Source organism: Leiobunum rupestre, chromosome 3, assembly GCF_980474605.1.
Source record: "Leiobunum rupestre chromosome 3, qqLeiRupe1.1.hap1, whole genome shotgun sequence".
Lineage (NCBI taxonomy): Eukaryota > Metazoa > Arthropoda > Arachnida > Opiliones > Sclerosomatidae > Leiobunum > Leiobunum rupestre.
In genome coordinates, this window is record NC_143386.1 from 30,998,536 (window position 1) to 31,070,624 (window position 72,089).

Below are 72,089 nucleotides of genomic sequence, written 5' to 3' on the forward strand. Positions count from 1 at the left end.
GGAGATATGGGAATTTATGGGAATTTTGTATTCGGAGTTGTGATTTTTGAAATTATGAGTCGTTCCCGATTAAATTACCCCAAATCCGCCGCCGAAACAAAATTGTCGGCGTGCCGTCATGTGTTATAGAAATAGTTTACGCCACCGCTGGTAATTTTTCATCAGCGTCGGACTCTAAGGGCAACAGGTTCACCCCATCTATGTGCCACTTTTTTTTAAAACTCTTCTATGGGAAAAAAGCACAGTTATTCAATATATTATATTATTCAATATAAAAAGAGTTTACACTAACGTTAGTAAACAACTAGTATTCTTTAAAGCAAGTTCCAGTTCGACGCGTACTAGCTTTTTTTCAACAGATGTCACTAGCGTCTAAATCAAAACACGATACTTAACCTACATTTGGACTCAAACAGCGGGACATAAAAGTACCCCTCGCGTTGATTGGCTCGTTTTTCAATTTGTCAATAACTTAAATTCTAGTAATTTTTAACATTATATTTTATATGGGATATATAATTTAGGTTAAAGTCTACTAAATAGAGTTTAAGTCGTTTAATTATAATACTCTACAATGGTTCTCTGACTACGTCATCGTTTCGCTATTTTGAATTTTAGCTTCCTGTGCCATTAATAGATGCCACGATCTCCAGAAAAGTAGGGTTTTCGAAGAATCGGATAGATTCATTGTCATCTCTAATAACACGGGCCTTATCGAAATACAGGTGGCAATGATTGAGCCGACAATTGCTTTATGTAAATAATTTTTCGGGTCATATTACAAAACTATTATTTGATAGAGTTTTCCATTTGATTGCTCGAGATTAGCTCCGAATCTGTCTCCGACGTCATAGATCTTGCCCCAATCGACTACAATAAAACCGCAAATGGAACATCCCATGAACATATTCCCGCACTTGGTTGTTTTTCGTCTGCTAGTAATTTGAATTTTCGCGTCTTGATTTGCCATTTTACCAAAAAATCTTAAAGGAACATCCAAAAATTTGCTTTGCTCTCGATCTCGATCCGTTGATCGGCAGATCGGTTTTGGGCGATCTCGGAGCACCCGAGAGTGGAAATGCAATACGTGAAACTTGATCGGGGCAGATCCGAGCACGCAAATGCAACATAAAATGTTGATCAGAGCGATCTAGAGTGCTCGAGAGCAGTTAAATGGAAACACTATCAGAATTCTTTGACTTTTTTTGGGGAAAACTCGAAATTAAGACTGGGGTGGTGGAGTGGTTAGCACTTTCGCATCGCAGCAAGAGGAGCCGAGTTTGATCCCAGCTTGTGGCACTGGGTGGAAACTCTGAACTACTCCTTCCGCGTTGAGTTTACAAGTTCTCTCCCCGCTGGTTTACGGGGTTTCCCCCAAGTTCTTCGTTTTCCCCTTCCATAAAAACTTGTAGAGGTTAACGGTAATAGTTAGTGTAGGAAGCTGTTGGCTCGCGTGGCATCCATAAATTTTGTAACACAAAAAACTAGTCGTTTGAATAGCCGTTTTACGAGAAGAGCAGCTTCTACTCTGTGGCCTAATATCTTATGAAATTGAAGGTCCTCAATTCGCTATGCGGTCGAAGGTCAATGTTATTAAAGGCCCTTTAAATGTCGTTGAATTTAAGACCTTTTCGTAATGGAAATAGAAATTTACTTCGGAGAAATATCATTTTTATTATTATTAAATCGAAACTCAAAATTGACTATGATAAACACTTGCTTCATTTCAAAAGGGGATTATTTTGAAATAGTGTTGTAAGTTGGAAAAATTTCCGGAAAATGACCGAGGCCTTTTATCCGGAAAATTTTCCGTATTTTTCCGAAAAAAATAAAGTAGGTTTTCATTCCGTGATTAGTCTAATATATTGTTTGTAAATTTAAATAAAACGGAATTTTCGCCTCATTTTTTCTAATCTAAAAGTAAAACTAAACCTTTAGACTAGATTAAACTGATTAACACTATGAATGTTTTGTAGTATTTTTACTGTTATTAGACATTTTTTATCGATATAAAGTTAAAAAATTAAAAACCCTTTAAAGGTAATTTATGTTTCATTTTTTTTTCCGCATTTCATTTTTCCGGAAAATTAACAACACATTTTTTTTTCTTTTTCAATAAAGAAAACATTGCATTTATAAAGTGAATTTCCAACCTAGAAACCATCCAGAAGAATTTCCTTCAGCGATCCCCTTTTCGAAACATAGTGGGCAGGGCCATCTTTACCTTTCAGGTGCCCCTGGGCTAATAATATCAGGCACTCTTTTTCATATCACCGCGTCTTTATTGAATACTTGACAATTAAATTATAAAAAAATATAAAGGGCCGGACGGCACCCCTTCAGAGCGCGGCGCCATAGGGCTTAGCCCTTCCTAGCCCAATGGTAGAGATGGACCTGGTAGTGGGAAAGTAACAAGAGAGAGTTTTTATTGAAACGATTAAAAACATAAAATTTTTATAGCCTGTTTACTTATTAAATGATGTAAATCATCACTATTTAAAATAACTTTTAAAAGTCGGCGCTGCATCATATAAAATAGCAAATGGGAAATGTTTATTCCAAACTCAAAGGCCCTATAAACCTCGTTTACATAGACGAAACATTAAACTTTAGCTACTGAAGATAAACGTTAAGTTTATCTCTCTTTGTTGGCTGAATGACTTCCGAGTTACGTTAATAACGAAGCAAATGTTTCTAATAGTAAATTATACGTTACGATTCAATACTTTGTCGTAATTTCGCCGAAGAACGCGCCAATTTTAATTCTGAAAAGGGTTTAATTTTGAACAGTCATTGGCAGCAAGGAGCAACAAACACACAGCACCTCACACAAGGAGAACGCAGCTAGCCTTTAAACACGCTCACGCAGTGTTGTGTACAAATTTCATTGGACGAACGTTTACGCTGAACGTTTTACGGAAAGGGGGAAGACAATTTCCGAATTTTCCCTTTCCGACGGCAGCAGGCGCTAAAGCGTTTAACCAATGAAAACCGTACGCAAGAAAATTTACGACTTTTGACGGGTTGCGTTTTCCTTGGTGTTCTTGCTCTTACAAGGAGACTACCCGAGGTGGTTATCACCGATTTTGTTGAAACTCGGGGGTTAGGTAGACCTTATGGTAGTATGAAAATTTCCAAATGGAAAAGTTGCAATGGGCTTTAGTTTTCCCATGGCAACCGAAAATGTTTTTGATCTCTCAAAACAAAAAAATTCCTATTTAAAAAATCATGGGATTTTCTCGGTTTCACAGGGTACTTACTTACTTAAAAAAATTTTAAAAATTAAATTTTCAAAACATACCCAAAAAGATGAATTTGACCTATTTTGGGTAAAATTAATCAATGATTTTGGGTAAAATTGATCAATTTTGGTTAAATTTTAACCAAATTTGGGTAACCGAGAAAATCCCATGCTTTTTTAAATGGAGAGGTCAAAAACATTTTCGGTTGCCATGGGAAAACTAAAGCCCATTGCAACTTTTCCCTTTGGCAATGTTCATACTACCATAAGGTCTACCTAACCCCCGAGTTTCAACAAAATCGGTGATAACCACCTCGGGTAGTCTCCTTGTTAGTCTTAGAAATCAAAGAGTATTTGGTCAAGGCAGTGGCGTAGCCAAAACACCCTAGGTCCCTCCTGCGAAACTCTTTTCGGGGTTTTAGTCGGTATCTAGCATATATTATTTGATAGGAATTTAGGGGCCCCATGAAGCCCTGTGGCCCTCCTGCATTGGGGGTCTGCCTTATTTACACTACTGGGAAAAGTAGATTGGTCACCACCTAAAGTTCTAAAGTCTTTAATATTGGGCAAAGGCTTTGGCCATCACGCCAGTGGAAAATGAAGATGACTAGCTTAGAGCCGTCCAAGGAACTTTTGCAATTCACGAAAGGATTTCACACGGTTGGGGTGACAATTAAGATGGTCCGGTATTGAGTTCCAGTCCCGGACCTGAGGAGGGAACAAATGAGTTCGTCCTGAGTTTGGTCCTAAAATAGGGAAGAACGAAGGACGTACCACCTTTCAGACTATGATGGAGCGTGGGTCTCCGCCAAGTTGGTGAACATATCGAGGGCAGAAGTGGTACGCCACTTAAAATATGTCCGTAAACTTCTAGAAAAGAGTCTGGCCTTGTCAATTGTAAAATTAAACATGGAGTAAAAATCTTTCAAACTAAAAAATATAGTTTTAATTCAAGTTTAAAAACAGGAACTTTATTTTTTAAAAATACCTAACCATATAATTCATATTAAACCATAGACAACAATAACTGTTAAAATCTCCCACTATAAGAATGTCGGAGGTCTGGCAAGCCAGGGTATCGAACAACGCGTTAAATCGAAGATAATATGCCCTCGCAGACGACGGAGGTCGATAGACACAGGTCATGAACCAATGGGTCTGGGCTAGTGAGTGTAGGGAGCTGTTGGTTCGCGTGGCATGAAGGGCTTGCCACCACCCTCCTCGCATTGTAACCCGGCCACCGGTTTAAAGGCAATAAAAGTCGCTAGATGGCTTGGGCCTAAGGTGGTGCCCTGGATTATTATTATTATTAGTCCCTACGTTCCTTCAAAGAGGTGTTGCAGTGCGGACCATTTGGCATCAGAATAGTTTAGCCCAGACGACCATATCTATCTAATGCATTGAGGAGTTGTGCTTTGTCGACGTCGAAGAAGCCAATTCTGCAGTGAAGACTCTTATGAGTCAGGGTATAAATATCGAGGTAGTTCATATGGACCTTAAATTCTTGGTCCATGATGTCATAGCCGACCTATACGCGTTACCATGACACGGAACACAAGTCACACCCACGTGCAAGCTACGAATAGCTAGAACCCATTGTTTCAACGTGTAAAAGGAGTCAAAATTTCTTCTGAGAAGAGCGTCTTCGTCAGGCACTTCAGACGCGTACATTGTTTTTTGGAGATACACAAACATCGGTATCGACCCGAGACCTTAGACACCAGCACACACACAATAACTGATTAATCAGGGTGAGATATGTGTAACGGCCACGCCAACGGGGGGATACGTGGGGACAGGGGTGTGACACCCGTGGCGGAAGTATCCCGACCACCCGTTGGGGGACAGGTAGTCGTCCTCAAACGGCCTTCCACACACTCTGCCTCCCGGACGCCTGGGATTACAGGAGTGAGCCACTACTCCCGGCTAGACGCGTAAATCAAACGTTTTACGTGCCTTCCCATTTTTAAAAATGGGAAATATGCCAATAGGGGCAGCGAATCAAAAGTCAGACAGGGGGTTGCTACACGTTTGTTTATTTCGTTTGTAGGTTAAATTTAAAGTTCACTGATAAAATATTAATAGCGTAACAGTCTCTCTGAGTTGCTTATTTTTTATATTTATCTTAATTTTCATTGGCTTTCATGCATTTTCCATCCATGCACAGTACCATTATAGGCTAATAGAATTAAAAAATCACAGTGTTGACAAAATAAATTAACCTTTGTTAGTTTGCTTTGGCAGACGAACAAATAACGTTACAATTAATTTTCCGGCGTTTCTTTAGTCACCCGATAATTAAACTGGAAGAAGTAACAGGAAATATGCGTGATCAATCCATTTGGATTATTTTCTTCAATGTTCTGTTCTCATTGGTGTCTTTCTCCAATGGATTTTTCTTTGGAACTCCAAATCAGGACCCCGATATCGACAGAAACGTGGTAATTACTTTAAATTTTTTAAATATTTGAATCATAAACTATGGATTATTAAAGTTAGTTTCAAAATGGCGGCTCTTGCTTTTGTCTTTGTAACGGTTATAGTTTTTTTGGATTTCCAGAGTCAGTTGATCTCAAGCAAAGGATACCCGGTTGAGGACCATTGGGTCCGCACTGCCGACGACTACGTGATTGGGATTCAACGGATTCCGCATGGACGAAACGAACTGCGAAGAGACAGAAGGAAGAAACTAATATCCGTTTTTCTCATGCACGGAATTTTGGAAACGAGCGCGGACTGGGTCATCAATATGCCGCATCAGAGTTTAGGTAAGGGACTTATTCCAAGCACGTTTTGGTATTCTTCATGGTTTTAGAAAAACATGGGCGAGGTTCGTTCTTTGTTGACTGAATTATGTTATTACCATAAGTTATATTTCAGGTAACGTAAGCGTGTTAATTTATTATTGATAACCGTTTCTGGAATGAAGACCCATTCTTGTTGGACTTCAGTTGTAACTAGGTCATAATGCCTAATACCATAAGTCTATAATATAGTACATAAGTGTGACACTTATTCTTCACATGTAAAAATTTACTTAGAGCAATTCACAAGACACTGCATTACGGGCTTCATCGCTGTTTTGCGTCCGCTTGCTAACGCGTCACACGTAGCCTTTGACAGCGCTTCGCTAGGGTTAGATTTTCTTCTTGTGATGACGTAACTTCGTTTCTAGCTCTCAGTAAAATATTCCCAAAATTGACACACTTATGGAAAAATATTTTATACTTATGCTAATGCTGATCACTCTGCGTAATCGGCGTACACGCTTATCGTAATCTTACTTAGCGTACTCTTCGAGTAATCTCAGCGTGCTACGAGTAATTGGCTTGCAGGAAAACCTTAGAGTTAGGGTAACGATTTATGCGGTGTTTGTAATTGTTTTGGGCGGGTCTTAAAATTTTAATCTGTTAACTGTCAGTCCTTAATTCCCGCTATTTGCTTAGTCGTCGTATTGAGCGCATGGATTAATTAAAGCATTGGGGTATTCCTGCTCGGCTAAAACACAAAACCGTTTGCTAATGGCGCTCTAGCTTCAAGAAAATAAAAATACATACTCGAGAAATTGGGCAATTTTGAATGCTATTGAATTAATTTCGGGGTTGCGCAGACAAAATTAAGCCTGCTCTTGCCTCTAGAGCACCATTAGTAAACATTTTTAAGCCAGCCATGGAAATTCAACGAGACCTGAATGTTGCGGTTCCTGTGGGTTAGGTAATTGTTTTGCGTATTTTTAACGCTCAAGGCGTTCACCTCTTTTCGTGTGACGTCGAGTGTACGTCACTCCATACACAGCTTCAAGCATTTATTTGATTATCTTAAACACTTGTAAGTTAATATAAGCTCTTGCATAAGCCTATCATAAGGTCCTCATAAGCAAAAGTCTAGGCCAAATTTTTGCCGATCACATACCCGTTATAGAGTACGAGCGATTGACGCGCAGCGCCTCTAGGGGCGAACTCGCGCGTAACTTGGTTAAAAATAAATTACTATTCCCGTTGACGCTAATGTAAATGTAGCGATGATTTAAAGTAAATTAACAAATCGTTTTTAGAAAAAATATTTGATTTACATTTTACCATAATAAATGAATTTCAAAGAAACCCAAAAAAACTCTAAGATATATTTTATCGTTTTATTTTTGAAATAGGCGGGCTCAAAGTTCACGCGTATGCTTAGATCATCTAGGGAGAGGACGGTGATTCCCGATGAAATTTAAATACTTCTATCTTGTACAACCTAGAGTAATATTTTATAGAAATTATATGACAATTAAAATTAAATTACTTACATGAATTGTTATATCGTAGACTTTTTTAGTCACCGACATCTCTCGTATGCATTGCCCTTGAACTACTGAGCTGTCTTCGTTAACTGTTTCCCTAACGTTAAATATACGATTGCCAACCAAAAGAGCTTGACCTTTTCTATACGTAGATGCTCTAAAATATCTAGTCTATTTAACGCCAAAAATCCCACGTATTTCGTTATTTGTTTCGTATTACAATTAGCGTCATTACATCATTTAACGATAGTAATCGGATTTTTCCGTTTAAAAATACGCGGTAGATTATGAAACCAGCTTTTAAATAAACCTTGAAACTTATTTCAAGTCATATTTATAATTCACTGACGACAAAATTCTCGAAAAGTATTAATATCGTTCCGAATTACAACCGACATTCTAAAATCTCATTTTGCTTTCTAAAGCCCCATTTTCATGCTCGCTGGTAGCGGGTAAAAATCGACAAAATCCGCTTCCACTACACACTTTTCACTTTCCGCGTCGATCTGTTTCAAACAGATATTTTAGCCTTATTTTCACGCTTGCGAGTGGCGGAGGCAAATTTTGTCAATTTTTATCCGCTACCAGCGAGCATGAAAATGGGCCTTAAAAACGCGAGTTGACAACGCAAACTTTACCTAGACGAGCAGCTGTTAAAAATATTATTTAAATTGAATGTTATAAAGCGATAAATGATTTTTCAAGAAGATTTTATATTACATTAAGTTCATATAAACGGAAAAAATTGACAGTGGAATATTTCTTAGATCATTTGGTAGGTTAATTAACGTTTAATTATCGCCAACTTTACATTAATTTCACCGTAGCCAGAGCTTATTCGCAATTTTATCGCTTTCAAACTTAAAATTAACACTTATCTTTGCAAAATGTTTCATCAGAACCTTAAACTGGCTATTCGAAATAAGAGTTGTGTTCCTGAAGGTATTTATTTTCCAAATTTGAGATTTCGACGCGTTTTGTGTGTCATTTATCGACCCGAGCGTGGCTGCTCTACCAAGTAATATAATATTTTCGATGTAGACATTTTGAAAAGATGTCGCTACTGCCATATCATCGTACGTAATTTTTCTTCTCTTCAGGACAACGCCGTTACCATGAACCCATATGGTAGACCTTTACTTATGATAGGCTTATGTCTCGAGTAATTCTGTAGTTCCCAAAGGTTTTCAAATACTGTCAACTCTTTCCATTGGCACTGTTTAGTGGTTTGTTGGGGTATTCCGTAAAGAACACGTTCGAGGTTGTGTTCGCCTTAATTGTAGACTAATGTTCATGATATCAAAGGTAGTATAGAACTCCGTATACTAGATTCGAATTCGGAAATCTTTGATTTTACGGTTTTGTAAAGAAGCGATTACCCACTTCCGGCACGTAATCTAGGAAACAGCGGCGTGCATCACTTGCTGTAGGGCACTATCTAAAGTAGGTGGAGCATTTTTTTCGGAAGTGGGTAAAGGTTATGGCTACGCGCGAGGCAGTGATTTCGAATCTAGGGTACGAGTTATACATTATCAATGATACTATTCATTGTATTTGCAGGGTTTATTTTAGCCGACCATGGGTTTGACGTGTGGCTAGGAAACGCTAGAGGAAACAGCTACTCCCGACATCTTACAATACCCAGGAGCTCACCCAAGTTCTGGGAGTTTTCGTAAGTGAAAACGCCAGGAAATTATATATGCATATACTTGGAACACTCTGGTGGTCCAGTTTGTTTTAGGCATGGTTTACAAGCGAGATTTACGCTTGAGCCGTGTTACGTTAAAGGTGATATGAGCTTTTACACTTAGGATTAGAACATCACCCGGCGTTGTGTGTGTGTGTTTTTTTTCCCCTCTTGAAAATTTAGAAAATAAATATAAGTTACTTAGAAAGTCTCGAAACAAATTCGGTGGTGGGATCAAAATTTATACGGCGGCGACGGCGTCGGCGGCGTGCCAAAAAGTAAATGACTCGGCGGCGGTGGTTCGGCGCAGGATAAAATATTGGCGGCGACGGCGTAGAAAACGGTGGAATCGGCTCTACTTAAGATGGATCAACGATTACCCATTTCTATCACTTGGGTTAACCGATGGTAGATGTGATCGGTTCTAGGTACGGTTAAAACAAGTCGTACGACGTGAGAGCAAACGGATTTATTAACTTAGCTTCTACAGCCTTCTTAATTTATTTCCTGGTACGGGGATGTGGCCGCCTCGGTGGATTGGGTAGCCTGCTGTGGGGTGGCGGGCCTCCGTATGAGGGCACGGCGGTCCTGTTTCCCGGCCTTTTGCCCGGTGCCAGCTGTGCCGGGTTACTTGGGCTGCTGTGTGCTCGTCGTTCCCCTTTAGGAGCTCTCTCCAAAGGGTTGGACTCTTTACCTATGGCGGTGGGGTGTCGGCTGGAGTTGCTATATGATCCGCTCTGCTGGGTGGAGTGGCTCGCGTCAAAGGTGCGAAAATCAGTAGTAGGGTACTACTACCCTTGCTGGATTTGTTGTCACCTGTCCGGGCTAGGTGGACGCTGGCGTAGGGCACTATGATGATAGACCTCCGGTGGTATGGTCTCTGTAGGTACACCGGGCTATAAATTCTGACACACTGGTACGGGAATGTCTTCCATTAGAGACGTGGGCGAGCCATTGAAATTGAAAATAAGCCCAACGTCTTGCATTTGGCGTAGTGGAAGCTCTTCCCGTTTTTTCAGGTTTATTCTCCTTAAACATTTCAAGTTATGCGTATATAAATTGCTGTTGTGCTTCATTTGAGTAATTAATTTACGCGTACGAGTAATTCGATCCAGTTAGTTTAGGTCAAATCAAATTAATTTGCTGTTGTTACAATTAGACGTAGTACATGGTTCTAGGGCTTCTGAATATTTCCCCACTATTTACAAAAGCAATTTTAATTTGATTTTAAGGAAATGTATGTCTAAGAATTTCTAAGAACTTTCAAGAAATTAAGATACTGACCATAGAAGTCTCGTTGACCTTCAAATAATCGCTTAGGTCGTTACTTAAAAAGGTGCAAGAATTTAATTAATTTGGTATCCTAGGTATCTAATGTCCTTAGAAGGACTAAAAAAACTGGAATGCGAAATAATTATGTATCATAACAACCCTAGTAGGCTAAAGACCTTCCAAGTAATAATGTACCATGGACACTGTACCTCTAACCGGACTGGAAAAGTAGCATAAAAGAGGTACCCCCTCACTGTCCGTTTGCGTCCTACTTCGTATGAGCTGAAATAGTCGGTCGTACTTGATTCGAAGGTCATTCGGAAGAATGTAAACCCCCCATATCAAACGATACTTTCAAAATTCTAGATCCCCCCCTTTACAGAGAGACGGTGGTGGCGGCAGGTGATTTTGTATGCTGGAAACTACAGCTTTTCCCGTCCGGCTAGAGATAGTGTCCATGAATGTACTCAGGAATCGCATGAAGGCAGGGCCGTCTTAAGGCATGGGCTAAATGGGCTACGGCCCAGGGCTCCCAGCCAGTTTTGGGGCCCCGGAAAGGCCAGCCATACCGCATCTACTCTAGGGATAAGGTTTTAGTTGGTTAAATATTATTTACGCTCATTTAATATAATGTATCTTTTATTTACGTCGCGTAGCATACGGTACCTACAATTTCAAAAACCTAACAGCGAGTACCTGTCAGTAAAAATCTTATTTTCAGTAGGACTATGTTATACTTTTGAAATTAAAAGTTTTGGTTTGATTACTGTATAGTTGAATTTAGACAACGGACATACAAAGCTGACCGTTCGGGACCGCAAAGGTTTTAAGAAATATTTTAGCCCAGGGTCCCAAAAGGTCTTAAGACGGACCTACATGAAGGCGAATTAATCGAGCAAGTTGTGTTATTCGAAAGGCTTTAAAACGGGCATAACGACCAAAAATTATTATTATTCATTATAATACTTTGCTACGTTTTTTAGCTTCAGCGAATTCGGGGAGAAGGATTTAGCGGCGTCACTGTCTTATATTCACAATACTGTGAAACCGGATGAGATGAACTACGTTGGATTTTCATTGGGAGCTTCTACCGTTTTGTCGCTGTTGTCGGAAAAACCTCAATACAATAATTTGGTACTTATATTTAACTCAAAACGGTATTTGAAACCACAGACCATCTACACCAAGAGGGACATGTATCTCTGATAGTAGTAACTTTTTTTAATGTGATGCGGCTTTTTAAGAGCGCGCCATCTCACGGTAAGTAGAGGCAGTTTTGAAGGTACAAAAGCGAGCACGAGCGCCAAATGTTTACGCGCTATTTTTGGTTTGAGACACCTTTTTTTCGAGGTTGATGCGAGTCCTTGTTGGGGTAGGTGGTCTGTGTTTAAACTAACACGCTTTATAATTTTTTAAGGTAAAGAAGTTAGTTCTGATCTCCCCTGCAATGTTTTTCAATCACATCCATTCGGCTATACGTCAGATCGCTCCTTTCGTTTCGGTAATACTTTAAATTGTGGCCATATATTGAATGATGTAAGACTGTCCAATTATATTTTGCACAGCGTACGCTGCACACCAGTGGCATCGAGACGAAACCCTTCTTTCACGATGGTGACACCACGCGAGAATTTAGTCGTATCGTCTGCGGAAATCCGTTCACGAGATTCACGTGCCAAGCTATGCTGGAATTGCTACAAGGACCCGATAACTCCAAACAACTCAACTTGGTAATATTTCATCCTTAAGTAACAACTGTCGCCTCAATCATTGCCACCTGTATTATGATAAGGCCCTTGTTATTAGGGATGGCAATTAATCTGTCAAATTCTTCGAAAAACCTACTTAACTGGAGAGCGTGGTGCCACCTATTTATGGCGTAGGAAGCTGAAATTTGAAATAGCGAAACAATAAAGTCGCCAGAGAACCTTTGAAGAGTATTTTAATTAGACAACTTGTACTCTTAGGGGACTTTAACTTAAATTATGTATCCAACATAAAGTATATTGTTAAAAATTAGTAGAATTTAAGTTATTGACGAATTTAAAAACGAGCCAATCAACGCGAAAGGTACTTTTATGTCCCGCCTTTCGAGTCAAAATTTAGCTTAAGTATCTTGTTTTTATTTCGACGCTAGCGACATCTGTTGAAAAAGAGCTAGTACACGTCGAGCCGACACTTGCTTTAAAGACTTCACCCTAAATTGAACTCTACGGTGGTGCAAAGATATTGGTTATCAGAAGGTTATAATATAATTATAATATCAAAATGAAACCTGTTTCTTCGCAGGCTTGAGGCCAGAATACACTTCAAAAATATGAAGCATAGGAATATTACCTTAATTTTGCAATGTAATAGTCTAAGAATTTAACGTATTCGTAGCTTTCTTGTGGGTGTTACCTGTGCTTGTTGCCGTGCTAACGCGTTTAGGTGGGCCATGTCATTAAGAATATTTAACAGGATCTTGTGACGTTTTGCCTCGTGATCGGTCAAGTGAAATAATAATAATAAAAATAATAATAATCAGCTAGGCTAATACCCAAGGCACCACCTTAGGCCTAAGTCATAGAGCGACTTTTAAATAATGACATGGCGGCCGTTTTAAGGTGGAGCTTAGCTACGACGTAGGCCTACGACACTACGACCAACCACTCAATTGATTCATTATTTAATAAATAAATTAGAACCTGTGAAGGTACATGATTTAAACGAATAGCATTAGTTGTGTAGGTTTGCTCGGGCCTGGCGTTACGGTGTGGGGCCCTAGGAAGAAAAAGATGGACACTGAAAGCGGGGCCCCTGGAAAGCGCTGTATAGCACGGGGCCCTAGGTGTTGGCCTCGCTCACCTTTCGCTAACGCTGGCCCTGTTTTAAATCAATCCTTCATCCGTTAGAGAGAGAGAGAGAGAGAGAGAGAGAGAGAGAGAGAGAGAGAGAGAGAGATATTACAAACTTTTTTTCTGATTTTATTCATTTTTTTTTCATTGTAGACCAGACTTCCAGTGTACATGGCTCATTCACCCAGCGGAATTTCATTGCGCCTTCTCGACCACTGCATTCAAATGAGTACTAAGAAAGTATTCAGCAAATTTGATTTTGGTCCACGGAAGAACCGCGAAGTTTATGGCCGGGTAATTGACTTCAAAATAATCTTAATGACTATTCACATTAGCCAACAGTTTTCCGAATCAAATCCCTTCCCTTCGTAACAAAGAGTCACAATTCGAAATCACATCACAAGTACTCTAATCTCCCCTTAATTATTATGGCATAAATCTTAAATTAGAGTTGTAAGTCAGAAAATTTGCAGTAGAATATTAGAGGCCTTTTTTCCGCATATTTTTTCGTATTTTCCCGGAAAAAACCAAAGGTTTTCATTCCATAATTAGCCTAATATTGTTCGCAAATTTAAGTATCGGGGCATTTTCGCGTAATTTTTCAAATCCCAAAGTAAAATTAAGCATTTAGACTGGACTAGATGTTTAGTTTAGTCTAGAATAAAAACCCTTAAAAGTAATGTTTAAATTTATTTTTCCAATTTGCGGAAAATTACAGCTCTGCCTTAAATTATTAAACTAGACCATTTTTGAAATCTAGATAACTAAACATCATTACTATTTTAAATGATAACAAAACGTATTAAATTGTGCTAGTGTTTTTCAAATAATCGATAATTTAGGCTCCATGTAAGCGTTTGTACGAATCGTCTACATCCTTTGTGAGTCACCACACCCAAACGCTCTTGTTGTAGAATTTTGGATGACTGCTATTTTTATGGCCGAGGCTTGGCAAAAAAATTTAAACCTAATAATTTTACTACACATCATTTGCCTTACCCTAAACTTTGTGAAAATATAAATCTTACTCATTTATATTAATTTAAATTGATTTTTAGGCATTGGAGAAATGCAATGCCCCTCACTAGAATTTTACTGGGAGTGGCAACTAATGTCATTGCCCCCTCCAACTTTTTGGTCAGTTGAAATCTTCGCAAGGCTCAAATTATCATTTTAAAAGCATATAAAGCTTATAGAACCTCAACTGTGTTTAAATTTCAGTCTTTTCCCGCCAATGTATATAGTAGAAAAATGTACAAATGCATTCGGAAAAGCTACACTACATTAAAAATTCAAAACCATTCTCCGGGCCCCTCTTGGTTCCACTTTGCCCCCTCCAACTTCTAGAACGTTCCTACGCCCCTGCTTTTTTGTCACTCGCCGAGTGAGCTCGTGCTAAAAGAGTGAAGCTAGTCAAGGTCAGCCTTTTACTCTTATCGATTTTCAAGGCTATTAAAATAAGGCGTGAAATATGAATTTATATTTAATTTAATGACTTAACTGGAGAGCGTGGTGCCATCTATAATATACTTTTGGGACCAAATTCAAATTTCCCGCCTTAAATTTCAAGTTTCCTGCCAAGAATACGAGTGAAATTGGTGACCTTGACAAATCTCACTCTTTGGGGAAGAGTACACTCGGCGAGTGACGAAAAGCGAAAGTGAGAAAGAGGGAAGATTTTTAATTAGTTCCACTCGCACTCTTGAGTGAGAGACTAGTGAAACTCTAAATATCACTAGCGATTTTGCCCACGTCTGCCCTACACTCACTATTACCGTTAACCTCTACAAGTTTCTCAATCAAGTCCTAATAAATGGTCTTTGTTAATGTTTTAAGGAAACGCCTCCAATTTACAACCTCAACAACGTCCGTGTTCCGACTGGAATCATCTATTCCAGCTACGACCAGTTGGTGACGCCGAAGGACGTGATGATGTTGGCGGACAAGCTGCCCACGCGTGTCTTTGACATGTACGTCGTAGAATACCCTAATTGGAATCACTTGGACATGGTGTGGGCCATAGAAGCGTACAAATACGTCTATCCTAAGGTTCTAGAATATCTTTATCATGTACTCGATTAAATTTTAGAAATAAATTTTCTATTTTAAGAAACTAAACCATTGTAAATTGTAATTCTCATTTAATATTAACATCGATCATTGTATTTCCATAAAAATTATACAAGAGGAATAGTAACGTTGCTACTTTATCCAAGTATTAAGTTGCTACTTTATCCAAGTATTAAGTTGCTACTTTATCCAAGTATTAAGTTGCTACTTTATCCAAGTATTAAGTTGCTACTTTATCCAAGTATTAAGTTGCTACTTTATCCAAGTATTAAGTTGCTACTTTATCCAAGTATTAAGTTGCTACTTTATCCAAGTATTAAGTTGCTACTTTATCCAAGTATTAAGTTGCTACTTTATCCAAGTATTAAGTTGCTACTTTATCCAAGTATTAAGTTGCTACTTTATCCAAGTATTAAGTTGCTACTTTATCCAAGTATTAAGTTGCTACTTTATCCAAGTATTAAGTTGCTACTTTATCCAAGTATTAAGTTGCTACTTTATCCAAGTATTAAGTTGCTACTTTATCCAAGTATTAAGTTGCTACTTTATCCAAGTATTAAGTTGCTACTTTATCCAAGTATTAAGTTGCTACTTTATCCAAGTATTAAGTTGCTACTTTATCCAAGTATTAAGTTGCTACTTTATCCAAGTATTAAGTTGCTACTTTATCCAAGTATTAAGTTGCTACTTTATCCAAGTATTAAGTTGCTACTTTATCCAAGTATTAAGTTGCTACTTTATCCAAGTATTAAGTTGCTACTTTATCCAAGTATTAAGTTGCTACTTTATCCAAGTATTAAGTTGCTACTTTATCCAAGTATTAAGTTGCTACTTTATCCAAGTATTAAGTTGCTACTTTATCCAAGTATTAAGTTGCTACTTTATCCAAGTATTAAGTTGCTACTTTATCCAAGTATTAAGTTGCTACTTTATCCAAGTATTAAGTTGCTACTTTATCCAAGTATTAAGTTGCTACTTTATCCAAGTATTAAGTTGCTACTTTATCCAAGTATTAAGTTGCTACTTTATCCAAGTATTAAGTTGCTACTTTATCCAAGTATTAAGTTGCTACTTTATCCAAGTATTAAGTTGCTACTTTATCCAAGTATTAAGTTGCTACTTTATCCAAATATTAAGTTGCTACTTTATCCAAATATTAAGTTGCTATTTTATCCAAATATTAAGTTGCTATTTTATCCAAATATTAAGTTGCTACTTTATCCAAATATTAAGTTGCTACTTTATCCAAATATTAAGTTGCTACTTTATCCAAATATTAAGTTGCTACTTTATCCAAATATTAAGTTGCTACTTTATCCAAATATTAAGTTGCTATTTTATCCAAATATTAAGTTGCTACTTTATCCAAGTATTAAGTTGCTACTTTATCCAAGTATTAAGTTGCTACTTTATCCAAATATTAAGTTGCTACTTTATCCAAATATTAAGTTGCTACTTTATCCAAATATTAAGTTGCTATTTTATCCAAATATTAAGTTGCTACTTTATCCAAATATTAAGTTGCTACTTTATCCAAGTATTAAGTTGCTACTTTATCCAAATATTAAGTTGCTACTTTATCCAAATATTAAGTTGCTACTTTATCCAAATATTAAGTTGCTATTTTATCCAAATATTAAGTTGCTACTTTATCCAAGTATTAAGTTGCTACTTTATCCAAGTGTTAAGTTGCTACTTTATCCAAGTGTTAAGTTGCTACTTTATCCAAGTATTAAGTTGCTACTTTATCCAAGTATTAAGTTGCTACTTTATCCAAGTATTAAGTTGCTACTTTATCCAAGTATTAAGTTGCTACTTTATCCAAGTATTAAGTTGCTACTTTATCCAAGTATTAAGTTGCTACTTTATCCAAGTATTAAGTTGCTACTTTATCCAAGTATTAAGTTGCTACTTTATCCAAGTATTAAGTTGCTACTTTATCCAAGTATTAAGTTGCTACTTTATCCAAGTATTAAGTTGCTACTTTATCCAAGTATTAAGTTGCTACTTTATCCAAGTATTAAGTTGCTACTTTATCCAAGTATTAAGTTGCTACTTTATCCAAGTATTAAGTTGCTACTTTATCCAAATATTAAGTTGCTACTTTATCCAAATATTAAGTTGCTATTTTATCCAAATATTAAGTTGCTACTTTATCCAAGTATTAAGTTGCTACTTTATCCAAATATTAAGTTGCTACTTTATCCAAATATTAAGTTGCTATTTTATCCAAATATTAAGTTGCTATTTTATCCAAATATTAAGTTGCTACTTTATCCAAATATTAAGTTGCTACTTTATCCAAATATTAAGTTGCTACTTTATCCAAATATTAAGTTGCTACTTTATCCAAATATTAAGTTGCTACTTTATCCAAATATTAAGTTGCTACTTTATCCAAATATTTAGTTGCTATTTTATCCAAATATTAAGTTGCTACTTTATCCAAGTATTAAGTTGCTACTTTATCCAAATATTAAGTTGCTACTTTATCCAAATATTAAGTTGCTACTTTATCCAAATATTAAGTTGCTATTTTATCCAAATATTAAGTTGCTACTTTATCCAAATATTAAGTTGCTACTTTATCCAAGTATTAAGTTGCTACTTTATCCAAATATTAAGTTGCTACTTTATCCAAATATTAAGTTGCTACTTTATCCAAATATTAAGTTGCTATTTTATCCAAATATTAAGTTGCTACTTTATCCAAGTATTAAGTTGCTACTTTATCCAAGTGTTAAGTTGCTACTTTATCCAAGTGTTAAGTTGCTACTTTATCCAAGTATTAAGTTGCTACTTTATCCAAGTATTAAGTTGCTACTTTATCCAAATATTAAGTTGCTACTTTATCCAAATATTAAGTTGCTACTTTATCCAAATATTAAGTTGCTACTTTATCCAAGTATTAAGTTGCTACTTTATCCAAATATTAAGTTGCTACTTTATCCAAATATTAAGTTGCTACTTTATCCAAATATTAAGTTGCTACTTTATCCAAGTATTAAGTTGCTACTTTATCCAAGTATTAAGTTGCTACTTTATCCAAATATTAAGTTGCTACTTTATCCAAATATTAAGTTGCTACTTTATCCAAATATTAAGTTGCTACTTTATCCAAGTATTAAGTTGCTACTTTATCCAAGTATTAAGTTGCTACTTTATACAAATATTAAATTGTTACTTTATCCAAATATTAAGTTGCTACTATATCCAAATATTAAGTTGCTACTTTATCCAAGTATTAAGTTGCTACTTTATCCAAGTATTAAGTTGCTACTTTATCCAAGTATTAAGTTGCTACTTTATCCAAGTATTAAGTTGCTACTTTATCCAAATATTAAGTTGCTACTTTATCCAAATATTAAGTTGCTACTTTATCCAAATATTAAGTTGCTACTTTATCCAAATATTAAGTTGCTATTTTATCCAAATATTAAGTTGCTATTTTATCCAAATATTAAGTTGCTACTTTATCCAAATATTAAGTTGCTACTTTATCCAAATATTAAGTTGCTACTTTATCCAAATATTAAAATGCTACTTTATCCAAATATTAAGTTGCTACTTTATCCAAATATTAAGTTGCTATTCTATCCAAATATTAAGTTGGTACTTTATCCAAATATTAAGTTGCTACTTTATCCAAGTATTAAGTTGCTACTTTATCCAAATATTAAGTTGCTACTTTATCCAAATATTAAGTTGCTACTTTATCCAAATATTAAGTTGCTATTTTATCCAAATATTAAGTTGCTACTTTATCCAAATATTAAGTTGCTACTTTATCCAAGTATTAAGTTGCTACTTTATCCAAATATTAAGTTGCTACTTTATCCAAATATTAAGTTGCTACTTTATCCAAATATTAAGTTGCTATTTTATCCAAATATTAAGTTGCTACTTTATCCAAGTATTAAGTTGCTACTTTATCCAAGTGTTAAGTTGCTACTTTATCCAAGTGTTAAGTTGCTACTTTATCCAAGTATTAAGTTGCTACTTTATCCAAGTATTAAGTTGCTACTTTATCCAAATATTAAGTTGCTACTTTATCCAAATATTAAGTTGCTACTTTATCCAAATATTAAGTTGCTACTTTATCCAAGTATTAAGTTGCTACTTTATCCAAATATTAAGTTGCTACTTTATCCAAATATTAAGTTGCTACTTTATCCAAATATTAAGTTGCTACTTTATCCAAGTATTAAGTTGCTATTTTATCCAAGTATTAAGTTGCTACTTTATCCAAATATTAAGTTGCTACTTTATCCAAATATTAAGTTGCTACTTTATCCAAATATTAAGTTGCTACTTTATCCAAGTATTAAGTTGCTACTTTATCCAAGTATTAAGTTGCTACTTTATCCAAATATTAAGTTGCTACTTTATCCAAGTATTAAGTTGCTACTTTATCCAAGTATTAAGTTGCTACTTTATCCAAGTATTAAGTTGCTACTTTATCCAAGTGTTAAGTTGCTACTTTATCCAAGTATTAAGTTGCTACTTTATCCAAGTATTAAGTTGCTACTTTATCCAAATATTAAGTTGCTACTTTATCCAAATATTAAGTTGCTACTTTATCCAAATATTAAGTTGCTACTTTATCCAAATATTAAGTTGCTATTTTATCCAAATATTAAGTTGCTACTTTATCCAAGTATTAAGTTGCTACTTTATCCAAATATTAAGTTGCTACTTTATCCAAATATTAAGTTGCTATTTTATCCAAATATTAAGTTGCTACTTTATCCAAGTATTAAGTTGCTACTTTATCCAAGTGTTAAGTTGCTACTTTATCCAAGTATTAAGTTGCTACTTTATCCAAGTATTAAGTTGCTACTTTATCCAAATATTAAGTTGCTACTTTATCCAAATATTAAGTTGCTACTTTATCCAAATATTAAGTTGCTATTTTATCCAAATATTAAGTTGCTACTTTATCCAAGTATTAAGTTGCTACTTTATCCAAGTGTTAAGTTTGCTACTTTATCCAAGTATTAAGTTGCTACTTTATCCAAATATTAAGTTGCTACTTTATCCAAATATTAAGTTGCTACTTTATCCAAATATTAAGTTGCTACTTTATCCAAATATTAAGTTGCTACTTTATCCAAATATTAAGTTGCTACTTTATCCAAATATTAAGTTGCTACTTTATCCAAATATTAAGTTGCTACTTTATCCAAATATTAAGTTGCTACTTTATCCAAATATTAAGTTGCTACTTTATCCAAATATTAAGTTGCTACTTTATCCAAATATTAAGTTGCTACTTTATCCAAATATTAAGTTGCTACTTTATCCAAATATTAAGTTGCTACTTTATCCAAATATTAAGTTGCTACTTTATCCAAATATTAAGTTGCTACTTTATCCAAATATTAAGTTGCTACTTTAACCAAGTATTAAGTTGCTACTTTATCCAAATATTAAGTTGCTACTTTAACCAAGTATTAAGTTGCTACTTTAACCAAGTATTAAGTTGCTACTTTATCCAAATATTAAGTTGCTACTTTATCCAAGTATGAAGTTGCTACTTTATCCAAGTATTAAGTTGCTACTTTATCCAAGTATTAAGTTGCTACTTTATCCAAATATTAAGTTGCTACTTTATCCAAATATTAAGTTGCTACTTTATCCAAATATTAAGTTGCTACTTTATCCAAGTATTAAGTTGCTACTTTATCCAAATATTAAGTTGCTACTTTATCCAAATATTAAGTTGCTACTTTATCCAAATATTAAGTTGCTACTTTATCCAAGTATTAAGTTGCTACTTTATCCAAATATTAAGTTGCTACTTTATCCAAATATTAAGTTGCTACTTTATCCAAATATTAAGTTGCTACTTTATCCAAATATTAAGTTGCTACTTTATCCAAATATTAAGTTGCTACTTTATCCAAGTGTTAAGTTTGCTACTTTATCCAAATATTAAGTTGCTACTTTATCCAAATATTAAGTTGCTACTTTATCCAAATATTAATTTGCTACTTTATCCAAATATTAAGTTGCTACTTTATCCAAATATTAAGTTGCTACTTTATCCAAATATTAAGTTGCTACTTTATCCAAATATTAAGTTGCTATTTTATCCAAATATTAAGTTGCTATTTTATCCAAATATTAAGTTGCTACTTTATCCAAATATTAAGTTGCTATTTTATCCAAATATTAAGTTGCTACTTTATCCAAATATTAAGTTGCTACTTTATCCAAATATTAAGTTGCTACTTTATCCAAATATTAAGTTGCTACTTTATCCAAGTATTAAGTTGCTACTTTATCCAAGTATTAAGTTGCTACTTTATCCAAGTATAAAGTTGCTACTTTATCCAAATATTAAGTTGCTACTTTATCCAAATATTAAGTTGCTACTTTATCCAAGTATTAAGTTGCTACTTTATCCAAATATTAAGTTGCTACTTTATCCAAATATTAAGTTGCTACTTTATCCAAATATTAAGTTGCTATTTTATCCAAATATTAAGTTGCTACTTTATCCAAGTGTTAAGTTGCTACTTTATCCAAGTGTTAAGTTGTTACTTTATCCAAGTATTAAGTTGCTACTTTATCCAAGTATTAAGTTGCTACTTTATCCAAATATTAAGTTGCTACTTTATCCAAATATTAAGTTGCTACTTTATCCAAATATTAAGTTGCTACTTTATCCAAGTATTAAGTTGCTACTTTATCCAAATATTAAGTTGTTACTTTATCCAAATATTAAGTTGCTACTTTATCCAAATATTAAGTTGCTATTTTATCCAAATATTAAGTTGCTATTTTATCCAAATATTAAGTTGCTACTTTATCCAAATATTAAGTTGCTATTTTATCCAAATATTAAGTTGCTACTTTATCCAAATATTAAGTTGCTACTTTATCCAAATATTAAGTTGCTACTTTATCCAAGTATTAAGTTGCTACTTTATCCAAATATTAAGTTGCTACTTTATCCAAATATTAAGTTGCTACTTTATCCAAATATTAAGTTGCTATTTTATCCAAATATTAAGTTGCTATTTTATCCAAATATTAAGTTGCTACTTTATCCAAATATTAAGTTGCTATTTTATCCAAATATTAAGTTGCTACTTTATCCAAATATTAAGTTGCTACTTTATCCAAATATTAAGTTGCTACTTTATCCAAATATTAAGTTGCTACTTTATCCAAGTATTAAGTTGCTACTTTATCCAAGTATTAAGTTGCTACTTTATCCAAATATAAAGTTGCTACTTTATCCAAATATTAAGTTGCTACTTTATCCAAATATTAAGTTGCTACTTTATCCAAGTATTAAGTTGCTACTTTATCCAAATATTAAGTTGCTACTTTATCCAAATATTAAGTTGCTACTTTATCCAAATATTAAGTTGCTATTTTATCCAAATATTAAGTTGCTACTTTATCCAAGTATTAAGTTGCTACTTTATCCAAGTGTTAAGTTGCTACTTTATCCAAGTGTTAAGTTGCTACTTTATCCAAGTATTAAGTTGCTACTTTATCCAAGTATTAAGTTGCTACTTTATCCAAATATTAAGTTGCTACTTTATCCAAATATTAAGTTGCTACTTTATCCAAATATTAAGTTGCTACTTTATCCAAGTATTAAGTTGCTACTTTATCCAAATATTAAGTTGCTACTTTATCCAAATATTAAGTTGCTACTTTATCCAAATATTAAGTTGCTACTTTATCCAAGTATTAAGTTGCTACTTTATCCAAGTATTAAGTTGCTACTTTATCCAAGTATTAAGTTGCTACTTTATCCAAATATTAAGTTGCTACTTTATCCAAATATTAAGTTGCTACTTTATCCAAATATTAAGTTGCTACTTTATCCAAGTATTAAGTTGCTACGTTATCCAAATATTAAGTTGCTACTTTATCCAAATATTAAGTTGCTACTTTATCCAAATATTAAGTTGCTATTTTATCCAAATATTAAGTTGCTACTTTATCCAAATATTAAGTTGCTACTTTATCCAAATATTAAGTTGCTATTTTATCCAAATATTAAGTTGCTACTTTATCCAAGTGTTAAGTTGCTACTTTATACAAGTGTTAAGTTGCTACTTCATCCAAGTATTAAGTTGCTACTTTATCCAAGTATTAAGTTGCTACTTTATCCAAGTATTAAGTTGCTACTTTATCCAAATATTAAGTTGCTACTTTATCCAAATATTAAGTTGCTACTTTATCCAAGTATTAAGTTGCTACTTTATCCAAGTGTTAAGTTGCTACTTTATCCAAGTATTAAGTTGCTACTTTATCCAAGTATTAAGTTGCTACTTTATCCAAATATTAAGTTGCTACTTTATCCAAATATTAAGTTGCTACTTTATCCAAATATTAAGTTGCTACTTTATCCAAATATTAAGTTGCTACTTTATCCAAATATTAAGTTGCTATTTTATCCAAATATTAAGTTGCTACTTTATCCAAGTGTTAAGTTGCTACTTTATCCAAGTGTTAAGTTGCTACTTCATCCAAGTATTAAGTTGCTACTTTATCCAAGTATTAAGTTGCTACTTTATCCAAGTATTAAGTTGCTACTTTATCCAAATATTAAGTTGCTACTTTATCCAAATATTAAGTTGCTACTTTATCCAAGTATTAAGTTGCTACTTTATCCAAGTGTTAAGTTGCTACTTTATCCAAGTATTAAGTTGCTACTTTATCCAAGTATTAAGTTGCTACTTTATCCAAATATTAAGTTGCTACTTTATCCAAATATTAAGTTGCTACTTTATCCAAATATTAAGTTGCTACTTTATCCAAATATTAAGTTGCTATTTTATCCAAATATTAAGTTGCTACTTTATCCAAGTGTTAAGTTGCTACTTTATCCAAGTGTTAAGTGGCTACTTCATCCAAGTATTAAGTTGCTACTTTATCCAAGTATTAAGTTGCTACTTTATCCAAATATTAAGTTGCTACTTTATCCAAATATTAAGTTGCTATTTTATCCAAATATTAAGTTGCTACTTTATCCAAGTGTTAAGTTGCTACTTTATCCAAGTGTTAAGTTGCTACTTCATCCAAGTATTAAGTTGCTACTTTATCCAAGTATTAAGTTGCTACTTTATCCAAGTATTAAGTTGCTACTTTATCCAAATATTAAGTTGCTACTTTATCCAAATATTAAGTTGCTACTTTATCCATATATTAAGTTGCTACTTTATCCAAATATTAAGTTGCTACTTTATCCAAATATTAAGTTGCTACTTTATCCAAATATTAAGTTGCTACTTTATCCAAATATTAAGTTGCTACTTTATCCATATATTAAGTTGCTACTTTATCCAAATATTAAGTTGCTACTTTATCCAAATATTAAGTTGCTACTTTATCCAAATATTAAGTTGCTACTTTATCCAAATATTAAGTTGCTACTTTATCCAAATATTAAGTTGCTACTTTATCCAAATATTAAGTTGCTACTTTATCCAAGTATTAAGTTGCTACTTTATCCAAGTATTAAGTTGCTACTTTATCCAAATATTAAGTTGCTACTTTAACCAAGTATTAAGTTGCTACTTTATCCAAGTGTTAAGTTGCTACTTTATCCAAATATTAAGTTGCTACTTTATCCAAGTATTAAGTTGCTACTTTATCCAAATATTTAGTTGATACTTTATCCAAATATTAAGTTGCTACTTTATCCAAATATTAAGTTGCTATTTTATCCAAATATTAAGTTGCTATTTTATCCAAATATTAAGTTGCTACTTTATCCAAATATTAAGTTGCTATTTTATCCAAATATTAAGTTGCTACTTTATCCAAATATTAAGTTGCTTCTTTAACCAAGTATTAAGTTGCTACTTTATCCAAATATTAAGTTGCTACTTTAACCAAGTATTAAGTTGCTACTTTATCCAAATATTAAGTTGCTACTTTATCCAAGTATTAAGTTGCTACTTTATCCAAGTATTAAGTTGCTACTTTATCCAAGTATTAAGTTGCTACTTTATCCAAATATTAAGTTGCTACTTTATCCAAATATTAAGTTGCTACTTTATCCAAATATTAAGTTGCTACTTTATCCAAATATTAAGTTGCTATTTTATCCAAATATTAAGTTGCTACTTTATCCAAGTGTTAAGTTTGCTACTTTATCCATATATTAAGTTGCTACTTTATCCAAATATCAAGTTGCTACTTTATCCAAATATTAAGTTGCTACTTTATCCAAATATTAAGTTGCTACTTTATCCAAATATTAAGTTGCTACTTTATCCAAATATTAAGTTGCTACTTTATCCAAATATTAAGTTGCAACTTTATCCAAATATTAAGTTGCTACTTTATCCAAATATTAAGTTGCTATTTTATCCAAATATTAAGTTGCTATTTTATCCAAATATTAAGTTGCTACTTTATCCAAATATTAAGTTGCTACTTTATCCAAATATTAAGTTGCTACTTTATCCAAATATTAAGTTGCTACTTTATCCAAGTATTAAGTTGCTACTTTATCCAAGTATTAAGTTGCTACTTTATCCAAATATTAAGTTGCTACTTTATCCAAATATTAAGTTGCTACTTTATCCAAATATTAAGTTGCTACTTTATCCAAATATTAAGTTGCTATTTTATCCAAATATTAAGTTGCTACTTTATCCAAGTATTAAGTTGCTACTTTATCCAAGTGTTAAGTTGCTACTTTATCCAAGTATTAAGTTGCTACTTTATCCAAGTATTAAGTTGCTACTTTATCCAAATATTAAGTTGCTACTTTATCCAAATATTAAGTTGCTACTTTATCCAAATATTAAGTTGCTATTTTATCCAAATTATAAGTTGCTACTTTATCCAAGTATTAAGTTGCTACTTTATCCAAGTGTTAAGTTGCTACTTTATCCAAGTATTAAGTTGCTACTTTATCCAAGTATTAAGTTGTTACTTCATCCAAATATTAAGTTGCTACTTTATCCAAATATTAAGTTGCTACTTTATCCAAATATTAAGTTGCTATTTTATCCAAATATTAAGTTGCTACTTTATCCAAGTATTAAGTTGCTACTTTATCCAAGTGTTAAGTTGCTACTTCATCCAAGTATTAAGTTGCTACTTTATCCAAGTATTAAGTTGCTACTTTATCCAAATATTAAGTTGCTACTTTATCCAAATATTAAGTTGCTACTTTATCCAAATATTAAGTTGCTATTTTATCCAAATATTAAGTTGCTACTTTATCCAAGTATTAAGTTGCTACTTTATCCAAGTGTTAAGTTGCTACTTTATCCAAGTATTAAGTTGCTACTTTATCCAAATATTAAGTTGCTACTTTATCCAAGTGTTAAGTTTGCTACTTTATCCATATATTAAGTTGCTACTTTATCCAAATATCAAGTTGCTACTTTATCCAAATATTAAGTTGCTACTTTATCCAAATATTAAGTTGCTACTTTATCCAAATATTAAGTTGCTACTTTATCCAAATATTAAGTTGCTACTTTATCCAAATATTAAGTTGCAACTTTATCCAAATATTAAGTTGCTACTTTATCCAAATATTAAGTTGCTATTTTATCCAAATATTAAGTTGCTATTTTATCCAAATATTAAGTTGCTACTTTATCCAAATATTAAGTTGCTACTTTATCCAAATATTAAGTTGCTACTTTATCCAAATATTAAGTTGCTACTTTATCCAAGTATTAAGTTGCTACTTTATCCAAGTATTAAGTTGCTACTTTATCCAAATATTAAGTTGCTACTTTATCCAAATATTAAGTTGCTACTTTATCCAAATATTAAGTTGCTACTTTATCCAAATATTAAGTTGCTACTTTATCCAAATATTAAGTTGCTACTTTATCCAAATATTAAGTTGCTATTTTATCCAAATATTAAGTTGCTACTTTATCCAAGTATTAAGTTGCTACTTTATCCAAGTGTTAAGTTGCTACTTTATCCAAGTATTAAGTTGCTACTTTATCCAAGTATTAAGTTGCTACTTTATCCAAATATTAAGTTGCTACTTTATCCAAATATTAAGTTGCTACTTTATCCAAATATTAAGTTGCTATTTTATCCAAATATTAAGTTGCTACTTTATCCAAGTATTAAGTTGCTACTTTATCCAAGTGTTAAGTTGCTACTTTATCCAAGTATTAAGTTGCTACTTTATCCAAGTATTAAGTTGCTACTTCATCCAAATATTAAGTTGCTACTTTATCCAAATATTAAGTTGCTACTTTATCCAAATATTAAGTTGCTATTTTATCCAAATATTAAGTTGCTACTTTATCCAAGTATTAAGTTGCTACTTTATCCAAGTGTTAAGTTGCTACTTCATCCAAGTATTAAGTTGCTACTTTATCCAAGTATTAAGTTGCTACTTTATCCAAATATTAAGTTGCTACTTTATCCAAATATTAAGTTGCTACTTTATCCAAATATTAAGTTGCTATTTTATCCAAATATTAAGTTGCTACTTTATCCAAGTATTAAGTTGCTACTTTATCCAAGTGTTAAGTTGCTACTTTATCCAAGTATTAAGTTGCTACTTTATCCAAGTATTAAGTTGCTACTTTATCCAAATATTAAGTTGCTACTTTATCCAAATATTAAGTTGCTACTTTATCCAAATATTAAGTTGCTATTTTATCCAAATATTAAGTTGCTACTTTATCCAAGTATTAAGTTGCTACTTTATCCAAGTGTTAAGTTTGCTACTTTATCCATATATCAAGTTGCTACTTTATCCAAATATTAAGTTGCTACTTTATCCAAATATTAAGTTGCTACTTTATCCAAATATTAAGTTGCTACTTTATCCAAATATTAAGTTGCTACTTTATCCAAATATTAAGTTGCTACTTTATCCAAATATTAAGTTGCTACTTTATCCAAATATTAAGTTGCTACTTTATCCAAATATTAAGTTGCTACTTTATCCAAATATTAAGTTGCTACTTTATCCAAATATTAAGTTGCTACTTTATCCAAATATTAAGTTGCTACTTTATCCAAATATTAAGTTGCTACTTTATCCAAATATTAAGTTGCTACTTTAACCAAGTATTAAGTTGCTACTTTATCCAAATATTAAGTTGCTACTTTAACCAAGTATTAAGTTGCTACTTTATCCAAATATTAAGTTGCTACTTTATCCAAGTATTAAGTTGCTACTTTATCCAAGTATTAAGTTGCTACTTTATCCAAGTATTAAGTTGCTACTTTATCCAAATATTAAGTTGCTACTTTATCCAAATATTAAGTTGCTACTTTATCCAAATATTAAGTTGCTATTTTATCCAAATATTAAGTTGCTACTTTATCCAAGTATTAAGTTGCTACTTTATCCAAGTGTTAAGTTTGCTACTTTATCCATATATTAAGTTGCTACTTTATCCAAATATTAAGTTGCTACTTTATCCCAGTATTAAGTTGCTACTTTATCCAAATATTAAGTTGCTACTTTATCCAAATATTAAGTTGCTATTTTATCCAAATATTAAGTTGCTACTTTATCCAAATATTAAGTTGCTATTTTATCCAAATATTAAGTTGCTACTTTATCCAAATATTAAGTTGCTACTTTATCCAAATATTAAGTTTCTACTTTATCCAAATATTAAGTTGCTACTTTATCCAAATATTAAGTTGTTACTTTATCCAAGTATTAAGTTGCTACTTTATCCAAATATTAAGTTGCTACTTTATCCAAGTATTAAGTTGCTACTTTATCCAAGTATTAAGTTGCTACTTTATCCAAGTATTAAGTTGCTACTTTATCCAAGTATTAAGTTGCTACTTTATCCAAGTATTAAGTTATAACATTACCGGAAGTTAATAACCGTAGAATCGTTAATTGAAAACCATATTAACCTGAAGTACTCCGCAAAAGCCCCTAGCAAGATCTTTTCATGAACAGGTCAGCACACTCCCGGACTTTGCACAACTCGTTCGTCAGTTTTTGACTTGTAAAAAATGTACACTAAACTACTTATAAGAAGTTATACAAAACGGCTATTTTAGATTCCTACTTCTGCATCAAACATATGCTCATTAAGCTCTTGGAAAATATCCACACCAACTATTTTCGCAAAGTACAATGTAGCAAGTTCAAAGGCCAAAGCTTTCTTTTTGCGTGCCAGTTTAATTGTTCCGTTTTGACTGATCATGACTCTGTCAAGTGACATATATCATGGGCGCTTATTGATGGTCTATGCAAGCCATCATTGTCCTTAAGTTGAGTGAATCTTGAATGCCTGCTGTAGGCGTAATCGTGTTCATCATTTTATTCGATGAGTGCACGAAGACAAATTTCAGTGTATTATTTTCCATAACAGTGAATCCACAAAGCCAGCAATGTAAAAAACAGCATTATCTCGAAAAATTGTGGATTGCTCTTGTTTGATATAGAATTCTTTCATTTCTTCCTTTTCTTGGACTTGAAGATCTTGCACCACTGATGTTTGAATTTCAGCAGCATCAAATTCTGCGTAACGACGAGCATAACAAAGGCTGAGTTTTTCAGTTTCATCAAGAAGACTTAAATTTCCTGTCAGAGTTGGAGTAAGTCTGGTTGGTAGATACCTTTTATAAGCTCCTTCAAATTGTTTTGTGGTTGGATCATTATTAAATAATCAGCTAGGCTAATACCCCAGGCACCACCTTAGGCCTAAGTCATCAAGCGACCACCTTTTACACGTGCGGTGTTAAATAATAATTCCAAATGATCCTGGGAAAATTTGCGGGTAAATAAATAACTAGAAAGGAAAGATGGTTAAAAATTAGTAAAATTCTCGATTTCCTGTGTGATGTTTTTGCCAGAAATAGATTACTGTAATTGCAGGTTTGTTGACGAAAGATATTTTTTTGAAATTTTCATTATGCTGGTAATTGAAATGGCCAAACCCAAGGGGTCTGTCTTCCTTTTGCTTTTTACAAGAAGGTTTCCTTCTACATCTTTTAAGTTTAAAACAAGTTCTTTAGTTTTCTCCAGAGACATTTGGGTCAGATCAAAATTTTCTTTCCTATTTGGAGCTTTGAAGTATTCAGCGTAAGGTGACCGAGAAGTTGGGATATCAAAACACCTAGAAGCAATAAATGCTTAATAAGAATTCAAGTCGTGACTTTTTTTAGTTAATGGAGAACCTATCAATTAACTTGATGAATTTTACAGTTGAGTGTTATCCTTGGAAAGCCATTGCTCCTCTTTACTCCAAAAACCTCAATGATTTAGCCACAGAACTACTCAAAACTTGAACAGCCAGCTTGACTTTCATCTTTCACGTTTTCCAGTTGATGTGGGATTTTTTTCGTTTTTTACCTAGAGTTAAACGTTCCTTATTTTGAAGACTGCGAAGAGATTTGACAAAATCCCAGTCAATTCCCTACATCAGTAGAATTGAGAATTATGAACTTTATTAAATTATATGTTCTATTAATTGGAAGATTGAAAGATTCCTTCATCTCATCTGTCAGGCCGTTGTAGGTCCTATTGAAATCGGACCAAAGGTTTCGCAAGACTTTGATCATGTGGCATACACCTAGGATGAAAGATATTTATTGTTTTATCTTCTGGGTCTGATGGATTGCCAGGATTGGGGAAACTTGGATCGAGGTTCACAGGATCCAACTTCACTCCCAGCATTTTTGCCATTGTAAATTTGCTACTTAACCCATCACATACCAATGCAATGGATTTTATTCAAAGTGTTGTTAATTCAAGAAAAACATTCATTGACAAGGTTTGTCAACAGCACGTAAAAATATCCCAAAGGAATTTTCCGAATTTCACAACCACCAATAAAATGAAAACGAGAACTGAATCAGCTATGTTTTGTTCCTCGTGCACAGTATCCGAGACCTTCCCATAGTTAAACAATCCAGTAAATTTATCACCACACCATGTGACATGTTTCCTAATCGACATTTCATCTATGTCTATTATTGCTAAGATATTTTTTTGGATTTTTATGTTCCTTAGCCTCTTGTTTCAGAAATTCAAAACTTTGGCACGTGAAACCTGGCTCTCCATCAATCCTAGCCGACCACTCTCTTATGGTATTTTCATGAGGTAAGCAAAACTATTTCTGCAAGAATGCGTAAGCTTTTGGTGAATAAAAGTGAAGGGTTAACGCGAAATGTTTGATTTCCTCGGAATAAGCTTTCTTTTCCTGAATAGGGCTTTTGACGTCGAGGAAAATTTTTCATTAATAACACTGAACAACAAAGAAAATGTTTCGTGCTCAAAATTAGCCGATATTAATGTATTTTTGTCTGCTGAACACAAATATGACAATAAAAAATGTTGGTTAGCTCTAGTTTTTGAGATACAGTCATAGTGACTGTTCAAGTCATTATACTGACTTGAACAGTCACTATGACTGTATCTCAAAAACTAGAGCTAACCAACATTTTTTATTGTCATATTTGTGTTCAGCAGACAAAAATACATTAATATCGGCTAATTTTGAGCACGAAACATTTTCTTTAATGTTCAGTGAATTGATTTAATTAATTTAATCAAGATTGTTAAAAGAAAGCGAAACCACCTAGGGGGATTTCGGTTAAGAACTAAGGAACCCTTTATATGCAGTCGAATGCTCTACTACTGACCTATTTCCCCTAGCGTGCGGCTGCTTCGTTTCATACCGATTATCATTTAACTTCGAAATATTAGAAACTGCCCATAATATATTAATATCTATGTATTATGTATCAATGTCTATTTATTATGTGTTTATGTCTATGTATTATGTATTAATATCTATGTATTATGTATTAATGTCTATGTATTATGTATTATTTACTATGTATTATGTATCTTGGAACCGGTAGTTAATAAAAAAATTCATTGCCATATTCGTTTTTCTTAACCCAAAAATAGTCAGAAATAGTTCAATTGGGTTAGGAAACATTCCAAAACATTCAGTTCAGTGTAACCACAAGATTCTCTTTGAGCAGTAAATTTTTCTCTTGGAAATCTTTAAGTAAGTCTTCTAAATTTGTAATTTTCCTATCTCTTCTAGTTAAGTTTTTCCGAGGCCTTTCTGAATTTTTTCAGAAGATTGTGGTTTTTTCCTTCCAATTCTTGAATATTTCTTTCCAATGTCCTAATAAAGGTTTAAAGATCCGCACAGTGGTAATTATTATCCAACTACAATAGTGATTTAAAAATAATTTGAATTCCATGACGTCTATGTTTACTAAGCCATTATAGGCTTAAATATGTTTGCAATACCTCTATTTCACCAGAAGTATTGGACGAAGTGCTCTTATCAAGAGTAGTCTGGAAATATTTGGTGAGTACCATCAGTCAAATCATCTTGCAAATGTGAAAGTTTTTCACAGAAGCCTAATTTTTATTCCCGATTTTTGGTCAAATTAGAATCAACACGAAATATACCAAAATTGAATTCTGTTCCACGTTCGAGCCGAGAAAATTAGTAATTGAAGAGTCCTCATAAACCGGAGATGTGCCTAACACGAAATCATCTAAGATCTAAAACCTTTCCTCAACCGATTTGACACTTGAACTAGGAAAACCGGTCATTTCTAGTTCCTCGCGAAACTTGCTATCAGTAGTATTGCACAAAAGACTATTTTGTTGGGTTTCGGTCACTGACTCATTGATAATAATTCATTGCTCGTCGCACAGTATATTATCATTTTTAACATAACATTTCTGCAATAAACATCATATTTTGAATGTACAAATAAAATGGAGAAATAACGATTCCTTAGACAAAGGAGTCTTTGTTATAGTATGTCTTAACTCCCTCATGAGAAACCCAGTGTAGATTCCACTCCATAGTAATAAATACTCCAAATTTACTTACGCGAAAGGATCTGTGATCGAAATTTAAAGATAATATGTCACTAGTCTTTTCAGGGGTCTGGTGTTACACTTGGTGTAAGTTCTTTTCAATAAAGAAAAAATTGTTATCTGGGTAGTAAAATTGTTTTAATTTCTTAAAAACCTGAGTTGGAGTGGCATTTTTAAGTAAGAATCGTTTCCCACATTGTATTTGTATTTCCCTTTTTATAAAATACTCACTACCATAGCCGTCTAGATTTAAATATATGATAAAATACGCGAATAAGTAGATTAGTCCATAATGAAAAGGGATAAAATAGCTAAACCCTAAACAAATTTGAAGAAATTAAAAAACTTACAAATAACTTGTACCAATAGGTCTTCGAGCAAACAAAATGACGCGTATATCGGATCAAATAGATCTTCGAGTAAAAAACTACATAAAAACTAAATAAAATAGCCAGAAATTCGAACGGTAGACCGGTTTAGTTCTATTTGGAACTCTTCAGTACCGTGCGGAAATCAGGCTGGCGACTGTTATATCGAAAAGAGAAATTAAGCCTAAACATTAAAAATTTCAAAACGCGTTGCATGGCAACAGAAAGCCGAAAAGGGGGAGAGTGGTGGAGAATAGTATATACGAAAAGTTAAGTTAGAAGTAACCACCTATGGACAGTGCAAAGGATGATAAAATATGCGAATAAATAGATTAGTCCATAATTTTTTTTAATGTTTAGGCTTAGTGTATTTTTAATTAAAATTTGGGTTCCCGCTAGATGGGGGTTTTTTGTGGACACCCCCGGAACTATCGATTTTCTGCTAGTCATCGTTTCCGTGTCCTTCCCACGGACTATGGCTAGCGTAGGGTATCTATATTATTTCATATATCTATGGCAAATACCATCCTGCCCTAGGCTTTAGAACAACCACTTTTAAGCCTTGTCAAATTTAAAGTGTGTACACCTGACGACGAGGCGCGAAAGTCGTCTCGAAACAGCTGTTGTGTTAATAAATGCATTTTTAATTGTGCAATAGTGGTTATATTATTTGATTTTAAATCTAAAGTTGCTATTCCTCTAGTATATTTTCTATGGTATTTCTTACATACATAAGCGGCAATTGTTTTGTCAATATAAAAGCTACGTCAATATGATATCTGCCCAATATAAAATCTACGTCAATTTTAATAATTGAAATGATTTCCTTATCTATGAAAAATAAACATTTTGTAGGCCTAATTTTTTAGGTAAGCAAATCAAAAATCGCCTTTTTGATGCTACACCAGTTCGCGACGCGATAGACAAAGAAATTGTTTAATTAGAATAGCTTCATTAGACCATTGTATCGAAAAATGTGTCGTATTACAAGCGTATCAACTCTGTTCATAATATTGGTGTTGGTAAATGTTTTTACCGTGTTTGGTATTCTACCAATTCCTAGGATAAGTAACCTTGAGAACTGGCTGGATATAAGCACCGGTGATCCGGACATCAACAGAAGTACGGTAAGAGTTATTGAAATTAATTTTCTTATGGCTTTTGGTGTCAGGGTACTCGTAAATTCTTGTATTGGAATGTTCTTAGGCCGAACTCATTTCAAGCAAAGGATACCCCGTTGAAAACCACTGGATTACCACCAAAGATGGGTACATTATTTCCATTCAAAGAATTCCACGTGGCAAACACGACATTTTCAACGACGAGGTACAGAAAAGAAAACCGGTTGTTTTTCTGATGCACGGAGTTACCGAATCAAGCGCCGAATTTGTCTTGAATTTCCCTCACCAGAGTTTAGGTAACTATAATTTACAGCGCTATGGTGGTTAGTTTCAAAGTTACTGTACCGTTACTTTCAAGGACCCATATTTCAACTCGTGGATTTTATTTCAGTTGTTTCTTGTTCTGCTTAGATAGTTGCGACATAATTTCTTTTAATGGGAATTTTGATAATATAACTCGCTTGTTAGATGTATCTTCGTAGGCTCACGTATATCGTTCAAAACATTTTCAAACAATGTGTGAGCCGATTTACATAATATCATAAGCCTATAACCCTAAGTTTGAATCGAAATTTAAGATCCCCTAATTGCTTATATCTAGCTCTCATTACTTTCGACCAAAAGGGAAGGTGAAGTTTTAGTTCTTTCAATATTTCTTATTCATTTCTCAATAATCTTTTTTTTAATAAACCAGGGTGGATTAAACCCAATTACGTAATTTAGGGGTGGGGGTCTGGTTAATTGTTTGTCCCTTTAACGAAGTGGAGGGGTTGTCTTTTTTCCAAGCGTCAAAATAATACACTGGGTAAATTTTATTAAATATTCAATTGCCGCGGGCCTGCTCGTTTCAATTTGACCCAGGATGGATAATTTTCTCGTAAGATATACATGATATACTTCTGGTATAGGTTTCATTTTGGCTGACGCTGGGTACGACGTCTGGTTGGGTAACGCGCGAGGTAACGCTTACGGGGACAATCATCTCTGGCTCTCCAAGAACTCCAAACAATTCTGGGAATTCTCGTAAGTAATTTACTAAGAAAAATTAGGAATGTATATATGGTTACACTTGGAATGTTTAAGTGACGTGAATGCTCCCGGATAAACCTGCGTGGTTTAAACTACTATTAGACGTATTTTTAATACCTTTGATGGCATCAGATGCTAATGGTTGACACTCTCGGCAGGGGCGTACCGGAGAGAGTACGTTTGGGGGGGGGGGAGAGTTAAGTGAAATTTGCCAAGTAAAAAACAAAGTTTGTCAAGTCGTCTAAGTTTGGATTGTTACGGTAGATTTCAATTTAAATGTTTTATTAAAATTATAATTGGTGGCGCCATCCGCTGTTACCGGCGGTAACTATATACTCTACAAATGAATTAATAGTACTAATGTACACTCTGTTTAAAAAGTCTTCGACAGGTGAAATTTTTGCCCTCTTTTTAATTCTGCTAGAAAACTATAATAGATAGATCGATGAAACCAATCGCAACTATTATTTATTTTCCAATATCTTTCGTTATTTATCGGTTTCTTCCGCCAAAAATTAATAGTTTTGGCGGGTACCGTCAAAACTCATTTTTGACAACTTTTTAAATATTGGTTCTACGGCACTGTCTCCCGTGTTTTTGAATTCATATTCAGAAAGTGGAATAACTTTCCCTCTACAACCTACGGTTGAGACGTTATCGCGTTTACAAACTTTCGTCGAAATTGGGAAACACCTAAAATGCATCAAGCGATTATTAATAACGCAACTTCGACAGCGATCCAACAACATATTTAATTAAAGGCTGGTTTAAAATTGTGGTAACCATTATTATAAAAAATTTCTAACGCAACTAGCTTTTTAAAAGCTTTAGCGTGTAAAAAAGGATATTGCTAAAACCACTTGCCAAGTTGTTCTTGGGATTTTTTTTTTAAACCGGCCTTTAATTAAATATATTTTCAATGTTATTGAATCGTCCCCCCTAAAGGTACGTCCCTGACTCTCGGAAAATAAACTTATCAAAACTTGCATTTACAAAGTTACCTTTCGTTACCTTACTTAATTTCTTGGATAATTGACAATGATCTTCACGCGTAAAATTACGTACGCTAATGAGGTATTGTGAGCTCGTATTTGAGCCAAGGCTTGGTAACGAATCTCCGCAGATTTTTACTTAACACGGCATGAGCTGTAAGCCACGACCGTTTCTATGAGAATCATCAGAGCCACCATAGTATTCCTTGTACATTACAAGTGTGTACGATAACTGCGATTTCTGGAAGTGCTGAAAGCGGCAATAACAAAAACCACTTTACACTTTGGGGCAGTTTTAGCGAAGTTGGCGAGATCGATGTTCCGGCGGCCATCGACCACATTCGACGCGTCACTGGTGCGAACAAAATTGCCTACGTTGGCTTTTCTCTGGGAGCGTCTACTGGCTTGGCAATGTTGTCCGCTAGACCCGAATACAACGAATGGGTAAGTGAAGACTGATTAACATATGCCAATATTTTTGCAAAGCATGGTTGGCCAACACGGGTCGCAAACCGAGTTGCTTCGTGTCAATGGATAAACAATTATCCACTATGTTCACCCAATTTTAAAAAGTAGACGGTTTTTACACACAATCACTATTTTCACCTTTTGCGTAGCCGCCGCCGCCACCGTCGCAGCTGTTCGAGCATAACTCTCGAACCATTTGTATTAAAATGGTAAATGGTATATCAATCGACATAAAATATCATACCCTTGCTACCATTATTAATAATATAGAAATCGGAACCAAAGAATTAAGTTGGTCATTTGCCCAATTTAGTGATATTTGGTGATTTTTGACTTCAAATCTACATACTTTTTAGCTGTCGTTGGCTGTGGTGGTGATGTAGTGAATACAGAGGAGAAACGCTAGCTCCGAATATCACCCCGCTAAACATTAAACTATCTTTAACGTCACTTGCTAGAGTAGTTGGGGTATCGTTCCATCGGTATTAGTTCCCTCTTTCTAACCATGTCAGTGCCGCGCCGTTTTAAATAACCAAAGGGGAGTTTTTATCCCTCAAATGAAAATGCAACGAATTAGGCTCCGAAAACTAAAGCATTATTTTTGCAAGGGTCTGGTGTTATACACGGAAATTTGTAATGAAGCCGAGGCTTAGCGCTTTTTTTTCGTGGAACTTAGTTTCCCTTTGAGATAAGGCATTGTTAATTGAGATACTGATAGAAACACAACTGTCTGGTGTCATACACGGCAATTGACAGTGTAGCCGAGGCTTAGCGTTTTTTTTCACGGTACTTAATTTAATATTGGCGTTCAAGTCGCACTTTAGGCTCTACTTACAGCGAAATTATCGGCTGAAAACCACGCCCTTTTCTATGGGAATTATCGACAAATAATCGGCTGAAAACTACGCCCTTTTCTATGGGAATTATCGACAAATAATCGGCTGAAAACCACGCTCTTTTCTATGGGAATTATCGACAAATAATCGGCTGAAAACCACGCTCTTTTCTATGGGAATTATCGACAAATAATCGGCTGAAAACCACGCTCTTTTCGATGGGAATTATCGACAAATAATCGGCTGAAAACCACGCTCTTTTCTATGGGAATTATCGACAAATAATCGGCTGAAAACTACGCCCTTTTCTATGGGAATTATTGACAAATAAACGGCTGAAAACCACGCCCTTTTCTATGGGAATTATCGACAAATAATCGGCTGAAAACCACGCTCTTTTCTATGGGAATTATCGACAAATAATCGGCTGAAAACCACGCTCTTTTCTGAAATGGGTTATTTGAATTGATTTTCTAGGTCCATCCAATGATTCTAATGGCCCCTGCCGTATTCATGGAACATTTCAATACGCTTCTGAGGGAAAAGGTGCCTTTAGCTACGGTATTATTTTTTTATAGAGTGCAGCGAAACTCCAGCTCTTGTCACTACAAACCTTTATTTGCCAGGACGCTCTGACCTTGTTGGGAGTTGATGCCTTGGGTCTCTTCCACGTGGGTCGTTTCGAGTTCGGACAACTGATGAGTTTAATTTGCGGCAATCCATTCACCAGATATACTTGCCAGGCGGTACTTGAACTTTTTACTGGTCCGGAAACATCGCGGCAAATAAACAACGTAAGTTGCCATGTTGATTATGGGGGATGGCGGTAGTAAAAGTGGGACGGCCATTTAGCCACGGTTACGAATGCCTGCTAAGTCCATTTGGTTAGTTCTCGGAATTGTTTATTCATTATCCACAAATTTTCCGATTTATTTAAAAAACGTTGGTAAAAAGAATATCATTTTAACTTATTTAATTGTTTTTTTACGCAACCAAGCATTTATTTGAATAAAAGTGGTATTTATTTAAATAATTGTTTGTTTTATTTAAATAATTGTTTGTTTTATTTAAATAATAGGCTTATTTACTTTCGATTATTTAAACATTTTACAATTTTTATTCAACTATTGGTTATTTAAAAAAAAAGTATTTAAATATCGCCGAGCTTATTTTATGCATGGTTAAAAATTAATCGAATGCCGAGCACTACATTTAGTTCAGTGGCAACTTATACTTAGGGTGAATAACTATGATGAGAAAATCTGCTTCCACAATTTTCAAATTTTTAATCGCGTCGAAAGACGTCAGATTTGGGGAACCAATGAGAAAACGGGTATGTGCGGGATGGAAAGCAACGCTACAAATATTCTCAACGTTGTCATTCTCAATGTTTTTACATATTATATTTTTCTGTAAATTGTGGTCCGCATGAGTTTAATAGTGAAACGCGCTGTTCCTAAATCTAATTGTACATTTTTTCCTCGAAATTTCGCATTTCAGACCAGGCTTCCAGTGTATATCGGCCATTCTCCGAGTGGTGTATCTCTGCGTATGGTTAAACATATTGTCCAGCATGGCAGATCACGCGTTTTTTCCAAGTTTGACTTTGGTCCTACCAAGAATTTTGAAGTTTATGGACAGGTAATTTATTTAATTCAATAAAAAGTCTAAATTGTTATTTAACTTTTTCAAATAAATTTCACATTCCGACCAACCTGCACACCATTGGTGGCGCTAGGTTAATAATACCAAAAGTAGCATAAGACCCAAAAGTGTGTCAGCTGTACGTTCGCGCCTATTAAAATTTCTAGTGAGACCTAGTCACACTATTGACTACATAACCTACTAGTTGGAATAGTACTAGCAACATTATTTTTAGTCTATAGTCTGGCGTGATTTTCACTCTTAGATTTACTCGCCCGTAGACATACGTTCTAAAACGCCTCACTCGGCGGCGCGGGAGTATCTCAATTTTGATGACGTATTTTCCAACCCCCTTCGTTTCCCTTTTTTACTTTGCGACAAACTCTCTTTAACTACTGTACCTTTCTGACAAGTCGCACACTGGGTGTGCAGGGAATGAAAGGGCTGACTTTCTTGCAAAGTCAGCAACCGATCTTCCCGAGGAGAAGGAGATGAAGCCAACTAAGTTAGTGATTAAAAGGTGGCTCAATGAGGTGACGACTCAAAGGTGGCAGGAGTCGTGGGATGAGAGTGAGAAGGGAAAGGTAACTAAGAGGTACTTTCCTAAGGTCAATGGTAGCTTCAACACGAATTACTATTTGACGCAAATCCTAAGTGGACACGGTAAGTTCCCACTCTACCTGTTCAACTTGGGTCATATTGCATCGCCCAAATGCATATGCGGTGCTCTGGAAGCAGACTCAGAGCACTATGTTCGTAATTGTCCTAAAACGAACCATTTGTTAAGGAGACCAATCCGCGAGAATGGACTCCACAATCTGGATAACGAAACGATCAACGATCTTGAACGCGTAATGCGTTATATCGTTGTGAATTTTGACGAACTCACGAGTGAGTCGTGAGTAGGAGATGCAGGTATACGGATGTATACCGTTGTGTGTATGTGATTTAGGAAGCATTTCCTATCTTTGTATACAGGTCAACGGCTCGGCCGGGACAGATGATGAGTAACCCCTGTAATGCTTAGGCGGTGCACGGGGTATATAAATACAACAATCTGATGTACCTTTCTGACACACTTTTGGGGTCTTACGCTACTTTTGATAATACTAATAATAATTATCAGCTAAGCTAATACCCAAGGCACCGCCCTAGACCCAAGTAATCCAGCGACTCGTTTGGTCAGTTAGCAATGTCAGGGGGGCTCTCAAACCTTTTTTGAATCCCTTAGAACTCCATTTTATTTCGTAAAGCAACCAAAATGCGCTGATTTATTCTCAGAATGTCAATTTATAACTTTCAGTATAATTTTTAATTTAAATGTGAACTCCCTAAGGTGTTTTAAAATAGCATTTGGACAGCCTTAATAGGATGGTACATCCCCTATCATCACCACTGACAAAGAGACATCAAAACTTTTGTTGGCCTAAAAGTAATATCAATTAGGATTGGCTTTTAGGGTGAAAAATTAGTAAGAGCTTTATTCCAAACACCTTATGTTCTCTCGGGTATTCCTCTTAGTTTGGATAAAGATGATTCGTTCAAAGAAAATTATGTTACGCTTGGGAAAAGTTCTTACCGTACTCACAAGGAGACATACCGAAAGGTAACCCACCGATTTTGTCCCAACTCTGAGGATTGGTAGACCTTCATGTATCATGGAAAATCTAAAGGGAATTTATTTAATGGGCAACATTTTTCGTTGCCATGGCAAAACGGTTGCCCATTGAATAAATTCCCTTTAGGATTTTTCATGATACATGAAGGTCTACCAATCCCCCGAGTTGGAACAAAATCGGTGGGTTACCTTTCGGGATGTCTCCTTGTGAGTACGGTAAGAACTTTTCCCAAGCGTAACATAATTTTCTTTGAACGAATCATCTTTATCCAAACTAAGAGGAATACCCAAGAGAACATAAGGTGTTTGGAATAAAGCTCTTACTAATTTTTCACCCTAAAAGCCAATCCTAATTGATATTACTTTTAGGCCAAAAAAAGTTTTGATGATTCACGAATGACCATTTTCAGATAAAAGCACCGGCCTACGATTTGGACAAGATTAAATCTCCCATCGCCCTCTTGTGGTCTCGGAACGATCAAATGGTGTCTGCCGGTGACGTGGCCCATCTGGAGACGCAACTAAAGACACTTGTTGAATCTTACAAGATTGAAATCGACGAATGGAGTCACTTGGACTACGTTTGGGGTCTCGAAGCCAACAAGTACGTTTACCCCAAAGTACTGGAACTCTTGGACGATTATTAGTACCTTCTCTAGGTTACAGTTTTCGTTTTAATATTAGAGTTAATTTTGCTACAAAAAACACCTAGGAAAATATCCAATGACTCTCATCTCTTTAGGTATTTTTAAATCGGCGTACGTTTACGTAACGTAACCCGTTAGAGAACAGCATCGCGATAAATTTTAAGCCAACTTATGTTGACTTAATTCGAGATGAAAATTGTATTGAAGTGGCTCGGAGTGATCGTGATTTGCTGTCTAATGTTCAATTATACTAAGTTCTTCATTGTCCGACGGGTTTTTCCCTCACGCATTTATACGTGTACCAAACACTTGTGATAAATAAATACAATTAAAAATGGAAGTTTTGCGTTATCAATTAAATTGCTAGAGTTCAGATAATTGTGTTCAAGTGTTATTGTCGGAACAACATCTGCTGTTGTTGTCAAAAAGTTTTTAATCTGTTTACAGCACAGCCCTAATTTGTTATTATTGTCACTTGAATGCTTTTGTATCAAGCAGCGGTGGCCGAGATACGAATTAGTCGGTTGAAACGTATCTGTGAGGATAGGATGGTTTTTCTACTTCCGATTATCGTTTTATTGGGAAATCTATGTTTCGCGATGACTTCGCTTAGAGCATTTTGTAGCGCGAGAAGCCGTGGCAATTGGATGGAAGATGGCCGAAATGATCCAGATGTAAACAAAAATACCGTAAGTGTTATTTTATAGTACACATACTTGGAATTACGTCATTTCTTGCCATTTTACCATATACAGAGCGTTTCAAAGGTTATGCAAAAATTTTAAGGAATTGTAGGGGAAGTACGCTGGTTTTTTTTAACATTTTCCTACGATGAGTTAAAAGAGCGCAAGAGAGCTTCAAAGTGTGGCCACTGGGAGTAGGCTGCAGCAAGTGCATAACCAAGCAGCAGGGAAACGCGAACATTAAGGTTTGGGTTCTGTGATAGGTAAATAAGGACTTTGTAAACAAATCGAGGTAACCAGCATAAAAAAGTAAACTTACAACAGTATTTAAAGTCCCTGCTGCTTGGTTTTGCGCTTGTTGCAGCCTACTTCCAGGGGCAAGTAGGCCACACTTTGAAGCTCTCTGGCGCTCTTTGAACTCATCGTAGGAAAATGGAAAAAAACCGGCACACTTCTCAACTCTCCCCCTACAACGCCTTAAATTTTTCGCAAACACCCTGTATATACGAATTAATATTTGACAATTTTGCCATATTTCCTTGTCATTTTACTATATTTATTATTATATTTGGCAATTTCACCATATTTTCTTGTCATTCAGCCATATTAGCTTAGTATTTTGTCATTCCACCATATTGACTTTTTTTTCTGCCAGGCCCTTAATGGGTCGGAGTGTGCAATAACTGTTGGCTTTACCGGGAAGTCGGGGTCCGGCTCTTGTAACTCATGACGGCGGTGGCGCACTGGGAGATTTAAGCCGTGGTCAAATGGCCCTATCTCCACGTCTGACTTCGGACAGGTATGAGCTCAGGCTAACGGCGAGAGTCCAGGCATTCTTGCCGCTTCGAAGGATTTGGTAGCCTGCTGTGGAGCTGCGGGTCTCCGTATGAGGTGCTGTGACCCTGTTTCCCGGCCCTTTGGAGCCACCCGGTGCCAGCGCCCTCAAATGAATACTTGAGCATCCCCAACCCGACCGACCCCAATAAAAATATTTCTCAAATACTAACTACAATCATAAAACATCGGTTACCTGTATTTTAAGTCGAAATTCCTAATTTAAAAATAACAAAAGCTTATTTTGGTATATATTTACTAATTTCAGGAGTGGGAGTTAAAAATTACGATTTTTAGTATCTAGGCATTGGCACCCCCCAAAAAATTTGAGCACCCCGAGTTTTGGCGGCTGGTTACGGGCCTGAGCTGTGCGCGAAGTGGAAGCCATTGCTGTGCCTTTTGGCGGGATGAGTGGCTTGGAAGGTATGGTTATCTCGCTGCTCATGGCTGTTTTGTCACCTGTCCGGACGCTGGCGTAGAGCATTCTGATGTAGTAGGCTTGACGAGCTTTAGGCTCTGCTTGGAGCACCAGTATATAAATTTTCTGACCACATGTCTTTCTGCAGTTTTACCATGTTTGCTTGGCAGAAACAAAAAAGTCGACCTAAGGTTTTTTTACATTTTGTTAACGGATTTGTAAATGGTTTTTCGAATTTTGGCCAATTTTTTTATAATTTTTCGCCGCTTTTGGATTTTGTTGTTGTTTTGGTGGTTGTTGGAATTACAAAATGTCATCTGCACTTGGCAGTAGTTTGAAACTCCAGTATATTTTGGATCCCGCTTCCAACTCACCTCGATAATAGCTATTTTTCAATTTCGTTAGACGGAACTGATCGCGAGTAAAGGGTACCCCGTTGAAGATCATTGGGTTGTCACCGATGACGGATACGTTATTTCGATTCAACGGATTCCACGAGGCAAGAACGAAAAATCTTCCGACCTCTTTCCAAGAACAAAACCGGTCGTCTTCCTAATGCACGGAGTTCTTCAAACAAGCGCAGACTTTGTGATCAATTTCCCACACCAAAGTTTAGGTGAAATACTTCTGCGCAAACAGTGTTGACGGGTCTACCATGGATATATTAATTTCTACAACGAATATTAACCTGTTGAATTATCTAGAGCTTGGATGGGTGGTGGTATTCTGATTTTTACGTAATCACTTAAGCCAATTAGAAGACAGGCGTTTGCCAGGGGCTAAAATAAGGATTCTTTATAACTGCCCAAAACGTTTACGGTATAGTGAAGAAAAATACTTTTACTTTTTTGAAAATTACCTATATTACTTCAAATCAATTGAAAATAAAGGTGTGTGGTTAAATATGTTCCAATCAATCAACATAATTTTCTTACGGCGGCGGGACCAACGTCATAAAAAAGAAGTTCAGTGGCGTAGGAACCGGGGGGGGAGAAAATGCCCCCTCCAACCTTTTGGTCGGTTCAAAACTACAAATTGACTAATGAAAAATATTAAAGGATAAACAGAGATTATTTATCTACGATCCTTAATTTTTTAAGAGACATCATATACTTGAAACTTACTTAAATCGTTCGTATTTTTGGGTTAATACATCTATTAAATTTTGAAATACAAAAAAAATATTTTCTGTTATTTCCCCAGACCACAAAGTTTGAGCTGATTTGCCGCTAGAAACTTCTCAAACGTCCCTACGCCACTGACGAAGACCTTCCCATCCCCACGAATGACACAATACGATATTCATCAAAGAAATGAATTAATTCATGGTTCAGAGGGATACCCGTTGTATAACTGTATAACATTTATTGTCCTGGTACATTTAGGTTTCATTTTGGCCGACGCTGGGTACGACGTCTGGTTGGGTAACTCTCGCGGTAATAGTTACGGCGACCATCATCTCTGGCTGTCCAAGAACTCCAAGAAATTCTGGGAATTCTCGTAAGAACCAAGTCATGTATTGTAAACGTTTATTCCCATTCGACCGAAATCCCATTCGACCGAAATCCCATTCGACCGAATCCCATTCGACCGAAAGAATTTTAAAATGTAGCCCAATTGGCGGGGTGATTTGGTATTTTATTTATAAGGTATGTACTATCGAAGATCCATGTTTAGGTTAGGTTAGGTTAGGTTAGAGTTGGTTAAGTTTACTATTTCAGATTTGGTTCAGTTACTTTTCTTGACTAGGTGAAGATAAAAATATAATTCATGCTCATTCCATTTTATTTTCAAATAAATGCATAGTACAAAGATATTAAAATGGCATATCTAAATTCATAGCTACTGCATCTAGTAGGGAGAGTGCTACTTCATTTTGAGATTTCAAAGGATTCTCGCGGAATGGGACACTTAAAAACCGCACGTTTCGGCGGAATTCGGTCGAATGGGACACCTCAAAAACCGCCTTCGGTCGAATGGGATTTCGGTCGAATGGGACTAAAGCATTGTAAACGGCATTTTAACAAAACAATCGCTACATTTAGATTCTCTGAAATTGGCGAAAGAGACGTTACAGCGTTTGTTGATCACATTCGAGAAGTAACTGGTACCAATAAGATTGCCTACGTTGGATTTTCTCTCGGAGCTTCTATTGCGCTGTCCATGTTGTCCTCCAGACCCGAATATAACGATTGGGTAAATACTTTTGCGTTTATTTATTTCCTTTTTGATATCGTACAGTTGCTTCTCTTGCAAATAGATACAATTTTGTTTCATAATGTAATTTTTTAACAAACAATTGTTTATTGTATCACCTTTACTATACTACAAGATTAGTCAGGAATCCATACCTCTACTTGGAATGCTTATCGCGGCAGGTTTTCGTCTCGATGGGGCGGACGGTTTTTTGGCGTCAAAATGTTAACTTAACAAACAACAATGCGTGAGGGGAGCGCGCGCAGAGGGGATTTTTTATCTCGTAGGTGGGTCCAAAACCGTCGGAATGATCGTACCACACGCGATACGCCAGGATAAGCATTCCAAGTAAAGATATGGATTCCTGGATTAGTATACGTTTTAAACTAGTATTTCAGGCTATCGTTCATTTTTCAAAATGCTTTACGTAAGAAAATTCATTTTTTTAAACTATAGCATCGATAAAATATGGATTTTGATAAGTAAACAAGAGTATTTAAACATGGTACACGCTACAATTGAAAGGTGTTATTTTAATAGTCTTTCGTAAAAGATAATCATACTCGAGGTCATTGTTACCTTGAACCACTACCAAAGCCGGGGATTTTTCGATCTCCGCCGGCAATACAGTCCTCTTAATAAAGTGATCTATGGCAAATATTATTAGAAAAGTTAGGTGAAATTAATTGTCTGCCCCTAATACGAAGTAAGAGCTTGAATCAGCTTGAAAAAAATTAGTATTTTCACAAAAATATTTTCTCATTTAAAAATTTTAGTTAAAGTAACACCGCGTACCTAGTGATGTGAATTTACCGGTAAAAATGAAAACGGTAAATTTACCGGTAACAATGAAAACGGTAAATTTACCGGTAAAAATGAAAACGGTAAATTTACCGGTAAAAATAAAAACGGTAAATTTACCCTTAACTTTTTTATTTAATCAAAATAATGGTTTGATGTCACAATAATTATTAAAATAGTTTTTTAATTTTACCATAGCCTTAGGTTACATTAAACTTACAAGAGAAACCTCATAGATAACCCCACATGGAACGTAAAATCACAGTGCCGGGAATTCCGAGTCTTAAACAGGAAAATGATTTGGTTTTCTGGTCCAATGTAAAATGTAATTGTTACTTCTTTTATTTAAAGTTTAACAAAATATTTTTGGGTGTGTTTTGCTTTATGAAAATAATTGGTAAATTTACCGGTAAAACCACTCGGTAAATTTAGCGGAATTTTTCCATTACTGGTAAATTTAGCTCGGTAATTTTACCGGCTCACATCTCTACGCGTACCTCGACCACAGTAATTCGCTTCTACATTTAAAAAGATTTTACGACTAAGGAATAACGATTGGACAGAAAACTGCTAATTTTTCTGTGTAAATTACCGTGATGATTTTTCCGCGCGAGCCTGAATGCTAAGCACGTAAGTTGTGAGATAATTTTTATCTGTGGGTGCTTGTAAATTAGTACTAAAAATTATATTCAGTGATATACCGTCTATAGCCGGAACAGTTCGATAGTTATTATTTACAGATTACAAGTAACACTATAATAGCAAATGATTATTGTATCTATATGGCCATGATCACACTTGAAGCCTTACCTTTTTATTGGTCAAAACCAACTAAAACTGTTTGTAAAGGTCTGGTGTGACCATGGCTATAGTGCTTCCCATTTCTGTCTATTAAAGGAGAACTGTCACCATAACCAAAATTTACGAGGTTTTTTTGAAGAAAGATAGAAAATATATTAATAATTATGTCCCTGAAATTTTATAGTTATTGGAAAAGTATTTAAAAAGTTACGCTACTTTTTCCGCAACCTACATCAAACGGCTCCAAAATATTCAGAAATCGCGGTTGAACCTACGTGCAGCGCCAAAAGAATGAAGCGGCAAAAATTTGAGAAAGGGCGGCGTATAAGGCGTATTAAAAACATGATTAACTACAATCTACCAATATAACTAAGTTAAAAAGCCAATAAGAATGTCGTAGCAGACTGCAGTTCTGACCGAAAAACGATAAAACCGGGGAAAAAATATTTCATTCACGAGATGGCGCTACGGGTAGGTTCAACCAAGCGGTTCTGAGATTCTCGAGTCGGGGGGGATAAAAAACGAAATTTGGTTGCATATAATAATTCAAATACTGGCAATATTAACGTTAAATTTTTGTATAACCATTTTCAAACGTACTCTATCCATTTAAATGGTTTTTAACCAATGTTAGGGTGGTGACAGTTCTCCTTTAAAGAATATCGGTATCTACTTTTAATCATCTTGTTTAATACCGACCTCATACCAGACAAAACACGTTCATCTCCGTTAATCTTATCAGAACATAATTATTCCACAGATACATCTGAATTAGTTAATCGTTTTGTTTTTTAAATTAAAACAATCGTTAACCAAACAGCTAACCCTTACAGATTTTAAAACAATAGTACGTTGTGTTATTAATTTAAAAGATTTAAATCATAAATCTAATTGTCATACGTTTTGTCGCTTCGATGAGATGACCAACGAAATGTCTACCTATTTAGTATTGAATTTTTGATCTCCCTCCATGTTTCCATGAAGACCATTGGCCCGTCCTTTAGGTGCAAACTATATAGCTGCCTAAGCACAATCAAAAAGTCGTGGTTCTAGAGTTGGATGTTATCTTCGTATTGCATTGATTTAATTTCGTTTAAATCTAGGTTCATCCCGTGATTCTTTTAGCTCCAGCCGTCTTCTACGAACATTTCAAGACGATTCTAAGGGAAATTGCACAATTAGCCACGGTACGGATACATATTTTGCATAGCATTATGACATCGTGGTTTTCATTAGGTGAAAACTGGCAACAATAATCAGCTAATAATCAGTTAAGCTAATACCCAAGGCACCACCTTAGGCCCAAGTCATCGAGCGACTTTTAAAGCCATTAATTCAGGTGGCCGGGTTACAATGCGTAGGAGGGTGGTGGAAAGATCTTCATGCCACGCGAACCAACAGCTCCCTACACTAACTATTACCGTTAAATTCTACAAGTTTTTGTTTTAAGAGGAAACTTGCAAATTCAACGCAGAAGGAGTGGCTCCGAGTTTTCACCAAACTCCTTCCGCGTTGAGATTGCAACTTCTCCCCTCATTGGTTAAAGAGGCTATCCATACAAATATGTTGAGGATAATGGTAATAGCAGCCCACCCCCCTAGTACTCGGGCACCTGAAATAAAGGCATAAAAGCCGCTATGCCTTGGGTATTAGCCTAGCTTATTACAGGAATCCATACCTCTACTTGGAATGTTTATCCTGACGTATCGCGGACGGTAAGTTAACTCTGACGGCTTTTAACCCGCCTACGAGATAAAAACAATCCCCTCTGCGTGCGCACCCCTCTCACTTAGTTGTTTGTTAAGTTAACATAGTGACTTTAGATGAAAGTGACAAGATACTTCATGACTAAAAGTTTTTTATTTATTAAAATTTAATTAAAAAAACAACTTTTAGTCATGAAGTATCTTGTCACTTTCATCTAAAGCAAATCTTTTAAAATAGTATAAAGCCCTGACTCAAAAAAAAATTTAAATTCGAGATTAACAAAAAGAACCGTCAGAAGAAAATCTGCCGCGATAAGCATTCCAAGTAGAGGTATGGATTCCTGCTTATTATTATTATTATTATTACTTATTTATTTGGCAAAATGTTCTTCCTATAAACTGATCTATGTCTCGGGGTGATGTTTGTCAACAGTTCTCTTTGAGCGCCTTGGGAGTAGACTCAATGGGGCTTTTTCAAGAACATTACGAAATCAGGAAATTAGCAACGCAGATTTGTGGGAGTCCGATGACTAGAGTCGCTTGCGAAATGGCGTTGGACATTTTTACTGGACCCGAAAGCTCGGGACAAATAAATAACGTAAGATATATTTGGAAAGAACCAAAACAAATTCTACTAGAGAGAAGTCACTGCTAAGAATCGCGTCAATGGGAGCTAGTTTCCGCAATGACTATATTGATATTGTCGATCCCAATTTCTCTCATGCTCGAAGAATTAACTCCTTCCCCTTAATGAAGATCAAATGGTTCCCTTAAGCTTCCAAGACTGAAGCGCCACCTGGTGGGTGACGTTTCAACCACTCGTTCCGGGGGAAAGTTCCACGCTTCTGCTCGCCAATCGTCTAAACATAGTCTCTCTGACTCATGGTAGCTTGATAATTATTGATCATTATCATTGATAATGGGTAGCTTGATAACTATCGATTGATAATTATCACTGATAATGGGTAGCTTGATCATCATGATAATTATCCGATTGAAAAAACCACGATAATTATTAAATCGAAAATAGTGCGGATAAGTTAAATGGGGAATAAAAGTAAGCAGGTTGAGTTGGATTTGGCTGTACGAGTGTATTCAAAGCAATATTTCGCAAGCTTCTACTGAATTACTCTTATATTAATACTCTTTGGCGTCGGCGAATCTTTGAACGGGTTTTATTGAAAGGTCTATTCTGGTAAATATATGTCGGATAATTTCGTACATAAATGCTGTTAGGACAGTTCACGAGTTCGAGCCGAGTTCGAGCCGAGCCGACTATAAGTGGGAATTACCTTACTTACACCCCTGCGCGAAATCGGAGAAACAAGTCGCAATTTCAACTACTTCTAAACTTCAACTACTTATAATTCTGATAATGTTAAAAAATATTGTTTCAATAAATTCTAAATTAAAAAAAGCTCGCTCAGCTCGGTTCGTGAACAGTCCTAAATGCTGTTAAAAGACACTGGTTTTTGAGAAAATCGAATAATTATCAAAGAAAACGGATTTTTTGCATTCCTGCATGCTCTAACTATAAATAAATTCATTCTGGTTTCAAGCAAAGATGTAATCAATAGATGGAGGCGGATACGTTTCTCGTAAGATATCTACTATGTACGTTTGGTTCTATTGAAAAATTTAAAACACTTAGTTAATATACTAAATTTATCAGATCGAATAATCTAATTTCTGATAAATGATACCATTTCAGACAAGGCTTTCCGTATACATCGGTCATTCTCCCAGTGGCATCTCTCTTCGAATGCTTAAGCATATCACGCAACATGTCAAATCACGCCAATTTTCGAGGTTTGACTTCGGCCCTCGGCAGAATCTTCGCGTTTATGGACAGGTAAATCCGCTACAGAATTAAAGTGTTTGTAAACCCCCAATTGGCAGTCACTCGGGAAGTGTATTAACATCTCCTATTAACAGAGCTCCACCTTGGTACCATATAACCATGAAAGAAGTAGAGAAGGAACGGCGGCCAGAATAGGAAAGCCTGAACCGAAAATGTTGTTGTCTTCCCTCAGTTCAACCCCCTTTCGGTTAGGGCACTCCGTCCTTAATGCGCATTATTCGACGCGCACTACGTCACGAGGCGGAGTCTAGTCAGCTGTAAACATTACAATATATCTTCCGCGTGTTTATATATATATATATATATATATATATATATATATATATATATATATATATATATATATATATATATATATATATAATATATAATAACCATTATAATTAAAAGTTAAATCAGAAATTTAATTTGCCCTAACCTACCTAAGCCTTACACATGAAAAAATTCCGTTAAAATTATAAAAACAGCACGCAGTAGATGACCAAACAAATAAGTTGTACTAAAGAGCATTGAATACGGACATTCAGACCAATAACATAAGGTAGGATGCGCGTGAGGGTAGCGCAAACGAAACTTGATGCCAGGTAAAAGTATGGGGGAAATGAACAAAAAGGGAATTTCTAAAGCTTTTTGCAACAGGTTTTTTAACATGACGCCGCCGTTCCTTCTCTACTTCTTCCATGATATAACTTTGGCCGACGGGTACTGATTTTATTATGCTTTGTAAGAGACCAAAAATTAAATAATTAATGAAAAATTTAAATAAATTCATTCTTTATTTATTTAGTTAAATTAATTAATATATGAAAAAATTAAATAAATTCATTCTTTATTTATTTAGTTAAATTGATAAATAAATGAAAAATTAAATAAATTCATTCTTTATTTATTTAGTTAAATTGATAAATAAATGAAAAATTAAATAAATTCATTCTTTATTTATTTAGTTAAATTAATAAATTAATTAAATTAATTAGTCATTATTAATTTAATTAGTCATTATTAATTTAATTAGTCATTATTAATTTAATTAGTCATTATTAATTTAATTAGTCATTATTAATTTAATTAGTCATTATTAATCTAATTAGTCATTATTAATTTGATTAGTCATTATTAATTTGATTAGTCATTATTAATTTAATTAGTCATTATTTATTTAATTAGTCATTATTAAATTAATTAGCCAGTATTTATTTAATTAGTCACTATTAAATTAATTAGCCAGTATTTATTTAATTAGTCATTATTAAATTAATTAGCCAGTATTTATTTAATTAGTTATTACTAATTCTATAATTTACTTTATAAATAATTAGTTACTAAATATTGACTTTAATTTATTAATAATTAGTTATTATTAATTAGATAAATTTAATTTATTGATAATTAGTTATTATTAATTATAGAATTTAATTTTTTAATAATTAGGTATTATTAACTATAGAATTTAATTTATAACTAATGATTAATTATTAATTATTGAATTTATTTAATTAATAATTATTAATTAAATATTGTTTTTTTATTAATAATTATTAATTGGTTACTGATTTTATTCTTAATTATTAATTAATTATTAATTTTATTAATAATTATTTAATTATTGATTTTATAAATATTTAATTATTATTAAATATTGAATCTAGTTTTTGAATTAATATTAAATATTTAATCTAGTTTTTTAATTATTAATTTTTGAATTAGTAATAATTTTTGAATTAGTAATAATTTTTGAATTAGTAATAATTTTTGAATTAGTAATAATTTTTGAATTTAATTTATTAATTTGTTATTGAATTTATTTTATTAATTCGTTGTTGAATTTATTTTATTGATACAATTTTGAATTTAATTTATTTATAAAATTTTGAATTTAATTTATTTATTAAATATTGAACTTATATTATTTATTAAATATTGAATTTAATTTCTTTATTTAATATTTAATTTATATTATTATTATTATTTACATATTATAGGTTAAAGTTTTAATTTTAAGTTGTCTCTAGTTACAATTTTGAGAAGAAAAGTTCAGTCCGCCCTGAAGCTAGACATCCAAGCGTAAGGGGAGATGTCGCCACTGAGTTTATCGTATTAGCTGCTAATCCTATCTCTAATTTCATGGCTTATGGTAAAATTGTTGTTCGAGAAATTAATTGAAAATTTCACTATACCTCCAAGGTAGATTCTTTAAACAGGCAATTTAAATATCAACCCAATTATATTTAAAAAATATCTCTATTAATTGAAAAATTATTTAATTATATTAATTAATTAATATTAATTATTCCAAACCGCTCCTAGCCTTACAAGCATCAACGGACGGGAATATGTCCTAGCTCTCTGATTGGCTAAGAGAGAGATAGAGTGGAGATCGAAAGTTTCAATTGTTTTACGTGAAACAGTCCATAGAAAAGCGAGGGTCGCCTGGCCTTCGGTGGTAGTTTCAGTTTAGCTACATTTAAAAAAAATCGATCGAAAATTCTACGGCCAAAGGTGTTTTTGAAAGTGGAATTTAGATTATGGTTTTGTTAGGGGTGTTTTATTTTCAGTTCGTGCTCTAGTTTTGGAATGTGTCGACTTGTTTATTTGTTGGGTGTCAAGATACATCTATAAATTGTAAGTTATATTATATTACATCTATAAATTGTAAGTTATATTATATTCCAAGTCATGTAAATCAACCGGAGTTGTCTAACAAATGGATATACCTAGCCAAAAATCAAGCAAAGAAGAAATACTATGCTGCCTTTGCAAGACACACAAAGGGGTCAGGTGAAGATTCGTAATGATTTATTTTGAGTTTATATAATTCATTTTCATTTTTTTTGGGCAAGTGGCGGCTCTATCATTGCCACCAGTTTTTTGAAAAGGCCCCTGTTATTAGAGGTGGTCATGAATCTAGCCGATTCTTTGAAAAACCTACTTTACTGGAGAGCGTGGTGCCATCTATTTATCGTAAAAGAAGCTAAAATTTATATTAGACAAATGATAATGTCGTCAGAGAGCCATTGTAGAGTATTGCAGTTAGACAACTTATACTCTATTTAGTGGACTTTACCTTAATTATACATCCCATGTAAAAATTTTGGTTGGTCAATAACATAAATTACAGCAACTACAATGTACAAACGATCCAATCAACGTGACGGGTACCTTTATGTCCCGCCCATTTCATTTTGACTCTAGCGACTTCTATTGAAAAAAGAGCTACTTAATGTCGAGCCGCCACTTGCTTTAAACCAAAGTTCAATTTTCCAAACGCGAGAAATATTGAAAAATGACGTATTATCAACGATTCAACTTGGCACAAAGTTAGATGAAGAAGTAATGAAGTGAACTGTTATCAGCATTCTTAAAATATATTAGTACCAAGAGATTTTCCAAACTCGTCAATTTCACAAGATATTTCAAACCCAATAGTTGTTTCGATCAGGTCAATTTCAACTCAAACAGAAAATAACTATAGCAATAACTCTGACGCAGAAACACAAGTTAATGAAATCGAAATTGTAAATGAAATATCAGCAATGAAAAATAGGATTTTATCAAAATTTTCACTGGATCATGCTTCTATAAGTTCTATTCCTGGTGACCAAAGCCCAAGAATTGCACGGCCAGTGGCCAATGTGTGAAGACACCTACATATATTTCTACCAACAAATTTTAATCTACTCTGGACAGCTGCAATCAAAAAGTGTAACTTCGGAATTTTCTCATCCTACTAACATCGTAAGTAGTATTACTAGGAGACAAATTACATCAACTGCGGGGACAAGATTGCTTTATGAAACCATGCAGCTGCAGTTCTATTAAAGATACTTTCAGCTCATTAGAGACTTCAAAAGACAAACCTGTTGACGAAGAAAATATTATCAAGGAAGAGAAAGAAATTAATGGTATTTGAAAGCGAGCCAAACAAATTTCTGTATCGTACCTTGTGCCAAAATCTGGAATGTACGAGTGTCATAGATATATGAATGATTACGAAAATCTGAAACTGATGGATGTATTATTACGTTAAAATAACTTAATGGTCACGAAAATGTATGGAAAAGTCAACCGCTCTTAGATAAAATGCCCACTGGAAACTTGCTGATAACTTCATGTGTCTTACTAGAACAGTCATTCAGATATAGATCATCAGTTTGATGTGTGGTACTTTTCAAACTCAATACGGAAAAACCTAACAGCTGCCTCGAACAAAAATAAAATGTCCAAACTAGAGCTTGGGGAACGGATAAATTAACCGGCAAAATTTCGATTAATCATGAATATTTCCTTAACTGTTTATTTGTGGATATTATTTGCGGCTATAAACGATTTAATATGCAAGAAATGTTTTTATTCCGATAATTTTTGGTTATGAATATATAACAATTTAAAGAAATATTTCCTATTGAAACCCCGAGTTCTAGTCCGAACTATGAGAATGGCTGAAATCTATTTGTGGTACTGTGCAGAAAATTGTGAAGGAGATTCTGGTAGAAGGGGGGCAGTTTGCAGTGTATCACATTCCCCTAATTTTGGTACTTAAACGCATGTGCTCAAAGAAGAAAGTGGCTTTAATCTAATTATAGTGAATCCCACGAAAATCTAAAAGCGATTATCATCAATAAGTTGCTATTGAAAGACCTTTGGCAAATCAACCAATTTTCCCTTGGCTCAGCTCTTGAAAATGACCATCGGTTGATGAATAAATACTGTTCAAAAGACAAAGATTTTGAAAAAAAGGCTTTTGGAATGCGTGTAATTTTTGACTATTTTAGACCACAATAACAACACTGGCAGACAATAGGATCCGGAAAAGTGAAAGAAGGTTTCCGCTTGTACTTTTCCAGAATCCAGATCAGTGAGTGGCATGCTATGCCCAATAAGGAACTCAAGACCTTCAATTATATCTATGAAATCTTGAAAAAGATAGTCCAAAGATTGCTTTGTGGAGAAAGGCCACTCACAGTGAAACTAAATATACCGCAGAACATTGCACCCAGATAAATCTTCACTCATTAATGCTGCAAAATGACAACGCTTATTATTCAAAATAATTATCAAACATAATTTAAGCTTCTATCTTTGTTTATAATACAAAATCAATACCCAGGATTTTTGATTCAAAGAAAAATCCTCTGGCAAAGAACGAAAAAAAGCATTATTGCTATACGCTCGTATACCTGTACGTAAATTTCACCTATTTGTTAAAACAGGAATCCTTACCTCTACTTGGAATGCTTATCCTGCCATATCGCGTATGGTAAGATCACTCTGACGGCTTTGGCCCCGCCTACGAGTGAAAAAATCCCCTCTGCGCGTGCCGCCCCTATCACGTTAGTGTTCATTAAAGTTAACATAGTGACGTCAAAAAAACCCGCCAGCCACATCGAGACGAAAATCTGCCGCGATAAGCATTCCAAGTAGAGCTATGGATTCCTTGTTAAAATTATAGGTGCTCCGCGTCTCTTTATAGGGTAAATACCCTCTATAATTTTCCCTTAAAAAGTTAAAATTCTTCTAATCTTTCAACCTGTTGGAAGATCCTGATACTATGTTATGCAATTAATATTTCTTAAACCATCTTCACGCATTTACTGCATTGGTTTTTTTTTGCATTTCGAATTGGGTCTGATTCTATATCATTTTGCGCAAGAAATTCTTACAAGCTCTTCTAAGCCAACCTTTAGCCACTCATGCAGGCAGTTGTTGCAGTTGCAGTTTCTCCTTACAAGGAGACATCCCGAAGTGTAACCCACCGATTTTGTTCAAACTCGGGGGATTGGTAGACGTTCATGTATGATGAAAAATCCTAAAGGGAATTTATTCAATGGGCAACCATTTTGCCATGGCAACGAAAAATGTTTTTGACAACAAACAATTGAAATTTTATCATTGAAAATAACATGGGATTCTGACCGATTCCTAGGGCGCCTCCTGTGCAAAATTTAAACAAATTTAAAAACTTCGAAAATGCCAAAAAAAGAAAAAATAAATAAAAATTGACAAAAAAAAACATCAAAACTGATCAATTTTAGGTCAAAATCCCATGTTATTCTCAATGGGAAAATGTAATATTTTGTGTTGTCAAAAAAAAATTTCGTTGCTATGGCAAAATGGTTTGCCCATTGAATAAATTCCCTTTAGGATTTTTCATGATTCATGAACGTCTACCAATCCCCCGAGTTTGAACAAAATCGGTGGGTTACACTTCGGGATGCCTCCTTGTTAGTTCATCCACATTAAAAGTAATTAAATGTATCGGAATATTTTGTGCAACTGGCCTCTTATTTATTTCGGCCTCGGAGTACTCTGTTGCGAATTGGTATTACGCGTGAGCCGTTCATTTTAAATTAATAAAGATCTCGTTTTTCAGTAATTACATCCCGCAAACTACGCTTGGTCGAAGAATTATCGATTGGTTTTTTATAATGTAGCTAACCCGAAACTACCACCGAAGCCCAGGCGACCTTCACTCATCTATGGTCTGTGTTTCACGTAAAACAATTTCAAATTTAAACTTTCGCTCTTAGCCACTAAGAGAGCTATAGGGGCACTGGCGTCCGTTTTTCGATTTGAAAATGGTCAATTTCTCTATGAATAATGTTTTTTTTTTAAATATTATGTGGTTGCTGTTTAAATTTCCTTTTTTAAAGAACCTAACATAAAAGTTGGGTGAAATTTTCCTTTAACATGGCGGTTATAGGAGCGTGCACACTTCCTCTCGAAGGGGGTATTATCGACTTCTGAATAAAAATTATTTATCATGATTAGATCCACGCACCGGCGTATGATTTGGGTAAAATAAGGTCTCCCATCGCCATCTTGTGGTCTCAGAACGATTGGATGATAGTCCCTGAAGACGTGGCTTACCTGCAGACGCAACTAAAGACACTTGTTGAATCTTACAAGATTGAAATCGATGAATGGAGTCATTTGGACTACGTTTGGGGTCTCGAAGCCAACAAATACGTGTATCAAAAAGTTTTGAAGCTCCTCAGAGATTATTAACATATTTCTGTATTGTTGAATTTTTAATTTAATATTAAATTTTATATATTTTATTAATTTGGTAACGAAAGAATAAATCTTAAACTATAAGTCTTAAAGTTTGTCCTTAAATTTATTTATTTGTATGTCATGTTGCTAAAAACTCAAGAACGGTTAGCTCTAGAACTTTGAAATTTTAACTCAATGTTCAGGGCCTGATTTCCAACTCAACGCGCTGAGTGGTTAGAGTAAATCTCTTGCACGAGGCAGAACCGGGTTCGATTCCCGGCTAGCGAAAATTATTCGCAAATTGATAATAAGACGAATACCGTGTACAATTGGTGGAAACCCTGCCATTGGACGTTGAGGGGTTGCATAACACTCAGCACTCAGCACTTGGTCCGTCCCAAAGTCATTAAGAAGAAGTTGGAGAGAAAACACCCCGTACAAACACAACAGACTCAACATCCACAACCATCATAACACAAACACCACAAACTCAACACCCACAACCGTCACAACACGAACTCAACATCCACAACCTACACATAAACATTACAATAACGAAATACCCAATCAAACTGAGTTAAAACCGTCACGACGGTGAGCGTTAACGATAAAACACCATCCAAACCAAACCCAACCGCAAATTAATCCTTTAACACTCACCGTCGCACGGTGGTTTTGCCAACCTTCGACAGTCCTAGCAACTGCGAACGCAGAGATTTCGAGAAACTGCGTTCGCAATGATTAACATTTGCACGGAAAATGCGAACGCGTTCGCAGGACAGGCACACAAACAGACACACAGGCACACAGACAGACACACAGGTACACAGACAGACAGACACGGTGATTGTATAACCTCTCCTAGAGGACATAGTCCCCTCGGCAAGGGCGTATCCAGGATTTTATTTCAGGGGGGGTTTTGAGGAAAAATTTCAAGGGGGGGGTGTTGACGGAAGTTTCACTGATTTTTATTAGGCACCTCCCCCCCGGTCATCAGCATTTCGGGGGGGGGGTTGAACCCCCAACCCCCCCCCCCTTAAATACGCCCTTGCCCCTCGGTAATATATAATATTGTTATCACTTATTTTAAGTTTTCGCGACAGTCTGAAGCACCATAAAATGTAGCATTTAAAGACTTTCAACTATACGTAAATGTTCCAAAACATTTTCCACAATCATAAGTTAAAAGTTAATAGCAACCTATAAATAGTAATATCGTTTAACTCATTGGAAGTAGTTGTTAAAATCTGAAATTTCCTCTTCGGGAGAGCTACTTCGTCAACCGACCTTATCCAAATTTTTATCAATTCTGATTCTTGTTTATGAAAAACCACTTGGTTTATTGTAGATTAAATTATCTAGAATGATATCTACACAATTAAAAGTTAAATCTAATTTTTTGACCTTTCAATAAAATAGCCTGATATAATTAAATTTTATCTTGATAGACACTTTTAATGTACGTACATTGAGTTGGGAATAAATAGAGGTACAACTAAATCTGGCTGGCGCGGGACCAATTTTGTTCAATAGGAAGACTTTATCAACTTTATCGTTTTACCGTGGCGGCATCTGTCTCTAGTGGTGGCAACTATATTGCAATTGATTTTTTTCGCGAATCTGATGCGAAATTGAAATGTATGTTTTCTCGTAACAAACAAACCTTTGAAGTTGTTTAAAAATAATTTTATTCTGTCAACACGATCCTTTTTATCTCAAGTTACGGTGAGTTAGCTAATAATTATTTATTTTTAGCCATGTAACTTTACAAAATATAGATGGCGCTACCACCTAATTATAAAGATGGATTTCGTACAGTCTTATCAGAACAGGTCCCGCGTAACCATGGCAATCGTAATTGTAATTCTAGCAGTATTATTCCAAATTCAATGTGTACGTAGAATTTTATATACATAAATAAAACATTTCAATAAATATAATTTATAATTTATTTATATCAATGTAATTTTTACGTTGTACGTTTTTTGGACTTTGTCTCGCGGCAGACATGGATCATTGATCCTAACTCAAATAACAGTGATTGTAGGTGCAGTTGCAAAGATACTAGCACTAATTTCCGGTAAATCGGCATGGGGAATTTCTAATAAATTTGGTCTATTTACGGTTGAATTTCTAAGTATTCCTGCGCGCGTTATAAAATGTTGGAAAATACCGTCTATTGCGTTATTTTTCAATGTTATAATTAATTAACATAGATACGATTTAAGAACAGTTGTAATAATTTATTTTTAGTAAAAAATTCGTTTAGCGAGTCCAGGGTAAGTATAGAACGGGAATGAAATGACTGGTTAGATATGCGTGCCGGTTTTAAAATCGTGTTAAAGATTTATTTATTTTGTCTTCAAATGAAATAAACATCTCCGAACTAAAATCCCGTGAAAACTGTTTCGGCCAGGCCCCAGCTAGAACTAAAATCCCGTGAAGATTGTTTCGGCCAGGCCCCAGCTAGAACTAAAATCCCGTGAAGACTGTTTCGGCCAGGCCCCAGCTAGAACTAAAATCCCGTGAAGACTGTTTCGGCCAGGCTCCAGCTAGAACTAAAATCCCGTGAAGACTGTTTCGGCCAGGCCCCAGCTAGAACTAAAATCCCGTGAAGACTGTTTCGGCCAGGCCCCAGCTAGAACTAAAATCCCGTGAAGACTGTTCCGGCCAGGCCCCGGCTAGAACTAAAATCCCGTGAAGACTGTTCCGGCCAGGCCCCAGCTAGAACTAAAATCCCGTGAAGACTGTTTCGGAAAGGCCCCAGCTAGAATTAAAATCCCGTGAAGACTGTTCCGGCCAGGCCCCAGCTAGAACTAAAATCCCGTTAAGCTGCTGTGTGCTCGTCGTTCCCCTTTAGGAGCTCTCTCCAAAGGGTGGACTCCTGTACCTATGTAGGTGGGGTGTCGGCTGGAGTGGCTATAGGATCCACTCTTAATCCTACTGCTGTGTGTGAAGTGGGGATTGGTCCACCCGTTGCCGCACCTTCTGCTGGGCTGAGTGGCTTGCGTCAACGGTACGACCATCAGTAGTAGGGTACTACTACCCATGCTAGATTTTGTCACCTGTCCGGGCTAGGTGGACGCTGGCGTAGGTGGTATGGTCTCTGTAGGTACACCGGGCTATAAATTCTGACACACTGGTACGGGAATGTCTTCCATTAGTGACGTGGTCCATCCATTGAATCCCAACGTCTTGCATTTGGCGTGGTGAAAGCTCTTCCCGTTTTTACAGGTGTATTCTCCTTAAACATTTCAAGTTATGCGTATTTAAATTGCTGTTGTCGTTCATTTGAGTAATTAATTTACGCGTACGAGTAATTCGATCCAGTTAGCTTAGGTCAAATCAAATAAATTTGCTGTTGTTACAATTAGACGTAGTACATGGTTCTAGGGCTTCGGAATATTTCCCCACTATTTACAAAACCAATTTCAATTTGATTTTGAGGAAATGTATGTCTAAGAATTTCTAAGAACTTTAACGAAATTAAGATACTGACCATAGAAGCCTCGTTGACCGTCAAATAATCGCTTAGGTCGTAACTTAAAAATGGGCAAGAATTTAATTAATTTGGTATCCTATGAGAGATAATGGTAGCGATATAGGGATTTTGTGTAAATGGTAGCGATATAGGGATTTTGTGTAAATGGTAGCGATATAGGGATTTTAGGTAAATGGTAGCGATATAGGGATTTTAAGTAAATGGTAGCGATATAGGGATTTTAGGTAAATGGTAGCGATATAGGGATTTTAGGTAAATGGTAGCGATATAGGGATTTTGTGTAAATGGTAGCGATATAGGGATTTTGTGTAAATGGTAGCGATATATGGATTTTGTGTAAATGGTAGCGATATAGGGATTTTAGGTAAATGGTAGCGATATAGGGATTTGGTGTACTACAGGGATATTGCGGCTATAGGGATTTTGTGTATTATAGGGATTTTAGCGATGTATGTATTTTAGCTATATAGGAATTTTGGTTACTATTAGAGGTCGGCGTTTGAATAAGAAATTATACGATTGTTTATATTTATCCATAACCGAGAATTATTCAGAAATATTCGAAAAAAATGATTAATTTTGCATGTTAAATCGTTGTTTAATCGTAGAATTTATTCGTATAAATCAAATAATACTAATTTTAATGATTAATTGAAATTTTTGCGGTTAATTTATTTGTTCCGCCGACCTCTAGACTAACTATAGATATTTTCTGCGTTATAGGGATTTTCGATGCTTATATGGACCACCGAATATTTTGTTAAATAAAGAGACGATATGATAAATTCAAATATATTTATTTCTGGTTAACAATATGGGTTCGAGTATTTTCCCGACATTGTAAATAATTCGTTGAAAATGCACTTTGTTAATTATATTTTAATTTCGGTGATCTTCTGGTGGAATATATAACGTTACGTTTATGGTATCAAATCGGACTTTTTTCTGAAATGATATGTTTTACAAAGAGGGCCATAATAGCATTGAGTTCGCTTTCTTTAATTGATAATGTTACATATTTATCTGTTGTACTGTTGGTCGATACGTATTTTTCACTGGGTGGTATATCTCTGCCACAATGGACAAAGTATTTATCATGTTCCACTTGAGGGACGTCTCCGGATTTCCAGTCAAACAGTTTTCCGTCGCAAAATGCGCACTGAACTGCGTCTCCGTTATGCGTGCAAAATAGTCCGGCCTCCGCTAACTGTTTCCTTGGTAACGAAAGGGTTATTCCCGCAGCAAAAACTGTCGAGACGTTTCTGTTTGGAGTCCATGATACCTATGGCGTATACGCTAGATATGCTATCGTTTATATAGGTTTGCAATAAAGAGACATGATTGGATACAAAATATTTTATTTAGGGGGGATTTATTAAATACAAATGACGGGATTGGGTGTTTTAAAAAGGGTAACGTAATTGAATACTAATGGCGTCGTCGTGGTGGTAGACCCAATTGGCGAAGAGTAGACACCTCTCCAGAGCGCAAGGCTTACGTACGTTATTAGAGCGATGATTGTATAAATACTTTACGGCCGGTGTGTTATCAATGTTTATGGGCTTTGGACAAGCGAAGTCATCTAAATCGTGCACGACGCAGTCCAAGTACTCGGACAAAAATTTACATTTTACAGCACCCTTCGTGTAGATCCGCGCAGCGTTAGCGGTGGATGTGGAAAGGCAGGACGTTAATTTACGGTATGGCGTTTGTCCGGCAGTCCAGTCTAGGCCGTGTTGGTTCCTTACGACCCAGCCGTTTTGACGCTGAATGGGAATAGGTATTTGTTCCTTGGGATAGGGTGGCTCGAACGTCCACGATAGACAGGATGACATTTTCTCGGCGGTATAGCGAATTCTTTTATTACAAAATCGGTTTCATCGCCAAGACACCGTTGTTTATTTTTACCAAGTAGATAGTCGAATTCTACGACCACCGAGGAACGTGGGTAGTAGTACAGAGGCGTTTTCACCGCCCTGTCAATGTGACCGACGACATCCCGTTCTTTTTTAGCGTTGAGAAGCTCGTACTCGAGAATGAGAGCGTTCATAGTGCACTGATGATGCTGTTTCAGAGAACACCCCTTTTTATACCGTTGAATTTCTGGGTAGCGATGACGTCATTTTCACGTGATTTCTAGAGAAAGCTTTAAAGAAGCTGGCCGTGCTCTTCTTTTTAGTTCGATGCCTAAAGTATGTGACGCAATATTCTCCGCACACTTTACTCTTAATCGACTGCAATCGCCGTCTATTATGTGTTCTCTTGATCGAATTGTTTTTTAAGAAATAATTTATGCTGGGTAATAGAGGGCCCAAGGCCAATGAATCAAAATAATAACCGTTGCGCCTAGCATCCAAATATATCGCGATCCAATGGCTGCCTTGTTTTTCACGCGTCTCCAAGTTAACAACCAGAGAGGCGGGGTAGTAAATCGGGGGGGGGGAAAACGCCGAGAAAGTGTTCGGTATTTTCCATTACACTCAAAATGTCTCCGCTTTTCATGGGTTATCGATAATTACGTTACGAGCCTTATCAATACGGAAGGAACTCTGAAATTCCATAAACACTAAACAACTTAACGCGAGTGGCACGGTTTTAGCGAATTCTAGCTCGAGCCTAAGTTGACCCTGTCTGGTCGGGTTGAAGTGAAAAATCGAACTGGCGCTTAAATCTTGGGAAAGATCGAAAACATAGAACGTATACCCGAGAGGATACTCTGCCAGATAAATTTGATTGCCCTGGTCTTTATAATGCAAGCCCTTTCCGGTAAACAAAGTGTGGTACGCCTCGACGTAAAGATTAGAATCGTAATTGGGTCACCAAGGCTTAGAATCTAGACTCTCCGAATCCGAATAAAGAGCTAAACTATTAACGTTAAAGTGATCGAAGCAAAAGGGCGATTTGGTCAGATTCCCGTTATAGGCGTCGTGGTCGAGCAAACCCACTATAACGCGATTGGGCATAGTTCCTAAATGCAAATTATTTATAGTGGTACTTAAGACATTTGAGTTTATGGTGAATATCTTAGTTTCGGTCCTCGTATAAGCGTATTTGGCCGCCAATTTGGCGAGAGCCTCTTCGTGAGCGAATAGTATTCTCACCGCTACACGATGTAACATAAAATAATGGAATTATTGCATTTAGCCGTTACATTAAAAAGTTCTTAGCTCTCATTAGATATATTTCAAAAACCCTAATTATTATTCCGTGGAATTCAGTTTATTTTTCTCCAGGGAGTGTTTCCGCATGTGGGGTAGTTTACGAAGCTCGCGCGGGACGCGAGTGGAGTAATTGACTCCATATTCGACCATTCCTTAAGATTCCCATTGTGTGTAGGGGAGTGATGACTCCGTAGGACTAGGGGTCCCGCTTCCCGCTTCCTCGCACCGAAGTCGTTCACTATTGTCCGCTTAAAGCGATAGCTGCTACTGTCTTTTCCCCCCTTGCGTAAAAAGTAATGCCATTGTATTTTAAAGTATTTCTACCGTAAAATAAAGGTCACATGTGGCCATCTCCTTATCTTTCCTTAACCCCGCGAATACTTGTTCTTTCTTTAACTTTTCTAAATATGGTTTGCCAGCGGATTTATAAATGTATCCCACATGTTGAAAAGTGTCGCGTATGTTTCCCAAAAGTTGAAGGTGAACCGATGATAGTGTGTTCCCCATATGCCACGAGATTTTCCACGTGTGTGTCCCAGGTGTAAGGGGTGTGACCCCTTCACCAATTGGGTAATAAAAGGTCAGCCCCTTTCCGACGATTTAGTATTGAAAACAATAACGCCAATGACGCTCTGTTGATGGACAGGAGGCTCGAACAAAACTAAGCTGCAGAGCCGATAACCCTAAGTTTTTCCTAAGTCACGCTTGGAACTCGACTTCTACTCGGAGCTGAAAGCTTGCCTACTACGATCGCGCCAAATGACATAACTTTTGTCCTAAGTGATCTATTATCAGTTGTGCTCGGTCTCCGGCTAAACTTAGATGCGGACTCGCGTAAAAATCTAACTCGCTAAGCGTGCGTCGCGTAGGCCCAAGCCATTGCGCGGGCAGGTAGCGCTGGTGCGTGAGCGTGTGATCCAACTGCGTCCAACAAGATCTCCAATGAGTGCACTGCCGCAGTGAACCAAGGCAAGTGGACGATGACGAGGTATAAAAACCGTTGACTTTTAATGTAAATATTGTGGGAATTGATGTATGGGAAATTGTTTATGTTGCGTTATTTATTTTATGTTTGAGTGTTTAATTACTGTTTGATTCGCCCTATTAAACCCTGGTAAAACCATTTAAATCTAAATTTAATGAGAGTTGTACGCTTACCATTTTCTAGACCAGCAGCTACGCTATCTCCAATAGTGAGCGATACGCGTTTCACCCGGGAAGAACTTAATTGTAACGGCAGAATAGGTAAGTTAGCCATGGTGCGATCAACCCTTTATTGCGTATAGAAGGGTGCGTGTAAAAGTCACGTAAGTTACGTTACAACGAACCTTTCGCACTAAAAGAGTAGCTTCGGAAATCACGATACGGTAGTCGGCGCCAGTTTTCGGTTTCCACATCAACGCGAAATTGGCTTTACTGCGAGTAAACAAGTACGTTTTCCCCAAAGTACTGGAACTCTTGGACGATTATTAGTACCTTCTCTAGGTTACAGTTTTCGATTTAATATTAGAGTTAATTTTGCTACAAAAACACTTGGGAAAATATCCATTTACTCTCATCTCTTTGGGTATTTTTAAATCGGCGTAGGTTTACGCAACCCGTTAGAGAACAGCATCGCGATAAATTTTAAGCCAACTTATGTTGGCATTATTTTTAACTTTAAAAATATAATCGTTTATAATCATTTATATTGGATTTAATTCGAGATGAAAACTGAATTGAAGTGGCTTGGAGTGATCGTGATTTGCTGTCTAATGTTCAATTATACTAAGTTCTTCATTGTCTGTCGGGTTTTTCCCTCACGCATTTATACGTGTACCAAACACTTGTGATAAATAAATACAATTAAAAATTGAAGTTTCGCGTTATCAATTAAATTGTTAGAGTTCAGATAATTGTGTTCAAGTGTTATTGTCGGAACAACATCTGCTGTTGTTGTCAAAAAAGTTTTTAATCTGTTTACAGCACAGCCCCAATTTGTTATTATTGTCACTTGAATGCTTTAGTATCAAGCAGCGGTGCACGAGATACGAATTAGTCGGTTGAAACGTATCTGTGAGGTTAGGATGGTTGTTCTACTTCCGATTATCGTTTTATTGGGGAATCTGTGTCTCGCGATAACTTCGCTTAGAGCATTTTGTAGCGCGAGTAGCCGTGGCAATTGGATGGAAGATGGCCGAAATGATCCAGATGTAAACAAAAATACCGTAAGTGTTATTTTATAGTACTTGGAATTACGTCATTTCTCGCCATTTTACCATGTACAGGGAGTTTCAAAGGTTATGGAAAAATTTTAAGGAGTTGTAGGGTTGTGAGTTGAGAAGTGTGCCGGTTTTTTTTTTCATTTTCCTACGATGAGTTCAAAGAGCGCCAGAGAGCTTCAAAGTGTGGCCACTGGGAGTAGGCTGCAGCAAGTGCATAACCAAGCAGCAGGGAAACGCGAACATTATGGTTTGGGTTCGTGTGATAGGTAAAAATGGACTTTGTAAACAACTCGAGGTAACCAGCGTGAAAAAGTAGACTTAAACAGTATTTAAAGACCCTGCTGCCTGGTTTTGCACTTGTTGCAGCCTACTTCCAGGGGCAAGTAGGCCACACTTTGAAGCTCTCTGGCGCTCTTTGAACTCATCGTAGGAAAATGAAAAAAAAAACCGGCACACTTCTCAACTCACAACCCTACAACTCCTTAATTTTGTTGCGAACACCCTGTATATACGAATTAATCTTTGACAATTTTGCCATATTTCCTTGTCATTTTACTATATTTATTATTATATTTGGCAATTTCATCATATTTTCTTGTCATTTAACCATATTGACTTGTCTTTCTGCCAGGCCCTTAATGGGTCGGTGTGTGCAATAACTGTTGGCTTTACCGGGGAGTCGGGGTCCATGTCTTTCTGCAGTTTTACCATGTTTGCTTGGCAGAAACTGTAAAGTCGACCTGAGGTTTATTACATTTTATTAACGGATTTGTAAATGGTTTTTGGAATTTTAGCCAGTTTTGTTTTATAATTTTTGGCCGCTTTTGGATTTTTTGTTGTTTTGGTGGTTGTTGGAATTACAAAATGTCACCTGGACTTGGCAGTAGTTTGAAACATCAGTATAATTGGGATTCGCTTCGTTCCCGCTTCCAACTCACCTCGATAATAGCTATTTTTCAATTTCGTTAGACGGAACTGATCGCGAGTAAAGGGTACCCCGTTGAAGATCATTGGGTTGTCACCGATGACGGATACGTTATTTCGATTCAACGGATTCCACGAGGCAAGAACGAAAAATCTTCCGACCTCTTTCCAAGAACAAAACCGGTCGTCTTCCTAATGCACGGAGTTCTTCAAACAAGCGCAGACTTTGTGATCAATTTCCCACACCAAAGTTTAGGTGAAATACTTCTGCGCAAACAGTGTTGACGGGTCTACCATGGATATATTCATTTCTACAACGAATATTAACCTGTTGAATTATCTAGAGCTTGGATGGGTGGTGGTATTCTGATTTTTACGTAATCACTTAAGCCAATTAGAAGACAGGCGTTTGCCAGGGGCTAAAATAAGGATTCTTTATAACTGCCCAAAACGTTTACGGTATAGCAAAGAAAATTACTTTTACTTTTTGAAAAATACCTATATTACTTGAAAATCAATTGAAAATAAAGGTGTGTGGTTAAATATGTTACATATTATCGTTCATTAGAATTATACGAAAATAAATTTCGCACTAAGAATTGGAAATAAAATATGCAATTTTCAAAACGTTGCCAGACCACAAAGTTTGAGCTGATTTGCCACTAGAAACTTCTCAAACGTCCCTACGCCACTGGCGAAGACCTTCCCATCCCCACGAATGAGACAATACGATATTCATCAAAGAAATGCATTAATTCATGGTTCAGAGGGATACCCGCGGAAGCGGATTAACCCTTTCGGCACCTTTAGGCACCCAAAGATTTCCCGCCCTTGGGCACTGTATAACGGGCTGGTCAGCTAAGTAGGGGCGAGCCAAGTACTTCGACCGTGGGGCTTTTTCAGAGTTTTGGCGCCCCTATAAAAATGGCGCCCTAGGCACGTGCCTACTCTGCCTAATGGTTACTACGCCCCTGGATACCCGTTGTATAACTGTATAACATTTATGGTCCTGGTACATTTAGGTTTCATTTTGGCCGACGCTGGGTACGACGTCTGGTTGGGTAACTCTCGCGGTAATAGTTACGGCGACCATCATCTCTGGCTGTCCAAGAACTCCAAGAAATTCTGGGAATTCTCGTAAGAACCAAGTCCTGTATTGTAAACGGCATTTTAACAAAACAATCGCTACATTTAGATTCTCTGAAATTGGCGAAAGAGACGTTACAGCGTTTGTTGATCACATTCGAGAAGTAACTGGTACCAATAAGATTGCCTACGTTGGATTTTCTCTCGGAGCTTCCATAGCCCTGTCCATGTTGTCCTCCAGACCCGAATATAACGATTGGGTAAATACTTTTGCGTTTATTTATTTCCTTTTTGATATCGTACAGTTGCTTCTCTTGCAAATAGATACAATTTTGTTTCATAATGTAATTTTTTAACAAACAATTGTTTATTGTATCACCTTTACTATACTACAAGATTAGTCAGGAATCCATACCTCTACTTGGAATGCTTATCGCGGCAGGTTTTCGTCTCGATGTGGCTGACGGTTTTTTGGCGTCAAAATGTTAACTTAACAAACAACAATGCGTGAGGGGAGCGCGCGCAAAGGGGATTTTTTTTTCTCGTAGGCGGAGCCAAAGCCGTCAGTGATATCTTAACATTCGCAATGTAGTGCGTTTGAATCAAGTACTATATCAGGCTAACGTTCATTTTACAAAATGCGTTACGAAAGAAAAGTTTTGTGGGACGAAATATATTATACATTCATTTTCTTAAGCTATAGCATTAATAAAATATGTGAATATCATCATACTCGAAGTCACTGTTACCTTCGACCACTAGCAAAGTCGGAGATTTTTTACCTCTGCCGGAAATACAGTCCGCTAAATAAAGTGATCGATGTTAAATATTATTGTATAGAGTTAGGTTAAATTTATTGTCCACCACTAATATGAAGTAAGAGCTTGAAAGGGCTTGTACAGAAATTAGTATTTTTACACAAATATTTTCCCATTTAAAAATTTAATTTAAAGTAACACCTCGACCACAGCCATTCGTAAAAACATTCGCTTCTACATTTAAAAATATCGTGACAACACTGTTTCAAAAGATTTTCCGACTAAGGAATAACGATCGGATAGAAAACGGTAGAGGTGTGCAAATACCATTTTTTTGGGGATCGAATCGAATATCAAATATTTTTTTCAAGGCACGTCAAATACCAAATCGAATATTTATAACGTCAAATAATTTGGTCGATTATTTTTAGACCAAAATTTTAAGTCAGTTAACTGATCAAATACCAAATAGTATTTCGAATACCAAATAATTCGACGTATTTGGTTTTGAAATAACCAAATAGTTTGCATATTTGTAAAAAAATAAAAAAGTATTTGAAATCACTCTTCATTTTACTTGCAATAGTAAAATACTAAACCAAATGTATAATATATATTTATTTTATATAAATTTAAACTATAAAACTAAACTTTTTCAAATAAAACTTTTACAAACAATATTTAAAATACACATTTTTAAAGTTTAACTACCCCAGCGTTCTCCTCTGAGGGCCTTGAAACTCAACAAATTAAAAAAAGACCCGCGGTTATTCGACCAGTTTGCAAACTATTTGAAAATACCAAATACTTTTTTCCTATCTTTTCGAATATTCGACTATTTAATCAAGAAAAACGAATATTCGCGAACTTTCCCGAGTGCTATTCGATTCGCCGAATCGAATATTCGATCGAATTATTTGGTCTAACCAAATATTTTGCACACCCCAAGAAAACGGATAATTTTTCTATGTAAATTAACCTGATGATTTTTCCGCGCGAGCTTGAGTGCTAAGTTCGTAAGTTGTGAGATAATTATTATCTGTGGGTGCCATAGCCGGAATAGTTCGAAAGTTATTATTTACAAATTACAAGTAACACTATAGTAGTATTATTGTATCAATATGGTTAAGAAGGTGACACTGTAGCCATGGCCACACTATCGCTTGAAGCCTTAAATTTTTATTGGTCAAAACCAACCAAAACTGTGTGTAAAGGTCTGGTGTGACCATGGCTATAGTGCTTCCCATTTCTGTCTATTAAAGAATATCGGTATCTACTTTTAATCATCTTGTTTAATACCGACCTCATACCAGACAAAACACGTTCATCTCCGTTAAAAAATACATCTGAATTAGTTAATCGTTTTGCTTTTTAAATTAAAACAATCGTTAACCAAAGAGCTAACCCTTACAGATTTTAAAACAATAGTATGTTGTGTTATTAATTTAAAAGTTTTAAAGCATAAATCTAATTTTCGTACGTTTTGTCACTTCGATGGGATGACCAACGAAATGTAACGTTAAAAGGAACCACATATGGACTGCATTGCAAAGGATGAAAAAATTAGCGAATAAGTAGATTAGTCCATTAAGAAAAGGGGTAAAAAAGCTAAACGCTAAACAAATTTGTTGAAGAAATTTATTAACTTACAAATAGCTCGTACCGATAGGTCTTCGAGCAAACAAAAAGACGCGATACTCGGACCAAATAGATCTTCGAGTGAAAAACTTGATAAAATTAAATAAATTAGCCAGAACTTCCAACGGTAGACCGGTTTCGTCCTAATTGGGACACATCAGTACCGTGCGGGAAACCTGGCTTGCGACTATTAAACCGAAAAGAGAAACTGACCAACGAAATGTCTACCTATTTAGTATTGAATTTTTGATATCCCCTCCCGGTTTCCATGGAGACCATTGGCCCGTCCTTTGGGTGCAAACTATATAGCTGCCTAAGCACAATCAAAAAGTCGTGGTTCTAGAGTTGGATGTTCCCTTCGTATTCCATTGATGAAATTTCATTTAATTCTAGGTTCACCCCGTGATTCTTTTAGCTCCAGCCGTCTTCTTCCAACATTTCAAGACGATTCTAAGGGAAATTGCACCCTTAGCCACGGTACGGATACATTTTTTGCATAGCATTATGACATCGTGGTTTTCATTAGGTGAAAACTGGCAACAGTAATCAGCTAATAATCAGCTAAGCTAATACCCAAGGCACCACCTTAGGCCCAAGTCATCGAGCGACTT

General features: G+C 35.4%; 4 protein-coding genes across 4 annotated transcripts in view; all 4 read left to right on the plus strand.

Moving 5' to 3' along the window:
- Positions 1–5,429: 5,429 nt before the first annotated feature.
- Positions 5,430–15,450, plus strand: LOC149951472 (gastric triacylglycerol lipase-like). The gene is made up of 8 exons (XM_090170034.1): positions 5,430–5,682; positions 5,802–6,009; positions 9,087–9,198; positions 11,469–11,619; positions 11,903–11,986; positions 12,051–12,215; positions 13,476–13,616; positions 15,159–15,450. The coding sequence occupies exons 1-8, from the start codon at positions 5,566–5,568 to the stop codon at positions 15,402–15,404; spliced, it is 1,224 nt and encodes a 407-aa protein (XP_090026160.1). The 5' UTR covers positions 5,430–5,565; the 3' UTR covers positions 15,405–15,450.
- Positions 15,451–34,451: 19,001 nt separating this feature from the next.
- Positions 34,452–41,939, plus strand: LOC149951473 (gastric triacylglycerol lipase-like). Its single transcript, XM_090170035.1, has 8 exons — positions 34,452–34,684; positions 34,764–34,974; positions 35,587–35,701; positions 36,993–37,143; positions 38,481–38,564; positions 38,630–38,797; positions 39,504–39,644; positions 41,676–41,939. Exons 1-8 carry the CDS (start codon positions 34,532–34,534, stop codon positions 41,910–41,912), a joined length of 1,260 nt encoding a protein of 419 aa, XP_090026161.1. The 5' UTR covers positions 34,452–34,531; the 3' UTR covers positions 41,913–41,939.
- Positions 41,940–42,361: 422 nt separating this feature from the next.
- On the plus strand, positions 42,362–58,272 carry LOC149951474 (gastric triacylglycerol lipase-like). Its single transcript, XM_090170036.1, has 8 exons — positions 42,362–42,601; positions 44,253–44,463; positions 45,233–45,347; positions 45,893–46,043; positions 48,749–48,832; positions 49,785–49,949; positions 51,063–51,203; positions 57,981–58,272. Exons 1-8 carry the CDS (start codon positions 42,392–42,394, stop codon positions 58,215–58,217), a joined length of 1,314 nt encoding a protein of 437 aa, XP_090026162.1. The 5' UTR covers positions 42,362–42,391; the 3' UTR covers positions 58,218–58,272.
- Positions 58,273–66,720: 8,448 nt separating this feature from the next.
- The window catches only part of LOC149951475 (gastric triacylglycerol lipase-like), a 10,342-nt gene continuing 4,973 nt past the window's right edge, over positions 66,721–72,089 (plus strand). Inside the window, exons 1-5 of the mRNA XM_090169559.1 lie at positions 66,721–67,075; positions 68,042–68,252; positions 69,019–69,133; positions 69,192–69,342; positions 71,872–71,955. Coding sequence (XP_090025685.1) covers positions 66,935–67,075; positions 68,042–68,252; positions 69,019–69,133; positions 69,192–69,342; positions 71,872–71,955 — 702 coding nt within the window. The 5' untranslated portion in view covers positions 66,721–66,934. The remainder of the gene's footprint in view (positions 67,076–68,041; positions 68,253–69,018; positions 69,134–69,191; positions 69,343–71,871; positions 71,956–72,089) is intronic.

Coding starts and splice junctions, on each gene's coding strand:
- LOC149951474 (XM_090170036.1), top strand. CDS start 42,392: ATGCTTTTGTATCAAGCAGCGGTGGCCGAGATACGAATTAGTCGGTTG. Junction 42,602..44,252: donor CAGATGTAAACAAAAATACC/GTAAGTGTTATT, acceptor CAATTTCGTTAG/ACGGAACTGATCGCGAGTAA. Junction 51,204..57,980: donor ATCTTCGCGTTTATGGACAG/GTAAATCCGCTA, acceptor TATCATGATTAG/ATCCACGCACCGGCGTATGA.
- LOC149951473 (XM_090170035.1), top strand. CDS start 34,532: ATGTGTCGTATTACAAGCGTATCAACTCTGTTCATAATATTGGTGTTG. Junction 35,702..36,992: donor AAACAATTCTGGGAATTCTC/GTAAGTAATTTA, acceptor ACTTTGGGGCAG/TTTTAGCGAAGTTGGCGAGA. Junction 39,645..41,675: donor ATTTTGAAGTTTATGGACAG/GTAATTTATTTA, acceptor GACCATTTTCAG/ATAAAAGCACCGGCCTACGA.
- LOC149951472 (XM_090170034.1), top strand. CDS start 5,566: ATGCGTGATCAATCCATTTGGATTATTTTCTTCAATGTTCTGTTCTCA. Junction 5,683..5,801: donor CCGATATCGACAGAAACGTG/GTAATTACTTTA, acceptor TTGGATTTCCAG/AGTCAGTTGATCTCAAGCAA. Junction 6,010..9,086: donor TATGCCGCATCAGAGTTTAG/GTAAGGGACTTA, acceptor TTGTATTTGCAG/GGTTTATTTTAGCCGACCAT.